Raw genomic sequence first — 72089 nt, forward strand, 5'->3', positions numbered from 1 at the left:
GCCTTTTCCCTTTGAACCATAACACCCCCATAACTTTTTATCCAACGCCTTTTCCTTTTGAACCATACAATCACCATTATTTTTTCTCCAACGCCTTTTTCTTATGAACCATTGCAAGAACCATAACATTTCTTCCAACGCCTTTTTCTTTTTAACCATTAGACAAGCCATAACGCCGTCTCCAACGCCTTTTTCTATCGAGCCATAGCACCCCCATTATTTTTTCTCCAACGCCTTTTGCCTTTGAGCCATTACACTAGCCATAACAGCGTTTTCGATGCCTTTTCCCTTTGAACCGTAACGCTAACCATAACAGCGTCTACAACATCTTTTACCTTCGGACCATAACAGCACCAAAACTTTTTCCCAAAAAAATGACACCCCATTTCTTTTTTCTCACTTAAAGAAATAGATTTATAAAGTAAGATACAAGACAGAATGAGTAACAAACAAACTGCTAAGCGTCGTAACGGCGCAACTGTAAAATCATCAACTTCTTCAACAACAATGAAGAGGAAGACTTATGGTGAAAGAGACGTAGAGCACATTAAAAACTTCTTGAAAATAAAATTAGAGAACAGTTTGATTCCTATTCTAGGTGATTATGGCGCTAAAGAAAACTATGCCCGATTCATTAAAGTGATGTATGGTATTGAGCTGGACATTGACAGAATTGAGTTCAACCGTTCAAAACGTACCATCGCCGATAGTTGTTTAAAATATAAATTGTTTGAACTTTGTCAGATGTTTGATGTGTCATGTACAGAGGTCATCACTGATCCACAGAAATGGTATGAACTATTGCTAGATGATGAGGTAGATATAGCTAATGTTATATTTATCAGTGAAGAAATGATTGTGGTTAGTTACAATGATATGAAATATCGGAAGAAAAGCTTGCAATGAACTAGTTACAAGTATTTTGTTTTTAAGTTTGAGCAGCCTTAAAAATGACCCCTGTTCTTTTTGTATCACTTAAAGAAATGAATTTAGAAATAAATATATAAGACATTATGGATTTAAATACATCTACAGTGAAACAGCTGCGTGAGAGGTGCAAGGTTTTAAAAATCAAAGGAGTTTACAAGATGAGGAAATCAGAGCTAATCGATGTACTGAAGGAGAGAGAGCACATAATTCATCAAACGACTAACAATAATGAAGAGTCTACACCTTCAGAAACGTTTCCTAAGGAAGCTCTCCACCACGTATTCAAGGAACTATGCATGCATAAACTAGTCGACTACTACAATGAACCACCATTCCCCGGATTTGACAAGATTGCGACAGACGAGTTGAAAACGAGAAAGAGTGCTGAATTCAGGTTTCTACAGAATCGCCACTTAGGCGATTCGTTTATAAGAGATTTTCACGACAAACTGGACTGGAACGAAATCTGTCAATATCAACAACTCTCAGAGGGTATAATGAGAGACTTCACGAACAAGATCTCATGGTACCATGTTAGTAAATATCAAATACTATCTACAGATTTCATAAAACAATTCAGTAACAAATTGTATATAAACGTTATTTTAGAACATCAACAACTATCTGAAGACTACTTACATACCATTAAAAACAGCCCATATACTGATTGGCGTAAGATCTGCATGTATCAAAAACTTTCAGAACCCTTTATGGTAGAAATGCACGCGAAACTCGACTGGAATGAAGTGTGTCGCCACCAACAACTTTCAGAAACTTTTATGCGCAAGTTCAAGGACAGGCTAAATTGGGAAGCGGTCTCAGAAACCCAAAACCTCTCAGAGACCTTCATACGTGATTTTAAGGATAAGTTGGACTGGGAGTACGTTTGCAGTAGAGGTGATATTTCAGAACAATTCATACGTGTGTTTGAGGATTACGTACCATGGGACATTATATGTTCGAGAAGCCATTTATCTGAGGACTTTATTCGAGAGTATGCTGCGAAGGGGTATATTGAATGGTCCGTACTTTCTCAGTGGTGTAAAATATCGGAGCAGCTTATAAGGGATTTTCAAGATAATGTCGACTGGACACTCATAGGACGGTACCAAACACTTTCCGAAGACTTCATCAGGGAATATGAGAGCAAACTCGATATATCAATTATCTTACAACACCAAACACACCTGACAAGTAAGTTTCGTAAGGAACTCAAAGTACCATACCGATCTTTTAACGCGGAAGCGGAATGTTCAATATGTTTACATCCTACCACTATCGCAGTCATAACGAAAAAGTGCAAGCACACCTTTTGTAAATCTTGTTTGGATACGTGGTTACGATATAACACTACTTGTCCACTCTGCCGTACTGTAGTAACGTTAACTCAGACGCGGAATTGAAGCCGTTACGCAATAAGAAGCTGATTATCTGGCAGTCCACCAGACCGCGAGGTGAAGGCCATCGTCGCGGAAATGTGACGTGTACAACCGCAACTTGCGCAATCGGTAGCAGCTAGCGTGTAATCTCACTACGTTCAACTCGTTCATTCGCTAGTAGATGGCAGTGTTCACAGCTTCAGCATGACTTATACCACAACACAGTTAGGTTTCTATCGCCGGCGCGGTTGCTCAGCGCGTTCGGTCAGAGGTCTGGCCAGACTCTGTAATAAATAAACTGAGTAACATTTTCATCGTGGAGTTTTGAGTGACGTCATGAGACGTCCGCACCGCTCTTCCCTGTCTGTCAAAACATGGGACAAGATGCGGAAAGAGATGGAAGCAGAAAAACCCTGTGGGGCGAGGAAAGCAGCAGCAATGATGACAGAAAGAGAAGACCCCACAGGGTTCCTTGGCGCCAAGGTTTTGCTCTTTTCGACATTTTTTTTCAATTTAAATAATAAAGTATGAACAATCAACTAATACCTCCTTGTAGCATGACAGCGATAATGAAAGGCGGCGACAAACCAGCAGTACTTCCTTTTGATATAAATAAGGTGCCAGAAAACCTAAAATGTATCGTTTTTAATTATCTAAGCAAGCTTCAGTATTTACAACTGACTATTATGGAATTAGTAGAAGATCACCAAGATCTCTGCAAAATAGGTGAAAGTGTGTCTCAGGTAGAACAAGAATTTGATAAACTAATGGTTGGAATAATAGCACATTCTAATTAAATAACTTTAGTATCTATATTTTTAATGGTTTAATGTACCATTAAAAGTAAAAATCTACACAGTCTTTCACAATACCACGCTACCTTTACTTAGCCAAGTATTATGCGAGCTATCAAATCCTAACCACTTGACAAAAACTTTATCGCCTTTCCTTTCCAAAATCTTTTCAACGAGATATACGTCGGGATAGTCAGTTTTCTGGATCTCATACTCGTAAAAGCTTCCTTTAATTTCTTCACTATCTAATGCCTTCAGTTTGTATGTAATTGGATCAGAATAGATTACGTCGTCAATTACAAATATTTCTGTCGACCAGTTAGCAGTATACCCTTTCTCGAACAAACCTTTCAATTTACTGATCCTAACTTTATCGCCCACTTTATATTTCGGCTTCACAACAGTGTATTCCACATCCTTAAGCAACTGTTTTTCGTAGGCTTTACTAACGTCCTTTGGTTTCATTTTTATGGTTCTGTGTGTTGTATTATTGTAGTCGTCGACAAGTTTTGGTACTAACTCAACCCACTTATAATTTCCTTGAAGGTCGAATTGTTTCCACATCTTTTCTTTTAGTGTCCTATTGAACCTTTCAACTACTGATGCTTTCATTTCAGTAAAAGTGGAATAATGATTGATATCATAGTTTTTCATTAATGCCTTAAAATCTTTATTGTAAAATTCTTTGCCATTATCTGTTTGCAGATTCTTTGGTTCCCTATGTTTTAAAAATAGTTTAAAGGCCTCAGCAACATTCTTACCCGATTTGTCTCTAACAGGAGTAGCCAAAGCGTATTTTGAAAATACATCAATAACTGTTAACAGATACTTGTATCCTTTATTAATCTTAGACACTCCTTTAAGCTTTCCAGAGTCCATTTCAACCAAGTCGGCTTGCCAGAGATCATCAATGCCTTTAGTTATAACCCTTCTTCTTGGAAAATGTTTCCTCATTGGCCTATGAAGTTCGTTTACAATGCCTTCACGAACAGATGTTTGGTAGACGCCGCTCCCTACATTTTCTACGTCATCTTTTTTTTTACAAATTTGCTTTTCCTACTTTTGCATTCCGAACAAATACCTTCGATTCTCGTTCGTCCATTTTTAGCTACCACTCTATGTGGATGGATTGTATTGGTATATTTTTTACACTTTAAACACCAAATATGATAGTCGTTCATTTATTTAATTGAAAATTAAAAATGTATTTATTGGTACACATTTTTAAAGATCCCAAAGACCTTTAAAAATCATTCTTAATTTTATAAATTCTCAACAACTGGTGTTAGTACACCATAAATTAGAATTTGAGCGTTAACAGGTACTGTTTTAACAGTATCTTTGAGTCTTACAGTGAGAAAATTTCCTTTATTTATTGTTATTGAATGGTTTCCACCATTAATTAGATGTACTTTATCAGACACACTTACAGCCATATCGAAGTCTTTAGTTGACAAGTCTTTAATTGAGAAGTCTGCAGCCACGTTTTCACCAAATACAATTATTCTTCTTAGCTGAAAGGGGTATTCGAAAATATGTATTTTTTGTTCATCACCAGTCAGAAACGTGAGTTCAACTGTTTGTTTATCGTGTATTGTGCTCTGAGAACTCTCAATATACGGCTTCAAATCTGCTTTAGTAAAATAATCTGAAAGAACTTTCTCAATCTCTTTCTTGCTGTAATAATTACTGAACTGTGTTAAAAGACCAGTGTATTGTGCACTACTGTCTACAAGATTTGTTTGCAGATACCTCTTGGTAACTACATCCATATCATCAACAGGATCATCGACATTGACTAATCTTCTACCTAGAAAATTAATATAATGCTTTGATTTCTTCAACACATCTGTGAAATATTTTTGAAATTTGATAAAGCTCTTTTCGACATTTTTTATCTTAGCTAACTCTTCTGCCGTCATTTGAAACGTTACATCAGTAGCTACAGCTAGTTTATTCCCAAAAACGTCCATTTATTACATTCAAAATTTCGTTAAAATTCCACCTATCTGTAAATAGCTTCAGTACCAGTATACACAGGTGACCACAAATGTACTCGTCATAATACTGTATTCTTTCTGAATTGTAGAATAAATTATTTGAACCCAGGTAACGAACCAATTTATCAGGTACATTTCCTCCAAATGAGTCAAAAACAAATTTTTCGTCACACTTCTTGTAATAGCAGATCCAGTGTGAACCGGTATGCTTAGACGAATCTAAATTCACAATTCCTGATTCATACTTCATTGGCCCACTAGGTAACTCATCAATCATAAAAACACCTCTGAAAGATTCAATTTTCAATTCTTTTGCTAGTTTTTCTACATCAAAGTTGCTTAAAGCATGGGGGTAGTCTGAGATTATTTTTTGGACTTTTTTTTCATTCCAGATCCCTTCTTTTCCATTGCTAGATTGTGTCTCTTCTGTTCAGCCAATTCTGCATCTTCTTTCTGTTTTTTATGAACGGCACTTGTTATTGCAGCAGCTCCACCAGCCAATGAACCAATCGCTCCCAGCGCAGCAAGTATCAGTGGTAGGAACCCTCCTTCGTGCTTACTCAGTCCAGAACCCTTTTTTATGTTAAGATACTCAAGAATCTTTTTCACGATAGGTATTGATAGCGTTATAAGTAAGCTACCACCTTTCTTAAGTTTATTTGCTTTCTGTTTCATTTGAGCCTCTGTGAGGAAACCATCAAGAAACTCATGACTTTTCAAATCATCATTGGACAATTTTATTTTAATAGATTTTGCTTTTGGACTCCCTCTGGGGGAAACACTGTAATCAACACTAAATCCTCTCATTTATTTATTAATTTATTTAGATTTTAATGCAGCTTCTGCATTAAAATTACACCTCTTCACAAAGCCCAACCATTATCATCTAGCCCTAACCCCATTCCTAGTTTCCGTTTCCCAAACATTATTCCAGCAACAGCTGTGGAAGCTAATCTCTCTCCAAGTGAAGCATCTTTGCTGAACATCCTTTCCTTTGCAGCTTTCTGCAGTTCTTTGTCAGCAGCGTGTCTTTGCTCCAAATCTTTATGGTCCCTGTACGCAATATCATGCCTTTTGCACGCTTCATCTAGAGGATTAACACCTGCATCACCTCTAGCTAATCTTTCTTCTAACTTCGTGCCTGGACCACAGTAATTATATCCTGGAAGGTGTAATTCAACAGGGAGTTTATTAATTAAAGTATTCACTAATCCTTTCCCATGTTTTTCAGATTTCCAAAATGTGTGAGGGAGGTTGTTTAAAAACCTAATTAGGTAAGGAATACCCTTAGGATTATCGATAATAAAGTCATTAAACTTATTACTGAGCATTTTACTTATTGCAACTTTTTCGTTGTGGTAATTAGTGTTTCCAGCATTTTCTTCCCCATGAATAACCATAAGTCTATCAATTAAGTCCCGGACATCATCCATCCAGACGTATTCAATCGGTCTGTCACTGTATTTCTTAACGAAACCCTTTCCAGTCTTCGTGGGACTTGCCTTTGACCTCTTTAGGGCATTGTATATTGGCTTAATTAATTTATTATATTTTTCACTCACACTTGATTTAGGTCCTTTTGTGGGGTCATTGTTCTGATATATAGCATTTGTTAATTTTAATATGTCCACATAATTATCATGGTCGTCAAGTGATATGGTATCTTCTACATCTCTCTGTGTTAGAAGATTCATTAACCCCTTAGTAGCTTTAAATCGTTTATCTTTAATGATAATGTCATCGTTCTGAAAATTAACTTCTGAATCACCAATATAATGCTTTCCATTTTCGAATCTTAACCCAAACACTTTATCATGGAGACCTCCTAAGTACTGGGCTACTACAGGGCCTAAATATGTTGTGGCCCTGTTGGTTATAGCAGCCTTTGGTGTACTAGTTGATAACTGACCCTTCCTAATCATCCTTTCCCTTTCACTTTCTTCAATTTCTGCTAAGGTTGATTCTAATCTTTGTTTTGTATTTGGGGAAACATCACTATCATCATTGCCTTTAAAAATACTCTTTTCAAATGACGTTTCATCAGGTGTTGAGGGAATAGGAAACATGTCTTCGAAATCTGTTTTTTTATATGGAACCAGCTGCTTTTCTACTTCTCTGTTTAGTTCTATTGCTTTTATTACATTATCACCTAAACCCTCCAATTCTCCCTTAACCTCTTTAATTGCATCGATAACGGGTTGGTCTTCTTTTTTATACTTTTCATACTCTGTTATTGGTTGCTTCTTCCACGATTTAAAACCTTCCTTGAGTTCTTCAAACTTTTTTCTGTTCTTCCGTGCACTCTTAATAGCATCGGGATTATACTTTGCAAACATCTTTATTATATGCGATATTTTATAGTAGACATTGGGCGTTGGGCGTTGGACGTTAGGCGTTGAACGTTAGGTGTTAGGTGTTAGGCGTTAGGCGTTAAGCGTTGGGCGTTAAGCGTTGGGCGTTAGACGTTGGATGTTGGACGTTGGATATTGGACGTTGGACGTTAGGTCATTAAGAATGTTTTTATCTTATTTCGGTACTTACCATTATTAGATTTACGTGTTAAGTCTATCGTTACAAAACCAAAATCGTCTTCATTCCAGCAATTACTACACATGTTTTTGAAGTCTTCGTACCTCATGTCTCCACCAACAAATTCATTAAATATATGATTTAGATTCGTGTTGTCTTGTCTAAATATGTTCAAAAAATTAAGGTTATCACGAACCAGCTGCTTAGGTATCTTGGTGTATGTTTGTGCTAAGTAAAAGCAGTCTATACCTTTGTGTCTTCCTCTAGTGAAATATTCTCTAACTATATCTTGGTTCTCCAAAATAAAGTCATCAAATATCACAACTGAATTTTCCGTACATTCATCTAAAGGTATGATATCTTCATTGTTGTCAATGAATGAGGCTATTTTTATATTTGTTTTTTCTTCTAGTTTGTCACACATTTTAATTAGTTCTTGATACTTTGATTGATCTAGACTTTTAGAATATATGTATACATGATTAACTTTGTCCCAGTTCAGCCACCCTGGTGCAAGAAGATAATTGTCGATCAATAGTGTTGTTTTCCCACAGCCACATGGACCAATAACTCCACAACGTATCGAATTAGGTAAAAGTAACCCATGCTTCAGTTTTCTTTTCCTTTCTGGTATTCTAACTTTAGGTTCCCAGTCTGTCTTCATTTCTTCTTTCTTCATTCTTTATTCTCTATTTAATAAATGAGCAGATTATTTAAGTTGAGTGGTAGATCCTCCAAACTAGAAAAGAGGCTAACAGTTCCGATTAGAGACCACTTTAAAGGTGTAGCTTTAAAAGGATTTTACACGACACTTTTAACCCCGAATATTACTACAAAGAATAATAAGTTGCACAGTGATGGTGAAACAATCGTTATACCTTCTGGGCAGTATAGTGTAGATAATTTAGAGAAATATATTCACACCAAAAACCCTCACATAAGTATTAAAGCAGACAAGGTTTTGAACAGAGTTGTTATAGAAAGTGAAGTGAAGCTGTATCTTGACAGAGGAGATAGCATAGGAAGTGTGCTAGGGTTTAATAATCAAATCGTTGAACCAAACACAAAGACTATTGCTAATAATGTCCCTAAAATCATCCCTTTCGAAACGGTAAATGTTCATTTCAACTTGGCAGATGGAATGTTTGTAAAAGATTCGGAACACTACCACAGAGAAACGAATATTATAGCTTCTTTTAAAACAAATGTAGAGTTTGGTGCACCTATAATCCATGAACCAAAGAACCTCACGTTCGTTCCCATTTGTGACAGAGTTCAGCACTTGGTAATAACTGTAACTGATGAAGAAAATAATTTGATTGATTTTGGCGGAACCGATGTCACAGTAATTTTAGAAATGCAATAAAATTTTTGCAATAAATAAAGGAATGAACAAAATAGAAAGTTATCAGTACCAGTCTTTTCCCGTAAACGAGAAGACGAAATTTAATCTCAACGTACCAAACAAAGATGTTGAAATAGATATCAAAGTTGGTGATGGTTGGATTGATAGTAAGAATGCTTCCCTTTACATGACTTTTGATGTAACTCAAGCAGATGGCACAGATTATCCTACATATGATGGAAAATCCAACAAAAAGCTAATTGATAATTTTGTATCACAGTTGTTTTCTACAATCACCATCAAAAAGAAAGGAGCAATTATCTCTAGAATTGAACATCCCGGTATTTCTTCAACAGTATTATATCACCTGACCTCTTCACTTATGGAAGATGTTATGTATGAAGGAAATTTCATAAACAATGGTAAGCTAAGGTCTAAATCAAATGAAGTCTTGTATCCACTAAAAATGTTTGGGGGTTACTTTAAAGACTACAAAGAGGTTATGTGGGAAGGTGATCTTACTGTATCCTTTACTTGGAGTGCAACTGCAGGAGATTTTCTTCATAGATGGAGTGATCACAACACTGCTGGAGTCGAAATCAAAGATACTCTACCAAATGAGGGTAAACTAGTAGTAACAAATGTGGAGATTCGCGTACCAATAGTAAAATATGAGCCAACTTATGAGCTCGAACTAAGAGATAAAATATTCAAAGAACCTAAAATGCCCATATCATTCTTTGAATTACAAACACAGGAGATTGCAGGCATTAGTGGTAGGAGGAACTTTGAGATTGACATTACTAATTACTACACATCCCTAGAATTTGATATGCCCTACTTTATTTTTGTTGTATTCCAGACTAACCGGAAAGGAAACCAAAAACTGGATTCATCATTGTATGATCACGTAGAGCTTCAGAACATTAGTTTGAAAAATGGTAGAAACGAAATATTTCCTGAGGAAGCATGGAACATTAACCCTCCTTCAACTTACTTCAAGGCATACAATGCATTCTTAGACTTTAAGCGAATAACGGAGTTGAAAACTGATTCGAAAATCAGTCCTTATAGTTTCATTAATTTGTATCCAATTTATGTTATTAATATGAGCAGAAGAAAAAATGTTGTAGCAACAAACAAAACGAGTATGAAGCTCTGTGCTACTTTTAATGCTAATATACCTGAAAACACTACAGCTTATATTGTAATGTACACCAAAAAGAATTTGATCTATGATGCAAAGCATGGAATAGTAAATGAAAGCTTTTAATTGAAGTATTTTTAATACCCAATGGGGTATTAAAAATTATATAAATTCCATGATGTGTCTCGGTTTTAGGTCATCTGACATACCTCTATAAATCAACTTCAAACCTATAATAGACCTAGAGTCTTCCCAGCTTAGGATTTTGTTGTACCTTTCAGGCAAAATAACTTTTAAATGAGCATCGAGTTCTAAAATGTATCCGCTACCATATTTCATTGTCTTGAACTCTACATCTGTAATAAGATATTCATAATCTATTTCGAGATCTCGCAAACGACAAAACGATGTTTGCTTATTGGAACTATTGAGTTTTAGTAGAAGTTGATGTTGTTGGCTGTTCATTTATTATATGGAAAATTTAAATTAAGAATTCATTTGTTCTAACAGGGTAACTGTATTTTTTAGAGTACTTATTATTTCAATGAAAGAAGATGACTGTTTAGGACAATTTATTTTAAACAGCGAAAGATCCATTTTCCCAGCTCTAACTACAGAATTAGTAAATTCACTGTACTCATAGAATGTGTCCCCTTTGAAGAAATATAATAAACCATTTGTATATCTAAAAGATGAATCAATGCTTGGAGGTATTCCTGGAAATTCTCTTGTTATTCTTCCATATCTTCTGCTTATTCCCTTACATTCGTCAACTTCTATATAGTAAACATCGTCAAAAAATATGAAACTTTTACCAGAATATGAATTTATTGCTGTGTGTAACGCTACATTCTTTCTTAATGAAAGGCTTGTTAATGATTGTGGATAACCATATTTTAACTTGAAGGAGGGTATTTCCATTACATACAGTTTGTTATCAATGAATAAAACAACATCTCCAGATGGTCTTTGATAGGCTGCAGTAATATTTTTAAAGCCTTTTGGAAGAAATGTTAACCAATCACTTATGAGTTGTGGTTTAGTGTGCACATTTAAATTATCCAAATCCATTACCCAAACCCATTTTTCATAGTAAATATACAGAACTTTATCAACAATTAAAAAGTTTTTTATTTTCTTATTCAGTTTGCATAGTTCTGGAGGGTTTGAATCTTCTTCCACTTCTTCATTATCGTCATTAGATTCATCTTCATCATTTCCTTCACCATCTTTCCCGTACAAACTTTGTATTCCAAGAATATCATCTTTACTTAATTCAATATTTGAACTATTGTAGATTGGATACATAATTGAAGTATTCGCAGTTGAATGAGCAAGTCCTAATGTGTGACCAATTTCATGAACTAAAACTGCATAAAAGTTTATCTTTTCTTTTGGAGTATTTGGATCAATCTCAAAATACCAATCTTCATCTTGATCCATATGAATTTCTACTGCATTATTATTAATATCTGGGTAAAATGCATGACCTAACACACCTCCTTTTCCATCAAACGGTTTTGAGCAAAAGTGTTGGCCACTAGTTTCTTTTCTGTGTAAACGTCTTTTATTTGAAATAATAATGTCACTGTTCGATTGATCTTCTTCAAAAGTTAAATCTGTATGTTCTTTCCAAGTATTAAAAGCTATTTCAGTTAATTCTTTCATTCTTTTTGATGAACCAGTGTAATACCATTTTATATTTTTCTTATTCCATTTATCGATGTGTGAAGTAAAAGATAGTGCATTATCTTCAACACCACACCTAGGTTTGTGTATCAGTTCTAAAGTTTCATCACTTATTTCACCTGTGGGTTTCAAATTAAACTTTCCTTGAAATAGTTTTAATGCATTATTTATATCTGAAAGTTGTGGAATATTTGTAGAATCTGATTCAAGATACCCAAAATCTTGTAAATATTTGATGACTTCTTCATTAGCAGAGACAAATCCGCAAAATATTAAAGTTAGGATGATTGTTTTCATTTATTAATAACATATTTAATTAATTTTTAGTATCCCCAGGGTAGAGTGTCAATTATTCCATCTGCCTCCTTCAAAAACATTCGTTTGTCATAGGTTATTTTGAACTCCTTTTCCATAAGCTTATTTACTAGCTTCTTAGTTTTCTTATCCCTGGTTATCATATTGTTGTATGTAGTTATTTTGTCACTTTCACCATGTACCAGTTCAGTCATTGTTGCCATGTTAATTTTCAAACTATTTTCATAGTTGAGACTGAATCCTTTTATTTTGGTACACCGATTGCCTTTGTGAGTTTCATATGCATAACTTTTTGGTCCTGTACTTATCCATTCTTCTATGTGGTCATCTTTTCCGAGTTCATCTGTCCACTCCCCTAGCATGCACCCTGTCGCAACTGTATTTGTTCCATCATCAATGTAGACTACACTGTCAGTATCATAGTAGACAACTTTATCACCAAGACGATCAAGCATTTCGTATAATCTTATCCTAGCATTGGATGTAGTGAAAGCTGCTATAAATATGTTTGTAGCAGTACTATCCTCTACAAATTTGTCAGTGTACTTGTAGCTAACCTCAATCATATCTTCATTGATGAAGATGACATTAGATATCTCTATCTTATCATCAAGCAATAATTCATACCAGCGTTGCGGATCAGTTATGAACTCACTTTGTGTCATATTTTGTCTTTGGCCAAATTTACCCCATAGAGAATTTAAACAAATCTTGGCAACTGCACGTTTCCCAGGGTTGGGCTGAATTCTGTCAATGTCCAGCTCAATACCTTGCTTCTCTTTAATGGCTTGGGCATATTCTTCTTTTGATCCATAATCATCCTCCCAAGGACTGGTTTCCAACTTGATTTTCATGAAAGTTTTAATGTATTCCCTGAAGAGGTTGTTGCTCGTCTGCTCAAAATGCCACACCTCATAAGTTTCTACTATTTTGTAGCCCTTTTCAATAGCCTTATTCAGTTCCACCGTCGTCCATGTGCCTGCGAAAGCTCTCTCTTCATCTGTATGGTTACAACGTCCTACCTTTTCCTCAGCACATTTGGCGCAGAGGGCAAATACCAGTTTTTCTTGCTTAATGGGTAGCACGGGGTGGTAAAGACCTTTAGGAGGTAGCACTTTGCATTTTACCAAACCAAACCATTCCTTGTTGTATTCTTCTGGTTTCAATATTTTAATGGGATGGCCTACAGGGTACCTATCGTAAAACATAACTGTTGGATACAAAGAGCAGATGTCTATATACCTCATCTTCTTTGCAGTCACTTTCAGCTTTGCTGCATTTGTTCGCCCACCGAAAAAGGCGTCTCTTGGCGTTAGGGGTTCCACGACGTTGATCGTTTTATTTAGTGCTTGCTTGTAAGCTTTAGATTTCTTCCACTCACATGACCATATTTCGACTACTTTGTAACCTTCTTGTCTTAAAACCTGTGTACGGGCCATTGTTTTAGTAAACAAATCATCCATGGTTTCATTGTTAACACTGTTTATGGTATCACAGTCATAACAATCAGGGCATCCGTGCCAGAAGCAACCATGGTATTGGTAGACTGTCTTTGTTGTAGCGTCATAACCGTCAACTTTAGCACCACATATGGTTACTTCACCACCATTAACAGCATGGCGTATATTTGGGAAGGTGTTCAACCAGGCTATAGATTCTTTACTAAACATTTCCTTCTTATCCTCTTTCACTACAGCAATAGTATTTTCCTGAAGGAATTTGGACCTATAGATAGCCATACAAACACTAGCGATTGTTATGTATTGTAAAGGATCTATATTGGCGATTTCTAGAAAAATCTTCCTAAATTCAAGGCACCCACGTCTTAGAATATCAACATCTGAATGACAATACTCGGCTAGTTCCTTCTTGAAATCAAACACGTAGTTCTCTTTTAACCTGTCGGCATGCCATTTCAAAAAGTCTTTACGCTGACTTTCTTTCATTGTGTTGACGCCATAGAATTTAGTGGGAGGTATAGGTCCAACATAATTTTGATTTTCTTTTGTATTGAAAAAATGCGGAAAGTATCCTTTCTTAAGTTCTTTTAGGCCAAACGTTTTCGGTATTGATGCTAGAGAGCCTTGAACAAAGTTCATACTATCGATTATCCTGATTCTTAAACAAGGTATTTCAAGCAGCATAATCTTTGAACCTTGGTAAATAGTTTTAGGCTTTATTCCGTTTTTGACACAGTATTGAAGAATAAAGTATGAGTCATAACCTTTAGAATTATGAGCAACAAATGTGTACCCTTTGTGTGCATCACTAATAAGCCATTGGCAAAATTCGTCATTTGTATGAAAAGCATGTCTGTTACCATCAAAATCATGAACGGCTATGTAGTTAGGGTTGTGTACGCCGGTATCTTGCTCGGCTTCGTAATCGAAAAAGTAATATTTTTCAGTGTAACTACAATGTTTACATTTCTTGTCTGATTTACCATTACATACACATGCCTCTTCACAGAAACCGCCCTTTTGATCCTTGGACTGCATACAGCACTTATGGTCAGTGATCTTCACAGCTTCCTGGCAATTACGGCAGAATTCATAACCGCAGTTGTGCTTCTTTGACCTTAAACATATTTTGTTGCAAGTTTTGCACTTGTAGGCTACCTTGCAGACCTTGTCATGGTTTTGAAAGCAATTTGAACCAAAGCAGTATCTATTACACTTATCGCAATATATTTTAACACGATCTTTACCTACGATTTTCTTATGTTGTGGTTCTTTACACAAGTTACAAACAGCCTTTGAATCTACTTTGCAGGTGTGTTGGTCCTTGTTATTGTAGGGCTTGTCACACTTCTGACAGTAGTACACACTACCTAGAAAGGCTTTCATGCTATTTATTGCGTCATAGTGATTGTTGTGGTGGTATAGGTAGATGACAGTGTCCCTTTCTTTTCCAGAATAAATGACCGAGTTGAAATGTGCAGCAGAAACAATCTTAATCTGAGTATCAATCAACTCTTCAGTATCCATGATATCTTCTAGCGTGAATAAATCTTCGCAGTTCTTTCCAAGCCTGATACAAAGTTCTCTTGCCAACTCTCCTTGCAAGTTTCTACCCTTCCTTATGTAGACTAATTCATTGCTAGTAAGTTCCCTATCAAGAATGATGTTTGTTTCGTATGTCAAAGCCGTAATTATAGCTCTTGGTCCGCACATATTGTCGTTGTTATCTATTTTGTTAATGCATCTTTTAGCATTAATGTCTTTATTCAGGTTGACAACTTTTTTACCTTTATTGCCTGCACCTCTGGGTATTTTATAAACTTGAAATTCAAATCTGGTTCCATTTATGTCTACATTTTCATTAGATGTGACAATTCTCTCAATTTGGTTAAGTATAAGAGAGGCATTGACTTTCTGATGTCTTTTAGTTGAGATGGTATGGTGAAAATTTACATTCTCTGCAACTATCTTCATCTGATCGCCAGGACTGTAATTACTCAATTTTCTTACCGCCTTTGTAGTTGCATGGACGGCTGCCCTAACAGCTTTCATTTGTTCAAGGTGTGTTCCTTTCAAATCTTTTATCAAGATAGTGTAGTTAGTTTGCCAAATATCATACGTCTTAAGATAGGTACGGTCTCCTTCAAGGATCTTGAAAGGAGCCTTTTTCTCCACATTTCGGGTGATCAATTTTTGTTTAAAAGGGAAAATTTGGCCTAACTTCTCAATGATGACTTTTTCTTTGCGTGGCTGGTTTGGATGTGGTTGAGAGGATCCTTTCGTTTCAAATAAGTCTTCAGCAAAGTTGAAGTATCTGATTCTATCCAAACGCTCCTTTTCTGCCTCTATCAAGGCCGTCAGCCCTTTCTTTGAATTAACTTTCGAATAACCCTTAATTCCGTGTTCTTTAGCAATTTGCTTCAGTTGACGAACTGCCATTCCTGACAGTTCTTCATTTGCGTATTTAAATAAGCCATTGTCCATAGCCTTAGACGTTGCATTGTTCACGGCTTCAGCAAGATCCGCCTTCCTCATCTTGTAGAAGCCTTTGATTTTGAGCTCCTTAGCAAGAGCCCTTAGTTCTTTGACAGTTGCGCCGTTATGACGCTTACCATTTCGACTGTTATTCATTTTGTCTTTTATCCTACTACATATTTTTATTTCTTTAAATGAAAAAAAAGGATAAGGGGTTTCATTTTTAAAAGATAAAATATGGATCGTTCTATGGTTCAACGGTAAAAGTCGTTGGAGAAAAAGTGGCGAAATGATTATGGTGTTGTTATGGTCCGAAGGTAAAAGATGTTGTAGACGCTGTTATGGTTAGCGTTACGGTTCAAAGGGAAAAGGCATCGAAAACGCTGTTATGGCTAGTGTAATGGCTCAAAGGCAAAAGGCGTTGGAGAAAAAATAATGGGGGTGCTATGGCTCGATAGAAAAAGGCGTTGGAGACGGCGTTATGGCTTGTCTAATGGTTAAAAAGAAAAAGGCGTTGGAAGAAATGTTATGGTTCTTGCAATGGTTCATAAGAAAAAGGCGTTGGAGAAAAAATAATGGTGATTGTATGGTTCAAAAGGAAAAGGCGTTGGATAAAAAGTTATGGGGGTGTTATGGTTCAAAGGGAAAAGGCGTTGGAGTAAAAATAATGGTGATGCAATGGCTCAAAGGTAAAAGGCGGTGGGTGAAAAGTTATGGGGGTGTTATGGTTCAAAGGGAAAAGGCGTTGGAGTAAAAATAATGGTGATGCAATGGCTCAAAGGTAAAAGGCGGTGGGTGAAAAGTTATGGGGGTGTTATGGTTCAAAAGATATTTTCTTTTGAGCCATAACTTTGGGCCATTAATGTAAAAAGTTTCAGCAATGGTTGCGTTAGCCATACTGTCTTATAGCTACCCATATACTACTAACAGTCATTGGATCTCGACCAACGCGAGCAGCAATGTCGCGATACGATAATCCGCAATCGCGATAGGCAACAATCCGACCTTTATCAAAGTCGGAAACGTGATAGTACGCATTTCTCGTCGTTACACGAGTCATCATAACAACGTTTCACCAGGCAACGCCTGTCAACTGCTGTTTGTGTATGAGAAATCGGTTGAAAACTTTCCTAATGTCAGCACGTTGTAGGTGTCGCCACCGGCGCCAACTTTGTGTAAATGCTCCGAAAAGCTAATCATTTGCAAATCACAGCATCTTCTTCCTGTGTGTTAAATTTCGCGTCTGTAGCACTTTATCTTCGGTGTGTAGCAATTTTAATGGCCAGTAGTGTAATATCTCCGCTCTTCAGCTCACTCTATGATACAACGTTTAATCCTAAGTTTAAATTTTACGATACTTCCGGCAGTAAGCAATTCCGAGTTTGCATCTGATGTAATAAAGCTTCAACAGCCATCTTCCCACAGGAAGAGTTTTACTAAGTGCATTTAGTAAAAGAGAAGAAGATAAGGAACATTCGAGCGAAGCCTACAATGCATAGACTATTAACGGTGATATTTTGTAAACAGTCGCCTTCATGTTAACCTTGGACATACGATTTTGCATGACGTTACTAATTTTACATTGAGATGTGATGCAACTTTTTTTCCCCAAACTCACTGAGATGGTCTTTAGCCAGAAGTACAGATTTTCGCCTGAGGCCTGTAATGAACATTCACAGGCTGAAATAGCGAACGATATTTACCATACTCTTTCCATCAGACCGAAATAGCCAATGTAAATGACGCGCCCATCTAAAGAGACTCAAGCACCAAAACTCGCTATGGCTTGTACAGGAGAGTATGCTACTCTGAGTGAAGTTTCTGCTATGTCAGTCATCAGACCGGCACGCGCTCTGGCCACATTTGTGCGTAGCGCTCCGAAAGCTGCGGCGAGTGGGGGCTGTAAGTAGGAACGGGGAGAGGCTACAGCTGGACGCAACCAGAGCGAGACAGTCGGCCTGTGACAGTCTACACAGCAGCAGCACTCCGTCTTCAGGCCACGAGTGGCCTACCGCGACCATCCGACCGCCGTGTCATCCTCAGTGGGGGATGCGGATAGGAGGGGCGTGGAGTCAGCACACCGCTCTCCTGGTCATTATGATGGTATTCACGACCGAAGCCGCTACTACTCGGTCGAGTAGTTCCTCAATTGGCATCACGAGTCTGAGTGCACCCCGAAAAATGGCAACAGTGCATCGTGGCTGGATGGTCACCCATCTAAATGCCTGCCACGCCCAACAGCGCTTAACTCCGGTGATCGCACGAGAACCGGTGTATCCACTGCGGCAAGGCCGTTGCCCACAGTCTACAAACTTGTAAAAAAAATTAAAAGTGGAGAACCTGCAAAATTCATTGCTGATTGGAAATCAGACTATTATGGCGTGAAAATACATCATTACAGTACCAGCCACAAAGACCATATGACGTATTTGTCTTCTATCGAAGGAGAGGGAATGCTGGCTGAATCTAAAGTGGTCATTAGGGAAAAACCTAAATTTGGAATAAATGGAGCAGTAACAAAATCTTTTATTCTGGACATCTCCATTTATTTGCTTTCATGAAGGCTTTTAATGCAAGGTGAGATTCATTTGGTAATAGATATGGCGGGCAAGATTGATGCTATCAAACAAAAATTAATCCTGTGGAAAAATCAGCTTCAAGTTCATGACATTTCATTGACCAGACATGACTGACTGCTTTTCAGTAATTGAAACATTTCATTGTGACTCTACAAACAGATTCGAAGACTTTGCACGTTTAAGACTGATTTCGACTTATCCGTCAGACTGTTATCGCTTTTGGCTGCGTATGTACCTTCTCATTACTCACAATTTGAGCTGCTAGACGTACTGTGTAGCACCTGGCTTGATGACCTGTTTGTCCAGTCCAGAAATTTACAAGATTCTCATCAATGTTATTCCAAGAACAATACCTTCGACCGCACAGATAAATCACTAAAGTTATTGCAATATCTAGTTCGACGTATGTGTGTCATCCTTTTTTTAATGAAATTGTCAAAGTCTTCTAATATTCGGTTTGTTGTTGTTGTTGTGGTCTTCAGTCCTGAGACTGGTTTGATGCAGCTCTCCATGCTACTCTATCCTGTGCAAGCTTCTTCATCTCCCAGTACCTACTGCAACCTACATCCTTCTGAATCTGCTTAGTGTATTGATCTCTTGGTCTCCCTCTACGATTTTTACCCTCCACGCTGCCCTCCAATGCTAAATTTGTGATCCCTTGATGCCTCAAAACATGTCCTACCAACCGATCCCTTCTTCTAGTCAAGTTGTGCCACAATCGGTTTAAGAGATTTTAATTTGCATAACACGATGTGCTTGGATCACGAACCACAATTTCACATATATTACACATTCTAAAATCGAAATGTGTATCAGTTTTTAAACATCACAACTTAACGTTAAATACCTCTATGTAAAGCTTTTTGTAGTTCTGTTCCATGTGTCAGCTCTGTGTAATTTACTTATTGAATTAATTTATTGCTTTGGTGGAAAAATAAAAAGCTGAAAATTAATACCAGTGTCAGAAACCAGCTTATGAATGTATGGCGCACTATTCGCGCCTTGGAAGAAATCGTACTGTGCGCAGCCTTCAGCATGTAGACGTCTCAGTGCTAAACCTGCTCGGAATAATGTAGTGATGGGGATAGCCGGCGAGCTGACGAGACTTGCCTGTGCTCGTAGAACGGGAACACGTGCTGCGAGCGCTAATCTTGACCAGACCTGATATATAGTAACCTGCACTGTAGCGGGTCCAGAACTGATTCTACATGAATGGAAAAGAACGTACGCTTCAAACGCAAGTAAGTTCTGTGTCTGTAAAATGCGTAATTTTTTAAAAACTCTGAATATCTGGCTGGCGAACTGTGAATGTTAAAATCGTCATTTCCAGAGCTCCCCATAGTCCTTCAGCTTGAGGAGAAAAAACGCAGGAACAATAAACACCAAACTAAACGTAATATGGAACACGAAAAAAAAAAAAGTAAAGAAAAACACAGGAAAGATTACGGGTAGATTGGTTCAAATGGCGCTGAGCACTATGGAACTTAGAACTACTTAAACCTATCTGACCTAAGGACATCACACACATCCACGCCCGAGGCAGGATTCGAACCTGCGACCGTAGTGGTCGCGCGGTTCCAGACTGTAGAGCCCAGAACCGCTCGGCCAGCTCGGCCGGCCCTTACAGGTAGATTCAGATGGAGCCTGTTAACTGCTGCCAGTTATGAGTATCTCCAGTAAAATATTATGACTTAATTTATCTTCAGCGTTCTGTCAGGCGCCGATCCTGTTGTTTTTCCAACGTTTGTGGAAGCCCACCCATCGATGTTTCTGCCACTTATTGCACTGTCTGGTTACGAGATGATCGAATGGGTCAGGTTTCGGAACCTTACAAGGATTTTCAGGGAAATACACTTAGTTTCGGAAGTTCCAATATGAGCGAACAACTTGAGATATTTAAATCTTTCAACTAAAAGCCAAAGAGTCGACATATCCGTTCAGCAGACTGTGTGTTTCATCAGCCGCTCAAAGCTGCCCTGCCCGCCGTCGGTGTCGGCGCGAGGTGAGGATTAAGCTTGCTGTGAGGAGCAGTTCTCCCTGAGGAGATATGATTCGAAACTAGGTCGCTTCGAGTCGGTTCTGTTGTTCAGTCTCAGTCGATTTCAGGTGATTATCCACACTCATCTAGGCACTGGTGGGCTGGATAAGCGTTACGCCTAAGTTGCGCTTTTCACAAAACGGAAGAATCCTAAAAAAACACGTCTGCATTAGAACAGTAATACGTCACTAAAATTTGGGCGCTGATGACCGCGCAGTTGTGCACCCAACCGGACCAAACATCATCAACAACGTCACTAGAATTGAACACTGGCATATGCACCAGTATATTTACCCGTTAGACAAAACGTACACGTCATAAAAGGACATTTTTGCAAAAACAGAGATATGCACCTATCCAATTCTTTGTCACGTTCCTCAGCAATCTCATAAGACATTGGTCCCCCACTTATACACTAGATACAAAAAATTTATGATACAGTCCATAGGACTATACCATACAGTATAAAAGTAGCAAAGCGTTTAGAAATGTCTCATCTCAGTACTGAGCAGTAAGGGAAGGTAAGGTAAGTTCCGTATTCCGGCTCTGACGAGCCAATTGGGCTCGACCGAACGCTGTGTCGACCAATGGCGTTATCTGATGTGGTCAGCACACCGCACTCTTGGTTGCTATCAGGTTTCTTGGCCTTGTAACCGCTGCTGATTTGTCAAATAGCTCCTCAGTTGGTCTCACGAAGCTGAGTGCACCTCGCACCATTACACTCACCAATAAAAAAAACTGACAGTACTGGGGAAGCGAACCAGGTCCCCACCCCCTCCCCCCCCCTCCCTCCCGCCCGTCATGGCAGTCAGACGCACTCACCTCTCAGATACGGAGATGGACAGTATTTGAACAATGAAAAAAATCATGGCAGTACTGGGGAAGTGAACCCAGGTCTCCGCCCCCCCCTCCCCTCCCCGGTAACATCATAGATTAAGGGTCGACCTGCGACAGCAATCGCACAACTTGCGTACGGGTCGCTAGAAGCCGCCGCGAGCGCTAAGAGTGCATTGCGGTCGCAGGCGCGCGTGTTGCGTACGGGCCGCGAGGTGCCGCCACGAGTGCAACCGTATATAAGTTCCGACGGAGTTCGGCCAGCTCTCATTTTGTTGGCATCTCATTTTTGCCTATTCTCTTATTTGCTTAGTTGCTTAGCTCTTATTCGTTTATGGCTCATGTTATTGTGCTCTCTTTCAGCCATTCTGATTGTTTCGTTTTACTCCCAACTGAGAAGTGCTCATTTTGGCATTTCACTTTTGCATATTTCTCATTTTGCTAATAGTATGCTCCTTAGCTTTTTACAGTTGAATTGATTAACATAGTCTCATGTACTGTTTGTTCATTTCAGCCTGTTCATATTTTGTCCATTAAAATACTGTAATAATTATCACAAGCGTATCTTCCCTTAAACTTGTGTAAAGTATTCTCAGTGTAGAATTTGTTCTGTGACACAGGTGTAAGAATTTGAATATCAATTATATACGAAACTGTGCTTTAAAAGGAATTTATTTTTTCAGTTTGTACTACATAAGACGACAATTTTGTGATATGAGGGAGAAATTTGAGGGGCGAACCCATGGAAATAGTCTTAAGTGATCCCCTTTGAAAATAAAAATTTGTGTGACACTAAAATACGTGACACTGTAGGCACCGAAAATTTATATATATCACACCCCCCACATAGGAAACTGAAAATCTAGCATTCATATTTCGGAGGGAGGTAATGAGCTTGTTGACGTATCCAATTGTAGAAAAGACTAGTAGGTCTGGAATGGCTGTGGCAGTCGAGTAGTGAGTGAAATGAGTCATGTGCCAAGTACGCGGCCAGTGTGCCAGTCCGGCTGGAAAATATTCAAGTCTGTGGTGGTGGGGATCGTTATGGTGATTATAACCAGTTCTTTCCTTGTCCACGGCTAAACTGCAATTAGGTCAGAACAAATGAATCTCTGTACGGCATTGATCTGTAACTGTCATTCTGTAGAGAGCTACTGTTAGAATGATGTTTAGTAACTTCTCCCTAGTGAGAACCTTTCCAAAAATTACACCCAGTCAAACGGGTTTGACATCCGATGGCAGGAATTTCTAATAAACATTCCACTGTAAGGTCGGGGTACCTGGTGAATGCTCAAATGCTTGTTGTTATCAAAAAGCTGTGGAACAGTGGGGGCATTCCTCTCCCATGCACTTTGCCGTAATGAAATACAGCTGGACATAACACTGCAGGAGAACTGGTTCAGTTGTGCGAACTGGTGCAAACTTAAGTTTCCGATAGTGATTCGGAATCCCTACCCAGCGTGAGCGATACTTGGGCTCAGCTTGCTCTTGAAGAGGCAGCCGCTGCTGCTGTGGGCATGTCACATTAGCCCGTCCACTGACGCAACAGTGTCTGTGTAAGTAGGCTGTTTAGATTTTTTTATTGGTAACGCCACGTCGCGCTCTGTATGAAAATAACTGGCTGTGCTGAGTGCAGTCCGTGGCTGGTTTGCATTGTTGTTGGCTACTGTAGTGTTGGGCAGTTGGCTGTTAACAGCGCGTAGCGTTGCGCAGTTGGAGGTGAGCCGCCAGCAGTGGTGGATGTGGGGAGAGAGATGGCGGATTTTTGAGAGCGGATGATCTGGACGTGTGTCCATCAGAAACAGTACATTTGTAAGAATGGATGTCATGAACTGCTATATATATTATGACTTTTGAACACTCGTAAATACATTGTTTGTTCTCTATCAAAATCTTTCATTTGCTAACTATGCCTATCAGTAGTTAGTGCCTTCAGTAGTTTGAATCTTTTATTAAGCTGGCAGTAGTGGCGCTCGCTGTGTTCCAGTAGTTCGAGTAACGAAGATTTTTGTGAGGTAAGTGATGCTTTTTAACTTTGTCTTTGCCATAAAATTTTTCACCTCACGCTACTTGTACAACTTGTCACACAGAAACTGTTAACATGTAACAATGTTTTGAAGTTAACTATCCAGTCTAGAACCTAGGGAACATATTTAAACAGTATTTACGAGTGCATTGTTATAGTGATCAGGCGACACAGTGTTATTGTGTGTGTACATTCTTGCTTGTTAGTTGCGCGATTACGTAACGACTATAAGGCTTACATACTTAGAACATATACAGATACTGCTAATGAGATTTTAATGCAACATTTTAGTTTACTTGAAAAGACATTCTCTGTTTGAAGTACATTCTGTGAGATTAAAGATGACTTAGCACTTGGTTTCTTTGACAGCTACACGATTATATCACGACGCTACTACTGTGTGACACAATTTACATTGTTGCTTTTGCGGTGTACCTGTTTTATATCTGCACAGTTTTTCTGTATTATTCTGGAAAGTAAAACATGTTTTAGTAGTAACATTGTAAGGTGTCAGACAAATCCAACACCTTCCATGAAAACCCTGACATGATAAGCAAATCCAGTAGTATGTCACATAGCTCCGAATAAATCGTGACATTAAATTAATCAAAGTAATACAAGTAACGAGTGAGCAAATGGAATACCACAGACTAACACAAAAATGCCTAAATGAATGTCATACCTTTCCACCGTGAGACAGACGCAGTTCCGAGGGGAGAAACTAGAAAATAAGCCGAGAGCAGAACCGTGTTAAGCTGGAAGGCCCTACGATAAGGGACGGACACCCACGTCGTCAGCTAACCGCTAGGACCACCCCCTAGCCCATGATAAAAGCTAGAGCCCTCCAGAAGAACAGTATAGATCTTACGATAACACAAAAAGGGTCACCCCATCCGCAAGTTTTAGCGTCAGACTTTTTCGCGTCTCTGTTACGTTGCTAACTTTAAAAACATTGCCCCACCACGAAAAGTATAACGTTTATCATTGGATAGACAGAATTTTTGTACGGGAGCTTAAGGTTAACATTGAGACCCTGATTGGTCAGATGAAAACACAGCCAGATAGTTTTTTTTAAACCAACTTCGGTAAATCGTAGTAAAGGAGAAGTTAGGACAGAGTTGCTTCCGAGACGGCGAGGTGAGCGGAACTGTGCTGTCTGCCGCCCCCTGACGAACACCGACAAGGTAACGAACGCACGCGATGCCACATAACAGTGCATAAAGCTTCACTCAGAACTGCAGAAGTCTCATCTGTTACACCCCCTTTTTGCGCAATACTAGTGTCGATCGTCAATTAAAGCTTAGGGTGTTCACATTTGCCACTTGAAGTAAAAATCTGAAACGCGATGATTTTTCTGTTATATAGTTATTGAGAAGCCACATCAGCCACTGTAATTTACGACAAGTTAGATAAGTAATGAAACATAATTGAGGGTCACTGTAGACCGTTTTGATAGTTTTCTCTCTAGTGAAACTTAATTTAAACCTAGATTACAGATGTGATATGACATAGGTCATCCTTCGATCCATTGTAGATTTTGGAAACCCACTCAGGGAATATTCATTCACATTTTTGTTGAACACAGTTGGTTTTTATCATCCTGTATTAAAACATTTCCTTTTATCAATAGTGCAATTTATAAACAATGTTTTGTGAGTAGAATAAAATTTCCAATGGTAAACTTAACTGCTTTTTCGACGTTATTTTACCAGCTAACTAAAAATAGGAAAGCCTTGAACCCCTTCCACTAAATTTAGTTAGTATTAAGATTCTTTTACAGGGAGTGCAGTGGAGCTGACGCTGAAATCATTAAGTATTTGGTTATATCATCGCTAGTCTCACTGAACTCTTCTGAACACTACATGTCATGTGTGGTCTGGCGTCTCCTTACCAGCAACAGGTCCCAGGTTCAAATTAGTCAATTCCCTAAAAAACACGTTCAGAGCGTCGTTCTGCGAAAGTGGTAGCGAGACACGATATAGAACAAACAGACACCACACAGAATGTTAGAAAATGGCGACCCTGAAAGGATGGTAAAATACCATGATTGAAGGTCGACCACATGCCTAACTAGGTCAGAAAAATATCCTGTTAAAATATTTTCGTAATAAAAAAAAATTTTTTTGAAAGGCATAAATAGTTGAACACAGTAGCTGCAGCGATAGATAGTGAGACATTCTAGTAGACACAATAGTATAATTAAGTTATGCATTTTAAAAATTGTTAGAATTAAGTCTTCTCCTCAATGCAAGCGCACAGGTGGCGGATACATCGTTGACAAGTTGGTTCTGACCCAACAAGTAACTGAATGGATTGTCAGTCTTGGGTATAATAAGTGTCAAGTCGTGTGAACAAAAAGTTTATGAAACGCGTGAGATTGTATGAGCGCATGTTGACTCGAAGTAGGGCGCGTGAATTGCTTTTAAAACAGAAAATAAGGGATTCGGAAAGATTAGCAATGGCAAATCGAGACCTTGACCGAATTGAGGTAGAGACCCAGCATGAAAATGGACAGAGAATAGAGGACAGTACAACAGACGATGCAGTATCGCGAGAAATAGGACATATAACGCACCATAACGAGGATCATGTACGTCAAGGCATAGAAAACGTAAGTCAGCATACGACAGAGGATCAGAAAAGTAGAGAGACAGTCGATGAGGATTCTAACTTGCGTCTTGAATACGTAGAACCCATAGTACAAGTAATCAGAGCTCCCTCACCACAGAGTACAAGGAATGCGAGCAGAAACGTGTCACAGCACAGTTCAATGCAATCGGTTGCGAACCAACACTTGGGCAAAAACACAGAGCGTAGGACGTCGGAAGAAAACGCTATAGGACCCACCAATCTGGCAGAATTATTACAACAAATTACGGAAATCATGACAAGGTAAAATAAAGACATAGCAAACCAAATTCAAATTCAGAATGCAGAAACCACGAGACAAATGCGTGCGATTAAAGAACAAAACAAAAAAATTCAGTTACACCCAAGTCATATTGAAGACGAGGCAAAAGAATCTCGAGAAGTGATAGGAAACTTAATAACAGGTCACAATTAATTGAGAACAGACATTGACAAGGTACAAGCGGACGTACAAACATTGCGTAATGACATTCAGGACGAGATCAAAACATTACGTAACAACACCCAGGGAGAAGTCAAGAAACTAGAGAAACAGATAAACGAAATTACTAGACAAGCAGCAGGTACAGCGCGTGAAGTTGTTGAAAACAGTGTGTTACACAAACGTATCACAAAAGCAGCGCTGAAAAGATATGATAACCGCATAGTCAAAATAGAAGCGCAAACGAAGCGACAATTTCAGAAATTGCGAACAGAGTTGTTGCAAACCATTGAAGAGCGTAGTGAACAGGATCGAACAAGCACAGTCTGCAACCACATCCGTATCTGTAACAGCACCGGAAAACAAGCAATTAACGAAGATATTACGCATTTGCGATTCCAATCACAGGCGGAAAGTAACATACGTGAAATCAGACAGCCTGCACAGCAACAAACACGTTTCGAAATTCTTGATGAACAAACGTCATCACAAACACAGGCGGAACCACAAATGTATGTTTCAAGACAGTTTGGATCGTGCAATGAAACAGCAAGGTTAGCCAGACAAGATACCGAACCAATACCTGACAATGGAAAGCCAGGTCGGGAAGAGTACAGTGCAATGCATTCAGCTACACGTTCACAACCGATGGAAGAAAATTATTGCGTACCACTCCAACGATGCTACGCAAGGGTAGGCGAAAGTTACAGTGGACAATATCCAATGGATGTACCACAACCGGAAAGAACGACGGGAGAAATGATCAGAAACAAAAGTGGCGAAGAATCGCGAATTTCATATGGAACTATGACGAAGTACGACAACGATCATTTCCTCACAGTCAGAAAATTTCAACACTTTCGAGAAGGAAACTCATTACATCCACGAACTTTTATTGATCAATTCCGAGTAGGATTACCAGAACACTGGACGCTAGCACACAAATTAGACTTTATATGTGCACACATGTCGGGAACAGTCGCAGAAACCATGCAGAATGTTGCAGCGACATGCCGATCGTACGAAGATTTAAGAGAGAAGTTTCTCTCACGATATTGGTCCAGCGAAGCACAGAACAGAGTGAAGTAAGAATTATTACAGAAACCATATTTTGAAAATTCGGGAGAGAAGAGGCCCGTGAAATTTTTCGAATTAATGGCAAAGAAAAATCAGTGCGTAGATGTGCCATACAGTGACGGAGAGTTGATTAAACTATGCGCGATGAAGTTACCATTGAAATACCAGCAATCATTAGTAGGTCGCGGAGGCAATGACGTCGAAGCATTTAAAGGTATTCTAAGGGAACTAGAGTTCATATTTTCGGAAGATGACGCAAGAAAAAGACGAAGCGTACGTGAAAACGAAAGCAAAAAGCAGTGGAATCCACAAGACACATTACGAAGAAATAATAATTACGAACCATGTGATAACTTCGCACCAAGAAACGACAATAGATTTCAACAAAGAACCGGTTATGGATTTAGAAGAGAATATGGCAATAACTATAATTCACCCAGGAATGGCAACAACTATTACAGAGGGAATAACGACAACCGGAACGGGTACTGGAAAACCAATAGACCGAAAAATTATCAACAAAGAAACCACTATCAACAAGCTGAACAAGAAACGAGAATACAGATAGAAGAGGTGGAGGTAAGACCACCAAACCCCGATAAACGTTCGAATTGACAGCTATGCACCCATGCCAAAGAGAATAACGCACCGACCCAGGACAATTACAGCACCTTGAACAGAGAAGCAAAAATCTTATCACGAGAAGAGAAGAAGGAAGAAACAAATCCGCAGGGACCAGATGAAAACGAAGACAGGAAAATAACAATATCGTGTTGGGACGAAATTAATTGGAGGAATAATGACGAGGAAGATGAATTACCAGAGGCATGCACAACGAATGGAGGAGGAAAGGACGAAGTAATGAGTATTGCAGAGCTACTTGAGATGGAAACCGGGGAAAGCTAATTCAATGAGGATAATGCGCAGTCGACAGAAGTTGAAAATAAGTTACGAGTGGGCACACAACCCAACGTATATAATGAAGGAAGTTATGAAGCGATAATTAGAGCATTTAGATGCGATTATGTGGAAGTAGCGACGAAGAAGGAGAAGATAGACGAGGATGAGGAAAAAGTAGAGGATGTTGAAGAAAGCGTAAATGAAGGAAGAAATAGAGAAGAGGATAAAAGAGAGAGAAGTAGCAGTCGAAGCTTATCCTACAGAAAGGGAAATTCCTAAAGAGACTCATGTATGATTCAGTGGAGGATTCGTTGATGCAAGAAAAAGAAGAATAGAACCAACCCTTTCAAATTCAACCAGTTGTGAAGGCCATGGTAAAGCATATCACAGTCAATATTGTAATTGATAGCGGAAGTGAACTGACTGCGATCTCAGAATATTTATTCATGCAGTGTAATGCCAATGAGGAATTGCCAGTTCTGAAAACACGTAAGATTAAAGTAAGAGGTCCTACTAAAAACAATGCTGCGGAAGTTACGAGACAAGGTTAACTCTTTCGTGTCAAGGTCAAAAGATCGAAGCCAACTGCGTGATTATACCTAAACTAACTGTAGATTTGATTATAGGTGCAGATTTTTTAAAATGAGAGACGAGCGATAATAGATATGGGGAAAGGTAGCGTAACATTCGGGAATGTCACACTTCTCTTTGAACAAAAGCTAAAATTAGAAGAAATACCAGTTATAAACAAACAATTAAGAATGACGCGAGATAAAGAGGATGAAGAATTAGAATGGTATGCACAAAAGGGGGAATCGCCTCAACTCATGTTAGAAGTCCATAAAGAAATCGAAGAAAAATTGCAAGAAGTTCAAGGTATTTCGGAACACAGTAAAAGAGAATTAGAGGGTATTTTACGAGATAAAGCAGAGGTATTTTTACCTAAGACTGTCAGTATTAAACTCTTTCAGTACAAGTTTGAAGTAAAACAGCACAAACCATTTAGAGTGCCACCCTATACAATCCCATTAAGCTACAGGAATAAAGTATTCCAGGAGATATCTAAAATGTTAGATGACGATATTATTGAAACAGCTACCTCCACATATAACAGCCCGCTCCATAATGTACAAAAACGAGATGGGAGCATCAGGTTAGTGCTTGATTCCAGACAGATCAACACAATCATAATCACTGAGACAGATCGCCCAGAAAAATTAGAGGAATTGATACAAAACTTCAATGGTGCTAAGATATTTTCATCAATTGATTTACGGAGTAGTTTCTGGCAAATAGAATTGACCCCAGAATGTAGGAAATTTACAGCATCCGGTAGATGTTACCAGTTTAAACGATTGCCATTTGGTTTAAACATAACATCAGCAGCGTTTATTAGGGGATTTAATACTATACTCAGTCCTGAAATTTTACAAAAAATTACTTGTTATGTTGATGATGTGATTATAGCAGAACCCTCTTGGGAACATCACAACGACACATTAAATCAGTTTTTACAGATCATGAAAGAGCATGGGGTCACAGTAAATATAACAAAATCCAAATTTGGAAGGCGAGAGGTCAAATTTCAAGGACACATAATTTCCGAGAAAGGGGTAATGCCCGACCCAGAAAAATTAACGGCAATCAATGAATTCTGTACTCCATATAATAAGAAAACTCTCAGAGGATTTCTAGGTCTCACCGGATTCTATAAAAAATTTATTTGGATTGACTCTCTCGCAACATCACGCCTATGTGCATTGACTGGAAAAAACACGCCATGGGTATGGGATCAACAAGCCAATGAAGAATTTTTAAAAGTCAAAAACGCACTATCAACAGCACTGATTTTAGCACATCCTGATCTAACACAAAATTTTTGTATGGCCACTGATAGCGCGAAAATAGGTTTAGGAGTTGTTTTATTCCAAGAATACGAACAGGCAGGGCTAAGATCATATAGAACAATTGCATTTGCCAGTCGTGTACTCACAAAAAGCGAGAAAAACTATTCAGTCCCGGAGCTGGAAGCATTGGCCATTGTATGGGGCTTCCAACGTTTTCGATACTTCCTATTCTGAAGTAAAACAAAAGTATACACTGACCACAAAGCATTAGATTTCTGTTATCCGCCAAACTAACTCACGGGAGGTTAGCCAGATGGATGTTAATACTACAAGAATTTGACTTCACTATTACACACATACCAGGACCAGCGAATGTATTAGCAGATGCTTTATCACGATGTCCACAGGGTGCATCCAATAACATAGGTTTGGAAGCAGCAGAAGACCAGTTTACAATGTACTATATTAAACAAGTACCTTTCGAAAACTACATAACGACAGCATTGAAAAACATAGGCAAAGAACAGGACAAGGATCCCGAAATACTAGGAATCAAACACAAGTGGAGAAGTAAGGATTTTCCAGACATTCGACGGCACTATCTCGTAAAAAAAACAATGTTTTATTTTTAGACAAAATGTTGCAACGAATGAATGGTTAATTTATATCCCAGATGAACTAATTAATAAGTACATATGGTATACACATTTAAGTAATGGCCACTTTGGACCAAGGAAATGCTTTTTAAAAATAAAACACACAAGCTATTTTCCTAATATGGAAAACGAATTAGAACAGTATTAGTCAAATGCAAAAAATGTATGAGGGCTAAACACGTCACTTTCCAAACCAAGCCACCGATGTTTCCAATAATCCCTAAAAGATTAAAAACAAATAGCTGCAACAGATTTGATGGGGCCCCTCCCACGCACAGAAAATGGATATATTTTCATATTTGTCGTTTTGGAACTTACTTCTAAATATGTTACCTTGACACCATTAAAACCGGCAACAGATCTTACTATAAGTAAAGCATTTAGACAAGATTTTCTCAGACAAGTAGGTCGAGTGAATAATTTCGGATAATGGCCCACAATACAAATCAGTGCAATGGCAAAACACGTTTAAACAACACAAAATGAAACCCATCTACATTTCTAAGTACAAACCTAGCGTAAATCCAGCAGACGATCTATGAAGGACATAGGCACTTTATGCCGATTATATGCAGGCAAAAGCCACAGCACTTGGGATATATACCTTAAAGAGTTTCAAGAAGTAATAAATGAAATGCCACATAGCACTACACTACTACCTCTAGTTACTGTACTTAAAAATATTGAACCCCCAAACATAACCAGACAAAATGTTAGATTTCCTATTGTACCACGTAGACAGCACAAACAAGTCATAGCAACAGCACTCTCCAACATCAGAAAGGCAGCCATTAAAAGAAAAGAAAGCGGAGATAGAACAGCAATTAAAAGAACATTCTCAGTAGGCCAGAAAGTATTTGTAAAAACACACCATCTCTCCAGCAAACAGAAACACAAAATACATAAGTTTTACGCTGCATACAAAGGACCTGTTATAATTAGCCGAATTGCTCATGATAATGCTGTGGAACTAATGAACCCAAAAACAGACAAAACCTTAGGACTTCACCAAGTGAGCCATATCAAAAAGTTTGTAGATTACTTTTATTACTGGTAAATAATAAGCACAATATTTCAAGATTATGTTGCAGATAAGATCGTCAGGAGAAAGAAGAATGAAGAGAGAGGAAGGTGGGAAAAAGAAAGTAGTTTCAATAAAAACAAAAACAAAAATACACCAATAGTACCATAGATTAAGGTGAAGGGATAAAGCGTAGATAGTCTAAAAGCATGAAATACTAAAATGCTATACACCATGACACTACACAAAAATAAAAAAGGAATTTGAGGATTCTTGTAGACATTAAGACTCAAAATATCTTAGAATTGTAACATGGAAAGGGCGCCGAAATTTGTAAAGCTTTTAAGAAGGCGTAAAACAATGTAGGTACTAGACATATGTTAGATGATTATAAGTAAAACTTTTTGTAAGAACTATTGTAAACTGTCCAGCAAGGACGAGATGCAACGACCCACAAGTTGCAACGCGAGAAGTATCAAGAAAGGAAAGGACGTAATTAGCAAGAAACGATTACTACAAGGCAGAAGCGTCGAGAGAAGGGAAAGGACAGCGAGACTAACAGAAGGCCCTTGTAGCCAATGTGGGCAGTAAATAAATCTGCTGCCAAGCTGAACCACAGGGTGGCGGAACCATGCTGGGACAGAACACGGAACCACACAGTGGCGGAACCCTGCAGAGACACGACAGGACACCGAACGCCAGAAGGGTCTCCGAATGCCCCGACTCAGCAGAGCGAGCAAAAAACGGCCCGACGAGAAGACCGCTTGGGCAAGCCACCACTGGCAAAAAAAAAAGTGTAAAAGTCACACTACTGCTATTAAACAGCACGCTGATGCACGAAACTGAAGAAAATTTCCACAAAGTAAAAATGACACACCCAAACAATTTATCAAACTGTTACTAAGATGAGAACTTCAAAGCGACTAGTTATCAATAACTATTTCCATATCCTGCCCAGAGAAGAACCAAGAAGCAAGTAAGAAGCAGAGAAAAAGCAGGAAGAACAGAAGTTGAAGATTCGCAAGATTGTGACCAAGAAAGAAGATGGGTGAAGAATAGACGACATACCTTCCCAAATCCCTATCCTACTGTAAACTAGTCGTCTGCGAAGTATTACAACGAGAAACGACCGCTTTCAGCGACACATAACGATGACTTTCATGCATACAAAGCCAGTAAACCACGAGATTCTGCATTCACAGCTCCATTGCATTATGGGACCTCCACAACAGCAACACGCAAAGCCAACAAGGAACGACGAACAAAGCTGTACATCAAATACTTGCCCACATCCATCTCACTCAAGTCCATCACCTTCGTGCAAAAACATTCGCCAACCTCATGCTTAAACATTCATAGGATTGTGTGAATGTGTGAAGTCAAATTATGTGATTTAGGAATTGTGCAAAAGAAATGTGTGAAAAACTACATAAGTGAAGCACACCAGACAGTTAACAAACTACAAAATAACAGTCATTGACTATGGACTTAAGTAAAAAATAGACTATCGATAAAAAAAGTCATTAGTTTTGAAATGGACAGTATATAAGAACAAAAGTAAGGCATAATAAACACTAAACGATATGCGACTTATTTTCTCCTCATAAAAATAAAAGAATAACTATATTTTACTTATTTTCTCCTTATAAAAACAAAGAATAGAAAATTATCTTGTTGGATGTTTTCCCTTTCTTTTTTTAACATTTATACCATTTGTTAGGATAATATCTCAATACTTGTGTATGTATATTTCTTTGTCAAAGCAATTCTTGGAAATAATTCTTCTTTGTTAGTGTAACAATGTTGAAATGAGTCTCTAGGAACAAAAACATTTTACTTGCACATGATATTTAGAAAATGTATTAGGAATAGATTTTACTTAATTACTACATTTATAAAAACAATATTTCAAAGAAAATCGATGTGAAAGACTCCTCACTTTCGATAACAATTAAATAAAGAAAGAAAATAATTACAAAATGATAATTATAATAGAATAAAAATATTCTCCCCTTGTCAATATAAACATATTTTTGATAATAATGTGGAAGAATATAAAAATATAAATTAGTAATACAAACTAGCATAGAACATAATAATGTGGCTGAACAGTAGGCAACAAAATTTAGATAACAGAATAATTTTTGACTGACTTAGACAACGAGTCAATCATTGCCTAACTTCAGTGCAAAAATTAAGTTCGAAGGATGGTGATATGTATGATGTCAGGCAAATCCAACACCTTCTATGAAAACCCTGACATGATAAGCAAATCCAGTAGTATGTCACATAGCTCTGAATAAATAGTGACATTCAATTAACCAAAGTAATACGAGTAACGAGTGAGCAAATGGAATACCACAGACTAACACAAGAATGCCTAAATGCATGTCATACCTTCCCACCGTGAGACAGACACTGTTCCGAGGGGAGAAACGAGAAAAGAAGCCGAGAGCAGAACCGTGTTAAGCTGGAAGGCCCTACTATACGGGACAGACACCCACGTCGCCAGCTAACCGCTAGGACCACCCCCCAGCCCATGTTAAAAGCTAGAGCCCTCCAGAAGAACAGTATAGATCTTACGATAACACAAAAAGGGTCACCCCAGCCGCATGTTATAGTGTGCGACTTTTTCTCGTCTCTGTTACGTCAGGATCACCCCCCAGCCCATGTTAAAAGATAGAAATCTTCAGAAGAACAGTATAGATATTACGATAACACTAAAAGCACCACACCAGCTGCAAGTTTTAGCGTGAGACTTTTTCGCATCTCTGTTACGTTGCAAACTTTAAAAACATTGCCCCACCACGAAAAGTATAACGTTTATCATTGGATGGACAGAATTTTTGTAGGCGGAGCTTAAGGTTAACATTGAGACCCTGATTGGTCAGATGAAAACACAGCCAGATAGTTTTTTTAAACCAACTTCGGTAAATTGTAGTAAGGAGAAGTTAGGAGAGAGTTGCTTCCGAGATGGCGAGGTGAGCGGAGCTGTGCTGCCCGCCGCCCCCTGACGAACACCGACAAGGTAATTAACGCACGCAATGCCGCATAACAGTGCATAAAGCTTCACTCAGAACTGCAGAAGTCTCATCTGTTACACCCCCTTTTTGCGTAATACTAGTGTCGATCGTCAATTAAAGCTCATGTTGTTCACATTTGCCACTTGAAGTAAAAATCTGAAATGCGATGATTATATAGTTATTGAGAAGCCACATCAGCCACTGTAATTTATGATAAGTTAGATAAGTAATTAAACATAATTAAGGGTCACTGTGGACCGTTTTGATAGTTTTCTCTCTTGTGAAACTTAATTTAAACCTAGATTATAGATGTGATATGGCATAGGTCTTCCTTCGATCCATTGTAGATTTTGGAAACCCACTCAGGGAATATTCGTTCACATTTCTGTTGAACACAGTTGGTTTTTATCATCCTGTATTAAAATATTTCCTTTTATCAATAGTGCAATTCATAAACAATATTTTGTGAGTAGAATAAAATTTCCAATGGTAAACTTAACTGCTTTTTCGACGTTATTTTACCAGCTAACTAAAAATAGGAAAGCCTTAAGCCCCTTCCACTAAATGTAGTTGGTATTAAGATTCTTTCACAGGGAGTGCAGTGGAGCTGACACTGAAATCATTAAGTATTTGGTTATATCATCGCTAGTCTCACTGAACTCTTCTGAACTCTACGTGTCATGTGTGGTCTGATGTCTCCTTACCAGCAACAGGTCCCAGGTTCAAACTAGTCAATTCCCTAAAAAACACGCTCAGAGCGTCGTTGAGCGAAAGTGGTAGGGAGACACGATATAGAACAACAGACACCACGCAGAATGTTAGAACATTTGTGGTATAGCTACAATGTTACAGCCATTTTCGTAGCACAGCAATACATTACAGTATAGTACTTTCGTGATCACGGTAATGTATGTAATAACTACGATATCTATATGCATAGTATTTCACTTTTGTTTGTCATGAGGTAAGTACATTGACCTCTGCAGAACTTAGTTTTCAGAGGACGATAACTACGACACTTCCACAGAATTATCTTGTAGCAAGACGCACATTTAGCGCTAAAGGACACGTATCTGAGTGATTAATTTTGTACTTAAAACATTTATGTTTAAAGATTTTTGAATTACAATGATACAAAGGTTTTCCCTGATACATTTCATTCCATTGCTGTAATCTGTAACACCTGTGGGTATAATTACATTAATCCTCAGGGGGTACACGCCTACTTTGTGTACCATGTGTCTGGCAAGCACAAGGAGCCCTAGCTAATATGGTATTTGCTTATACAACTTTACACATCGCTACCATATTTCTCTAACACATAAATTACACAGCTATCTGATCATTTAACTGAGAGATAAACATTTTTTTTACTACGTCAGTGACACATGTTTACACAATTACACAGTTGGTTAACTTCACACTTATGAAACTGTATTTTGTCTGTACTGTGTGAACTGTTCATATTTTTTCGGAAACATTGTGATAATATGAGAGCTTTGAATGATGTATTTGGTATGGGATCATGATTTTTAAAGTACGTTTGAGGTAGATGACACTACTGAAATGGGCAGAGAATTTTTTTTAGGTTTTGAAATTATTGCAGAAAGCTACGACGTTTTTGAGATTTGACTGAGGTGTTATGATATTATTACGACGACGATGTGTATCATGCTGTTGAGGAATGTTTATTATGATATGTATTTATTATGATGAAATACTGAAGAAGTGTCGACGACTATGTATATGTGTAATAAGGTAAGGAATAATGAGTAGTGGTTAGCGACTCTGGTTTGTGAAAAAGGATGTTGGAAACCAAGAATCGTACTTTAAGAGTTATGAAATGTGTGTATATGTGTAATGTGTCACAATGCCGCTGAAAGTTTTTTGGACACTGTTATATGTATAGGATTTTGTTTCTACACATATGTAATGCAAATTCTCAACCTGTGAAATTTTTTTATATGAGACTGCCACTGTAGTGGAAACTTCTGTCATAAATATATCGGTAAGAAAGGTAAGTGACCTTGACGTAATGCGTTTTGGGCCCACAGCTGAGAGATAGTCTGACAAAAGAAAGCCATTAGGTGGAGAAAAAAAGAGGCCATTATCCTCGCTATTGACATTCCTTTGTAGAAAGCATCGCAGATACGACATGCTCATTACTTGGAAAGATACTTACATCTGCACACCTGATTATGACAAGCGTCTTTCTACGAGAGTTGAGAGAATTTCTACTAACTTATGAAATGTCACATGACTATGGAATGATATTTTTATGCTTTGCTTTTCATAGTTGCTTCTTTCATTTGATATCTGGTTTCCAGCTGTGTTGCAGCATTGGTTTTATAAAATAAAATTAAATGCATTTGCTAATGTGAACACTTTCTGTCAACAGATCTATTAAATAATAATTTTATGATCCACGTTCTTCGAAAAAGGAGCACTTGGAAAGGAAAGAACAATAAGAAGGGATTAATAACAGTTACTGCATACATAATTTACTTTTCTACTAGTTGGTAATTTTTTTGTTAGAATAACTTCTTGTGGTGCACATTTTAATGAAATAGATATTAAGACGTGAATAGACATTTCCCTTTTCTGCATTGTTGTCTTTAGTGTAATATTTTTTCTGCTTGAGCTTTGTCATGTTTAGGTATAAGTTATTGCATTTGCTGCTGCTGTGTGCCAGGCATAGTGCTACTAAATTTCACTTTGTATTACTCTGTTAAGCCAGTTTTACTATTGATTTATTTTTCTTGTTGCTGCTCATATTCGTTATAATGTTGCATTTGCTCTGCTAATTTCTATAATGCTGCTTGCTTTGCCAATTTGCATTTTTTGTCATTCCTGTTTGTGTTAATTGTTTTGTACTGTTGCATTGCCTCGTCCCTTAGTTTATGCATCTGAGCTCAGTAGATTTAAGTTAGCTTAAGATGGGGTACGCTATATAAGAGAACGAGTTGTGATAAATTGGAAGAAAATGGTTTGGCCAAAAAAGTATTTTGAAAGAGGATATGAACAAAAAAGTAGAGTTTCGAGACAACAGGTTTAGGTAGGATTTTCTTGGAAATAAATGATGAGGTAAGATAATGGAAAATAAATAATGAGGTAAGAAATATTTGAACATATAAATACAGAAAGCATGCTTGGATAGGATTTTTTTGGTGGAAAAAAAAGTTGAAATAAGACGAAAGACCTATGGAATGAAGTTTTGGGTTGGACTGCAGTACCAAATGTTACACTGAAAACAAACCCTGCACTTTCCTCTTGTGTTATTCTGCTATGTGATTTGTGTACCCTTGTTTATTTGTGTTTTTCCTGTCTTTATGTGTTTAGTTGATGAGAGTTATATTGTAGAATTTTTCTAATACTATGTTATTTACTTTGTAAAGATGTTTAGACATTATTTATCTGTTCTGTTTTAATACTCATGTGTGAAATTAATGTTTCCAAAACTATTATCATTATTTTATTTATTTACATATGTCATAATTCCTGTAGCACTGATTTATATGTTTACTTCTATTCATTTGTAAAGCCGTATTACTACATATAATGTCTGTATTGTTATATTCTTTAATGATGTATTTTGTACCTTTGTTATTGTATTCTCATGTTATAAAATTGCAATTGACTCCAGTTCATCAAATTAAGTAACTTGTAAGCATTCATTTCGCTGCACATATTTCTGTTGGTCATAGTATATGCACAATATATGAAAAAAAAGAGGACTGTTAGTGTTTGGATGTGTGTTAATAATTCAGCAAGGGACTGGTTAACAGCATTGCTGGTTCTAAGGACAATTCCAAAAACTTTGTGAGTGCACAAGTGGTGGTTTATGGACTTGCTATATTCTCCGCAAGACTCTTTGATGGTGATTGTGCACCTGCACAGTCGCAACAAGGACTACAGTGGGTCTGCATCTTTGATGGCCCACCAATACCATTATTTCTACAATGACTGCACTGGGTCTGCACCTCTGGTGGCCCACCAATACCTTAATCTCTACCAGGACTACAGTGGGTCTACTCTGTGATGACCTACCTACCAATATTCTTCAAAACTTCGACTGACTCTGTGGTGGGTTTGCTCTGTTGTGGCCCATTACCTGTCTGCATGTCAAGAGTCAGCACTGTCTTTCCGTTGGAAGGACAACACTACTTCTTCAAGACTGCATGGAAATCCATTACTTCCGTGTGCATTTTCTTTTACTGCTCAGACTTTGAGAAAAACACTGCTATTTTACTGTGATGAACGATCAGGACTGTCTTTATGGACTGTGAGAAAATTTTAGCTTTTGACCAACATTGTATTAATAAGTGTGTTCATTTGATTTCTTTGTTATTGTAATTATGAAAATTTTTTTTAAATCTGTATTGGCCACTGCCCAAAACAATTTGTAAAATTTTTTGTAGGTAGCATGGGGGCTATGTAAGTAGGCTGTTTAGATTTTCTTATTGGTAACGTCACGTAGCGCTCTGTATGAAAATCACTGGCTGTGTTGTGTGCAGTCTGTGGCTAGGTTGCATTGTTGTCTGCCATTGTAGTGTTGGGCAGCTGGATGTTAACAGCGCGTAGCGTTGCGCAGTTGGAGGTGAGGGGTGGATGTGGGGAAGTGAGATGGCGGATTTTTGAGAGCGGATGATCTGGACGTGTGTCCATCAGAAACAGTACATTTGTAATAATGGATGTCATGAACTGATATATACACTCCTGGAAATGGAAAAAAGAACACATTGACACCGGTGTGTCAGACCCACCATACTTGCTCCGGACACTGCGAGAGGGCTGTACAAGCAATGATCACACGCACGGCACAGCGGACACACCAGGACCCGTGGTGTTGGCCGTCGAATGGCGCTAGCTGCGCAGCATTTGTGCACCGCCGCCGTCAGTGTCAGCCAGTTTGCCGTGGCATACGGAGCTCCATCGCAGTCTTTAACACTGGTAGCATGCCGCGACAGCGTGGACGTGAACCGTATGTGCAGTTAACGGACTTTGAGCGAGGGCGTATAGTGGGCATGCGGGAGGCCGGGTGGACGTACCGCCGAATTGCTCAACACGTGGGGCGTGAGGTCTCCACAGTACATCGATGTTGTCGCCAGTGGTCGGCGGAAGGTGCACGTGCCCGTCGACCTGGGACCGGACCGCAACGACGCACGGATGCACGCCAAGACCGTAGGATCCTACGCAGTGCCGTAGGGGACCGCACCGCCACTTCCCAGCAAATTAGGGACACTGTTGCTCCTGGGGTATCAGCGAGGACCATTCGCAACCGTCTCCATGAAGCTGGGCTACGGTCCCGCACACCGTTAGGCCGTCTTCCGCTCACGCCCCAACATCGTGCAGCCCGCCTCCAGTGGTGTCGCGACAGGCGTGAATGGAGGGACGAATGGAGACGTGTCGTCTTCAGCGATGAGAGTCGCTTCTGCCTTGGTGCCAATGATGGTCGTATGCGTGTTTGGCGCCGTGCAGGTGAGCGCCACAATCAGGACTGCATACGACCGAGGCACACAGGGCCAACACCCGGCATCATGGTGTGGGGAGCGATATCCTATACTGGCCGTACACCACTGGTGATGGTCGAGGGGACACTGAATAGTGCACGGTACATCCAAACCGTCATCGAACCCAACGTTCTACCATTCCTAGACCGGCAAGGGAACTTGCTGTTCCAACAGGACAATGCACGTCCGCATGTATCCCGTGCCACCCAACGTGCTCTAGAAGGTGTAAGTCAACTACCCTGGCCAGCCAGATCTCCGGATCTGTCCCCCATTGAGCATGTTTGGGACTGGATGAAGCGTCGTCTCACGCGGTCTGCACGTCCAGCACGAACGCTGGTCCAACTGAGGCGCCAGGTGGAAATGGAATGGCAAGCCGTTCCACAGGACTACATCCAGCATCTCTACGATCGTCTCCATGGGAGAATAGCAGCCTGCATTGCTGCGAAAGGTGGATATACACTGTACTAGTGCCGACATTGTGCATGCTCTGTTGCCTGTGTCAATGTGCCTGTGGTTCTGTCAGTGTGATCATGTGATGTATCTGACCCCAGGAATGTGTCAATAAAGTTTCCCCTTCCTGGGACAATGAATTCACGGTGTTCTTATTTCAATTTCCAGGAGTGTATATTATGACTTTTGAACACTAGTAAGGTAAATACATTTTTTGTTCTCTATCAAAATCTTTCATTTGCTAACTATGGCTGTCAGCAGTTAGTGCCTTCAGTAGTTTGAATCTTTTATTTAGCTGGCAGTAGTGGCGCTCGCTGTATTGCAATAGTTCGAGTAACGAAGATTTTTGTGAGGTAAGTGATTTGTGAAAGGTATAGGTTAATATTCGTCAGGGCCATTCTTTTGTAGGGATTATTGAAAGTCAGATTCCGTTGCGCTAAAAATATTGTGTGTCAGTTTACACACAGTCGTGTATAATTTTTCTAAGGGGACGTTTCATCTGTAAATATCGCAGCCCTCCTCTTGTCCAGCAGTTCTCGCAATTCCCTAAGGCAGGGTGGTTAAGATTTCGGCTCGCAGGCCATGCCCAGGTCTGAGTGCCGAAGCTCTCAGCCTCACTTCACATTTCCCCCACCGCCACGCCACACTGTCTGAGCGGAAGGAGGGGGAAGAGGCGAAAGCAGGAATGTACCGCTATAAAGGGCAGTGCAGTCACTGCAAACGACTTCGTTTTATCTCTCCCATGTTTTTAATAACACATGTCACAAAACAAGTTTTCTGTAATAATTAATATTGGCGTACTCAAAACATAATGTAATTTTTGTCTGGTACAAACTGTCAGCATACGGGCAGACACATACAATTTAACAGAGTTTCTCACTCGAGTTGCCACATTATCGTGACTTATTTAGTTTCATAATCGAGAAGAGGGCTTTCACACAATGAAGTCGATCAAAATACTGTAGTATTTTTGCAACCTCATTATGGAAACTTGGAAAATCTATCTAAGTAAATCAATGTAAACGTCCTGGACAGTTTTAACGTAAAAAGATTTTTTATTAAAACTGGTATTATCACGAAGGTCAATCAGTTACTTCTGCACAAGCGCAGGGGGGCTTTCAACTGAAACGGTAAACGGCCTCGAAAACAGCTCAAAACCAGATGTGAGACTGACAGTGTCCTCAAAACCTCTCTGAAGCTATCCTTGTAATTCTTGCAAGGTCATAATGAATTTGTCAAACTTCGCACTTTCTTTAACGCCTGTCAGCTTAGGGAACTGGACTGTCTTTGTCAGAATGTGTCCCTTCTACAACGACATTTTCTTCTTAAATGCATTCTGATCAAGTCAGAAAAAGTTACCTTGCAATGTCTTACTAAGAGCAGTGTGCAGTCCACTTAAAATGAGAAGTCTCCAATCCATTGCGAATGTTCTAATTTTCTTTCATGCTCTCCTTTTTCCTTCATAAATTCAACAATAGCAAGTTTTAAATCGAAAATTCGTTCCAGGCATGCCTCTTGACTTAGCCAACACACTTTGCAGGAATATATGAAGCCTCCATACTCTTCGTTCATTTCCACTGAAAACTGTTGTAGCTGATAACTGAATAATGGGTGCAACTTCAGATATTTTACTATTTTCACCATCAGATTCTTCAAGTGCTCCATGCCTGCCAGTTTAACGCGAAGTGCTTTTTAATGTACAAAAGAATGAAACCCGTCAGCCGATAGTTGTACCTTTTTGTTCTTTCGTTGCCGTATAAAGGTTTAAATTCTTTCTGCGTGGTACTGTAATGTCGTTTCCCAGAAATAAGCAACAGGCCTACACATCGCTTAAGTAAATTGAGAATTCTCATTCCTCTCTTCTGTCATTCCCATTCGTTTTGAAGTATTGTGATGACAGATCGCTAGGATGACTCTTTTTGTGCAAACAGCCACTGGATCTGTGAACATCCTTCATACTACGAAAAAGCAGCGAAGGGTAAACAGCGATGACTCCACGATTCTGCCGAACTCAGAGAGATTTGCCGGCCGAAAAATGGCCGACGGCAGTGCTAAATGGAACGTCGAGCTGTCCGGTACTTCCGAGAAGGACCGAGCAGGGGCCTCGGCTGCGAGCAGCCCACACCTGCTCCAAGCCTGAGGTCAGGCACGCTGTGGCCGACAGTGCCCTGAAGCCTATGATACTTGCCATCGATGGTAGAGTGACTGACCTTATCTGTGTTTACGCAATTCGATTCGCATCGCTCCCCGAACTGTTGACACAGACTTACGGCAATCATTCCGCTCTCGACTTGGTTCACTTTGTAAACACCACCATCGACCGCAGGAACCACCTGCGTGTTCCATTAGCCTCTGCATCACCATCAGTGCGAGTGATCGTAAAATGTGTTCCACCTACCCCGGGTATGGAAGGAAATCAAAATGCCGACTGGCCTGGAATCATAGGTCTCAGTTACCGAATTTATTGTAGCTTGTAAGGAACCGAGAATAGTTTTAGCGTAAACGGTTTTGAGATGCATTAGAGTGTTGCGCAAATCTGAAACACCTTCGGAAATGCGTGTTGCTGTCTTTAGAAAGGATGACATGGAAGCCACCAGACCTGGCTGTAGTGACAAGGAGGGTCTGGTGAGCTAGGTGTTTGGTAGGGCTAGGCTGTCAAACAAACATAATTCGCACAGTAACTGTTCATGAAAATAAGCCAGCACTGCCCTCGTAAGTAACAAAATACAAAAGATTTCCAAAAGCGTTATAGTACAATTACGAATGCCAGCAGATGTCCAACTAGCTTACTTTTACAATCAGCCGAATGTGGGTAGGACGCAAACCTGGCACCAGTGCACAGTACTGGATGCATCGTACAGGATCTAGTCAAACAACCCAGTCGCTGACACTTCTAAAACATATAAATACAACACATTAAACAAACACACTATAACTAAATCGCAAAAGCGTGTGACTTCGAAGTTCCTCAAATTAACATATTGCATTACCAGTATCCGGAAATATAATTAAAATAACTTTTCATGATACAAAGAAATATTCGAAATACCACAAATGAGAAAAAAAACAGAGCTTGTATCTGAATGCAATAGCTATTGTTATTGTGGTCTTCAGTCCGAAGACTGGTTTGATGTTACTCTCCATGTTACTCTATTCCGTGCAAGCCTCTTCATCTACGAATAACTATTGCAACTTACATTCTTCTGAATCTGCTTACGGCATTCATCTCTTGCTTCCCCTCTAAGATTTTTACCTGCACTCCCCAATCCCCTCACACACTCACACACTTCCTTCTGGTACTAAATCGATGATCCCTTGATGCCTCAGAATGCATCCTATCAACCGATCGCTTCTTCTAGACACGTCGTGGCAGAAATTTCTTTTCTCCACAGCTCTATCCAGTAACTTCTCAGTAGTTACGTGATCTATCCATCTAGTCTTCAACATTTTCATAGCACCCAGTTTCAAAAGTTCCTATTCTCTTCTTGTCTGAACTGTTTTTGGTCCATGTTTATCTTCATACATGGCTGCACTCCATACAAATTTTCAGAAAAAATCTTCCTGACACTGAAATATATACTCGATGTTAACAAATTCCTTTCCTTCAGAAAAACTTTTTTTTTTATATCCTCTCTACGTCAGACATCATCAGTTATTTTGCTTCCCAAATTAACTAAATTCGTCTATTACTTTAAGCGTCTCATTTGCTAACCTAATCTCCTCAGTATAACCTAATTTAATTCGACTGCGATCTATTATATTTGTTTTTCTTTTGTTGATGTTCATCTTACATCCTCCTTCCAAGACACTGTCCGTTCCGTTCCACTGCTCTTCCAAGACCTATCCTGTCCCTGACAGAATTAAAATATCATTGGCAAGCTTCAACGTTTTTATTTCTTCTCCCTGAAATTTAATTCCAACTTCAAATTGTTCTTTGGTTTCCTATAGACCTTGCTCAATGTATAGATTAAATAACATCGGGGTTAGGCGACAACCCTGTCGCACTCTCTTCTCAACTACTGCTTCCCTTTCATGCCCGATTCTTACAACTGCCGTGTGGTTTCTCTATGCGTTGTAAATAACCTTTCGCTCCCTGCATTTAGCCTTGCCACCTTCAGAATTTCAAAGAGCGTGTTCTAATCAACATTGTCAAAAGTTTTCTCTGAGTCTACAAATACTATAAACGTAGGTTTACCTTCCCTTGTCCTATCTTCTAAAATAAGCCGTAAGGTAAGTATGACCTCGTCTGTTCCTACATTTCTCCGCAATCCGAACTGATCTTCCCCGAGGTCGGCTTCTACCAGTTTTTCCATTTTCTTGTAAAGAATTCGTGTTAGTACTTTGCAACCATGACTTATTAAACCGATAGTTCGTTAATACTCGCACTTGTCAGCGCCTGCTTTCTTTAGAATTGGAATTATTACATTCTTTTTATAGCCTGAAGGTACTTCGGCTCTCTCATACATCCCGCACAGGAGGTGGAAGAATTTTGTCATGCGTTGGTCTCCCTGGGCTATCAGCAGTTCTAACGGAATGTAGCCTACTCCCGGGGCCTTGTATCGGTTAGATCATTCAGCTCTCTGTCTAATTATTTACGCAGTATCATATCTCCCATCTCATCTTCATCTTCGTCCTCTTCTATTTTTATAATGTTGCCTTCAAGTCCATCTTCGTTGTATAGACCCTCTGTATACTCCTTCCATCTTTCAGCTGTGTTTGGAACTGGTTTTCCAAATGGACTCTTGATATTCATACAGCTGTTTCCCTTTTCTCGAAAAGCCTCTTTAACTTTGCTGTAGGTGTTATCTCTCTTTCCGCTAGTGAAATAAGCTTCTAAATCCTTATAATAGCTATTCACTCTTCAATAACAACCCAATAACAACAAGTCCCGGTAAAAATAGTACAAGGGTGATACAGTTATGTTGAAACTTTGAAGAAACAGTGCTAATGACGGGAGGCTAATCAAATTAGAATTAGACAAATGTACAACATGGACTAGGACGAATATAATATTGACGTAATAAAAACTTAAAACAATACATTCTCAATTAGCAACATCAGACCAACTGTACCGTTCAGACCTATTTTCCCCATACATACCAGTACTCGAATTAATAAACGAGCAGTTTGGGCTTGAGACAAATAACATTTAATTCTGACCCACTCTGAGAAGAACAAATTAATAAACAGAAGCAGTTTAACATTAATCAATAAGTAATGGTTTTCAAGTCTGTCGGAGCCAATAACAAACGGCAAGCAAGAAATCATCAGCAGGTCAATGGGATATGAAGTCCAGAGAATAGGACTGAACAGACTGGACTATACGTTAAAGTCGGTTAGGAGGCACAAGCGCACAGTGACAGGCAATGTTCTAAAACGTGTTCACCACGCTTAGCTCTGTTTGCTTGAACATAGGCAACTGGTACATTAATCTTCCTTTAGCAGCGCCCCACGACCCAACGATGCTTTCACCTCACGCGCAGCTACACGCTTCACCTCGCGTCCGCACGCTCAGTTAGGACTCAACACTGATGTCGTCCTCTGAGTCACGCACTGCTCTGTATGAGCCCACACAGCTTGTCCACTCGGAGTGGAGTCGACACTCTTATCGACAGCTGGAACCTTCCTTCATGACCGCCGGACAGACTCCAACACGCGAGCCTGGTACACTTGTAAGAAGCTCGGATGTCGTCGCGCAAGACCCCTTGGGCACCACTCGTGAAGCCGTTGCTAGGTAACAGTCAAATAACATAACCACTCCAAAGCTGTTTCGCAGAGGAAGACTGCACTGTAGTTCCTTCTCTAGATTGTCGCACAGATGACAAAATGGTAGATATCGAAATAGATGACAGAGGGATATAAAAACAATTCAAATCGCTCAAAAGAGGAAAGGTCGCTGGACCTGATGGGATACCAGTTCGACTTTACACAGAGTACACGAAGGAACTTTCCCCCCTTCTTGCAGCGGTGTACCGTAGGTCTCTAGAAGAGCGTAGCGTTCCAAAGGATTGTGAAAGGGCACAGGTCATCCGCGTTTTCAAGAAAGGACGTCGAACAGATGTGCAGAACTATAGACCTATATCTCTAATGTCGATCAGTTGTAGAATTTTGGAACACTTATTATTTTCGAGTATAATGACTTTTCTGGAGACTAGAAATCTACTCTGTAGGAATCAGCATGGGTTCCGAAAAAGACGATCGTGGAAACCCAGCTCGCGCTATTCGTCCACGAGACTCAGAGGGCCTTAGACACTGGTTCCCAGAGAAATGCCGTGTTTCTTAACTTCCGCAAGGGCTTTGATACAATTCCCCACAGTCGTTTAATGAACAAAGTAAGAGCATTCGGACTATCAGACCAATTGTGTGATTGGGTTGAACATTTCCTAGAACAGAACGCAGCATGTCATTCTCAATGGAGAGAAGTCTTCCGAAGCAAGAGTGATTTCAGGTGTGCCGCAGGGGAGTGACGTAGGACCGTTGCTATTCAAAATATATATAAATGACCTTGTGGATAACATCGGAAGTTCACTGAGGCTTTTTGCGGATGATGCAGTAGTATATCGAGAGGATGTAACAATGGAAAATTGTACAGAAATGCAGGAGGATCTGCAACGAATTGACGCATGGTGCTGGGAATGGCAACTGAATCTCAATGTAGACAAGTGTAATGTGCTGCGAATACATAGAAAGAAAGATCCTTTATCATTTAGCTACAATATAGCAAGTCAGCAACTGGAAGCAGTTAATTCCATAAATTATCTGGGAGTAGGCATTATGAGTGATTTAAAATGGAATGATCACATAAAGTTGATCGTCGGTAAAGCAGATGCCAGACTGAGATTCATTGGAAGCATCCTAATGAACTACAGTCCGAAAACAAAGGCAGTATGTTACAGTACACTTGTTCGCTCACTGCTTGGATACTGCTCACCGGTGTGGGATCCGTACCAGATAGGGTTGATAGAAGAGATAGAGAAGATCCAACGGAGAGCAGAGCGCTTCGTTACAGGATCATTTAGTAAGCGCGAAAGCGTTACGGAGATGATAGATAAACTCCAGTGGAAGACTCTGCAAGAGAGACGCTCAGTACCTCGGTACAGGCTTCTGTTGAAGTTTCGAGAACATACCTTCACCGAGGAGTCAAGCAGCATATTGCTCCCTCCTACGTATATCTCACAAAGACACCACGAGGATAAAATCAAAGAGATTAGAGCCCACACAGAGGCATACCGACAACCTTTCTTTCCACGAACAATACGAAGCTGGAATAGAAGGGAGAATCGATAGAGGTACTCAATGTACCCTCCGCCACACACTGTCAGGTGGCTTGTGGAGTATGGATGTAGATGTAGAATATCGATAAGAGCCGACACGGCTCAAAATGTAAATAAAATTAGTGATATCATGAAAAACAGCGGACCCTGCTCGGCTCGAGAAATTCACTGTGAACGGACCAGTACACAGTTTTACAAAAGAAAAATCGCGGCCGTCATTGCAAACACCTATTCTGTCATAATTTTTTCATTTTTCAGAGTAGAGAGATCGAATGTGCGGGAAAAGGTTTATGCATAGCAACTAAATTGAATAACAACTTATGAACAGACAGCATCATAGGCATTTATCAGAGGAGGTAATATCGCTGATGTCTTCAAAATGGAAATTTACCAGAGACGTGGAACCGTTTAACTGAGTTGCCGTCAGTGGGGCCTTAGCGAATAAACATTTGAGTTAAATTGCTTATGCATACCACCTGGCTCAGAAATAATTAAAATAGTATCCGACTCCTGGTTTGACAAGGTTTCCCTTCTTTGTGAGACAGTTCCCATAACTAGAAATCCCCCTCCCAAATATTCTCTACTCGGACTCCCTATTACCCACTTTCTCTGGTATTTGATTAAAACGTCACTGACTGTGCTACGTACTGTAATACGCCACTGAACCTACTTAAAAAAACTTCTAGGAACCCCAATCGGAATCGTCCTCTGCCCCACCACCAGCTTGCCTCGTGGCGCTGAGAACAATCGCGACTCTATGACTCGCAGGATTTCTAACCTTGTAGGGTAGGGAACGACAAATCGAAAGCAGGCGGTAGGGAACGACAAATCGAACGCAGGCGTTGACGTCTCGAACAGGTAACGACAAAAGTACACTCACTGCTCATGTTGAGGATTGCATCGGCTTTACTCTGTATTCTCATAATTAAATACGAGGGGCGTTCAGAAAGTAAGCTCCGATCGGTCGCGAAATGGAAACGACTATGAAAATCCGATAAAGCTTTGCACAGATGTGTTGGGTAGTGTCTCTAGTATAACCCCAGTTAGCATCACGTCGCTCTTCTCATTTCTGAGCTCGCAGTGAGTGCGTAAAGATGTCTAGAAAATAGTGTCTGCCGCCAAGTACGAGGGCCTGGTGAGAAATTTCGCCTGAAGCTATGCAGCTAACATTACATAACTGTCGTGCTGTTTCTTCTTCAAGACAATTCTCAGCCGCATTCTGCAGGGGCAATGAAGATGCTCCTGCATCGTTTTCAAATGGAAATGTGAGATTACCCACAATACAGTCCGCAATTGTCTCCCCCTGAGTTTCATCTCTGGTCACATGAACCGCTGTCTTTGAAGACAACATTTTGACACAGACAACGAGGTGTAGGCCAGCGTGGAGAATTGGCGGAAAGCACTGGCGGCTGCCTTCTATGATGAGGCTATTGAAAAGTTGGTACAACGCTATGACAAAAGTCTAAGTCAGAACGGCGACTACGTAGAGAAGTAGCTGAAAGGTGTAGCTAATTGTTACAAGTAAAACATTTCTGATGTTCACTGTGGTTTCAATTTGGCAATCAATCGGAGCTTACTTTCTGAACAGGCCTCGTACATCTATACATGTTTCATGTCTGATATGTATTGTTACATAATGAATTTGAAACAGTTGAACAGAACAGAGAGATGAAAACAATTTCATCTTAGGTAAACGGATATCTGTAACATGTTTTATTTTACTCTACTACTCCGATTTTCAGAAATGCCACATTTTTCCAACAGCAAGTAACTATTTCACTGCAAACGTCTTGGTGCTAAACAACAGATATATTTGAAGACCTCAGCTGTAAACAGTTGTAGCGGACTGTCGAAAAGAAACACAATTTTTTTTAGTGTAAAACATTGTACGTCGTGTGCTTTACTTATATTAATTCATAGTCCCACGATAAAAAAAGTACTTTCTCGGGTTGTAATCAATAAAGACAATGGTTAGGTGCCAAAAACCTGGCTGCCAGTAGTATTAACGTGTGCAGTGTTCGTGCCTTCCATCCTTTTAAATTCGTATTTTTCACACGTTCCACAGTAATGTTTTCGTTAACTCGCCCAACAAGTAAACAATGCTAAGTCAAAGCCAATCTACGTTAACTTAACTCAGTTTCCAAGTAAACAGTGTGAGGCAGCCTTCCAGTGAGCATTTTTAAGAATAAAAGTTTGGAGTTTTATTCTAGAAATATTTGGAAACAAGGACTTACATGAATTAAGAGGTCGCAACTGATGTACAAGAAATATCTTATGTATCGGATTTACTGAAACCTGAGACGTTTCTTTATAAAATATACATGTCTTTCTTATTGATATTAACGGTAGGGCCTATCTTTAGTGCGTATGACCAGCTTTCTTTCTTCACTTACCTACAGACAAATTTCTTTCAAATCGAAATTGTAAAACGCATATATCCTATGAAAGATATCAGCCATTTGTACATCAAATATATCAAATCAGTACTTTCTAGACACTCATAGAAATGCGGTATTCGTTTGCTAAAACAAGAACATGTATTTTTACTTCTATTATTTTTTTAGCACTAGCTCATTTCTATCTTGTCTTCCGTCTTCTGAATTGCAGAGCTGAGTTATTCCGTAAGTGTGTGCCCGTGTAATTACTTTTTCCGCTGGCCTGAAATAAGATTAAACTTGTGTGTGTGAGAGAGAGACCTATTCTACTTTCAAAATTTATAGAATACTTTTCTTTCCTCGGATTGAGGCATGCGTAAGTATCCATTCACTATTTTTCAGAATATTCAACGACTGGAAGATCGAAGTCAGCAACGAACTTATGGGAGACATAATGACCGAGCACACACCGTGTTCAGTCATAAATTTGTATTTGAACAAAATACAAAGCAACCCTGAGATACACTACCGGTTACTTAAAGTATCCTTCAGTAATTCTTCTGCAAACTGTGCTGAGAGCGACTCTGTCACTGGTCTCCAAACAATGACGTTGTCGATCTTCCGTTCCAGTCAGACATAGGCCCAACTATACTATTTTTAATCGACAGAGGTAGAAAGAAGGTCTAGTATTCTTATACAGCAAGCACTCTGCACTGAACATATGTACTTTCTTTTCGAAGCACAGTCCCCTTCCGGTAACAGAGTCACTTACCACCATGCAATGTGGTATTGTCCTCTCGTGGTGCTTATTGTCGGCATCTGTATCATAGAGATATGTCCCGTCCTGTAGTTGCTATTTATGAAATTGTTATTTTTCCCTTTTTCTGGTGTTGTGTAGTCACACATTTATTAATATGTGGTTTCAGGTATTTCTACTAACATACTAGCATAAAATTCTAATGTTGCTTAAGAGTTCGAACATTGTAATTTGTAAAATATTCTACAGGAGAAGTCGAGTACTAAAAATATGTCATTATGTATTAACAAACGTGTCTTGAGGCGAGTGGGAGATTGATTGTCGTGTCACACGGCTGCTAGGGAGTGATGTGTTCGAGGTCACCGTTTTGAGACCATCGTTTTGGTGTTACGTATACGGTTTCGGTACATACCATAAACGAGGAAGCTAATAATTGAACGCGTTACAGTGATCCATGTCGTGCACTAGCACCAGGAAAAATATTCTTGAAAATATGATGTGCAGTCAGCGGAGTCAAGTGTCTACGGGGTGGAAGGTTTTCGGTGTGCACAACACGAACCGTTTCGATGCTTTTACAAGTTTCAAATCTAACCTCATTATAGTACTCTCACATTGTGTACGGTCGTCTCAAAACGCGAGCTTGAGAAGCTGGGCGTGTGGCTTTGCACTAGGCTGTGTGCTGAGTGGACTGTCACATTTTTTTTAGCATATAGATTACAGTGGTTCCATTATCGGTGTATATGTGATAGCATGCGTACCCATCATGTTCCAAAACACCGCGAGTAAGAAAGGGATTTTCCAGTGCTCATACCTCGGGTTCTATTGGTGATAAGAAGCTAAGGTCAAGCGTTTTTGATAGTCCTTGAGCTAGGGACCATTTGGATACCTAACAGAAGGATCGCCTCAGTGTCACTACCTTACAGTACAGGGTCAAAGTATGAATATTACACACTTCCTCCTCTTTGGGCAAATGGAGCAAATCGGTTGGTTCTTTTTGCATTTGATGTGGAATACGGTGAGCTTGGTGGGACATAATGAGGCACCATTAATCCTCGGAAAACCCCACAAAAACGGTTTTTTTACTACATTTTCGCCGTTACCAGCGGACCAAAATCCAGCCGCGGATTCTGAGACGGCTATGCACCTCAAATGGCTGCAAACATTTACAATATGTTCCTAAAATCCCCATCTCGAACAACCTTGAAAATTCTCATCTTTATCTGTTCCGAGGAGGAACGTCGACAGGTAGGCCGGGGTGGCCAAGCGGTTAAAGGCGCTACAGTCTGGAACAGCGCGACCGCTACGGTCGCAGGTTCGAATCCTGCCTCGGGCATGGATGTGTGTGATGTCTTTAGGTTAGTTAGGTTTAAGTAGTTCTAAGTTCTAGGGGACTGTTGACCTTAGCAGTTAATCCCATAGTGCTCAGAGCCATTTGAACCAACCTGTCGACAAGTAGGTCATTAGAGACGGAGCACAAGCTCGGGTCAAGGAAGGATGGAGAAGAAAATCGGCCATGCCCTTTGAAAGGAACCATCCCGGCATTTGCGTGAAGCGATTTAGGGAAATCAAGGAAAACCTAAATCCGGATGGCCGAGCGCGGGTTTGAACCGTCGTCCTCCCGAATGCGAGTCCAGATGTGTTCCGAGATACAGAGTTCCAAAGTTATCCTGCTTGTACACGTGAAATACGTACGTAAAATCCGGTGTGAGGAGAAAACGTAATTTATAAAGCGACGTATTACAGAGAAATGTGCTGTACAGTGTCTCCATTGTCATGCGGAAACAACATTTTGTAGTTCTGAATGACGTTCAAAAATTTTTTCCACTTAAAATTCTGTCTGAAGTGTAAAATTAGTTTTGGCCTAACTTTTACTGAACAATTCATTTTCTTTCGTATGAGTTACAGGATGACGAGGAAGACAGAGATAGTGGCAGTGAGAAGAGACAGCAGCTCTAGGAAGGGAGGAATGAGATACTAGCAGTAAGAGAAAGAGAGATGAAAACGATGACAGTGAGATGAGACTGTAGTAGTGGGACAGAACGAAGAGGAATGTGGCCGTGACACAGGGGACGATGACAGAGAGACACAAAGAGATAATGACAATGAGTTGCGACGAATAACTATGTGAGAAAGGGCAACTTTGAGTGGATGGGTATCAGCGACTTACAGTGATAGACTAGTGGGTGTGAATGAGTTACAGTTATGGGAGCTTGTAAGAGTTTGAGGTGAATTGCGCGTTAAAAAATGTGTTCGCATGCCAAAATCTTTGGGAAAATTTTTGAAAGTGATGAGGCAATTAAAACGAAGCAGCTGGTACCACACATTCAGACTGTCTTTTAATTTAAATATGGCTCTGAGCACTATGTGACTTAACTGCTGAGGTCATCAGTCCGCTGGAACTTAGGACTACTTAAACCTAACTAACCTAAGGGCAATACACACATCCATGCACGAGGCAGGATTCGAACCTGCGACCGTAGCGGTTGCGCGGTTCCAGACTGTAGCGCCTAGAACCGCTCGGCCACTCCGACCGGCTAATTTAAATAAGCAGAATCATTCTCGCATTTTTTGCGCTCCGATACAAGTATTTTGCACTGGTAACTTTGTGCGTCACAAACAAATAAGGAGAAAACTTCCTATCGGGATAGCGAAAAAAAAACATAATTATGCGAAGTTGAATGCTTTCTGTGCACAATACAGGCTGCGACATTATCGTAAAAAATTGTCTTCTTCCCACGGACTCAAAATTCACGAAGTAATAATCCAAACATTGCAGTTTTGGATTATGAAGCAACGTGTTTGACGTGTGGACGGTTTCTGAGGCACTTTGCGGGCTGGGATGCATGAAATGCTTTCTGCCATAAGCTAATCCGAAATCCATTAAGTTTGAACTATTGCCAGAAATTATTAACAAGAGCAGCGGCGTCAGTAAACACCACGTGTCTGCTTGGTGAAGCACGTCTGGTCTACATCGACGACTGCAGCTACTTCAGTCAACGAAGAGAGTGTAGACATCACACATTCCTTCTGCTTCTATAGGTGAATAGGCGTTATCGAGACGACTGTGGCAGCACCAATACTATTACGCGGACTAAGCTTACGTTTTATGGCCGGCAGTGTGTGACAAGGACCCACTGATTTCCTCGGCCAAGTGATTATTCATCGGGTTTTGTGCATGACAGGAAGGTCTTCTCTCGCAGGCAGATTTAAAAAGAATTTGGTAATAAACAGTACTTTGTTAGTACTTCCATGTTACTGAAATCACTAAACGTAAAAGCATAAATTCCAGTAAGAGATGATGTTATAGTAAGATAGAAAAACCGTATATTTGTTTTCGACGTAATTGTATAACTGAAACCCGAAAGTCACTAAACGTAAGAGCACAAATTCCAGTAAGAGAGAGAAAACTTGTTTTCTATGTTATAGTAAGATAGAAAAACCGTATATTTGTTTTCGACGTAATTGTATAACTGAAACCCGAAAACTTTAATTGACGCTTACGTTCAACTCCAAAATATTTAAAACTAAAATAAATCTATTTTATTAAATAACTTCCTATAGCATGTTTATAGTGCTGATACAGTAGACGATAAATATAATGCTTTCCTCAAGACTTTTCTCGTACTCTTTGAAAGTTGCTTTCCGTTAGAACGTTCAAAACAGGGTACTAGCACAAACAGGCAGCCTGGGTGGCTGACTAGAGGGATAAGAATATCCTGTAGAACAAAGTGGCAATTATATCAAAACGTTAGAAAGAGTCAAAATCTAAATGCAGCAGCCCATTACAAACAGTATCGTAAGCTGCTTAATAAAGTTATTAGGAAGGCAAAAAGTATGTGGTATGCAGATAGAATAGCCAAGTCTCAGGATAAAATTAAAACCATATGGTCACTCGTAAAGGAAGTGGCTGGTCTGCAGAGACAGGTCGAGGATATAGAATCAGTGTGTAGTGGGAATGTCCGTGTTACTGATAAGTCACATATGTGTACAGTATTTAATAATCACTTTCTGAATATAGCTGGTGAACTAAATAGAAACCTAGTCCCAATAGGGAATCATATAGCGCTCGTAGAAAAAAGTGTTCCGAGACTGTTACCTGAAATGCTCCTCCATGATACTGACAAGAGGGGGATTGAGTTAATAATTAAATCACTAAAGACCAAGAACTCTCATGGATATGACGGGGTATCTGGCAGAATACTGAAGTATTGTTCTATGTATGTTAGCCCAGTACTTAGCCATATCTGTAACTTTTCCTTTAGGAGTGGTCGGTTTCCTGACCGATTAAAGTACTCAGTAGTGAAGCCACTTTATAGAAAGGGAGACAGGGATAATGTTGACAATTATAGGCCTATTTCTATGCCGTCGGTGTTTGCTAAAGTTATTGAGAAGGTTGTATATACAAGGTTACTGGAGCATTTAAATTTACATAATTTGCTGTCAAATGTACAGTTTGGTTTTAGAAATGGTTTAACAACTGAAAATGCTATATTCTCTTTTCTCTGTGAGGTTTTGGACGGATTAAATAAAAGGTTGCGAACGCTAAGTGTTTTCTTTGATTCAACGAAGGCTTTTGATTGTGTTGACCACAAAATATTACTGCAGAAGTTGGACCATTATGGAGTAAGGGGAGTAGCTTACAATTGGTTCGCCTCTTACTTTAAGAACAGAAAGCAGAAGGTAATTCTCCCGCAATATTGAGAGTGGTAGTGATGTTCAGTCCCAATGGGGCACTGTTAAGTGGGGCGTTCCCCAAGGGTCGGTGCTGGGGCCGCTGCTGTTTCTTATTTATATAAATGATATGCCTTCTAATATTACAGGTGATTCAAAAATATTCCTGTTTGCTGACGACACCAGCTTGGCAGTGAAGAATCTTGTGTGTAATATTGAAACATTATCAAATAATGTAGTTCATGAAACAAGTTCGTGGCTTGTGGAAAATAATTTGATGCTAAATCACAGTAAGACTCAGTTTTTACAGTTTCCAACTCACAATTCAACAAGAAATGATATTTTGATCAGACAGAATGGGCATATTATAAGCGAAACGGAACAGTTCAAGTTCCTAGGCGTTCGGATAGATAGTAAGCTGTTGTGGAAAGCCCGTGTTCAGGATCTTGTTCAGAAGCTAAATGCTGCTTTATTTACCATTAGAACAGTATCTGAAATAAGTGACAGTTCAACACGAAAAGTAGTCTACTTCGCATATTTTCATACGCTTATGTCATATTGTATTATTTTTTGGGGTAATTCTTCTGATTCAAAAAGGGTATTTTTGGCTCAAAAACGGGCTGTTCGAGCTATGTGTGGTGTAAGTTCGAGAACCTCTTGTCGACCCCTATTCAATAGTCTGGGAATTCTGACATTGCCCTCACAGTATGTATTTTCTTTAACGTCGCTTGTTGTTAGCAATATTAGCTTATTCCCAAGAGGTAGCAGCTTCCACTCAGTTAATACTAGGCAGAAATCAAATCTGCATGTGGAATGCACTCTCTTGACTCTTGTGCAGAAAGGAGTGCACTATTCTGCTGCAACCATTTTCAATAAGCTACCACAAGAACTCAAAATTCTTAGCAGTAGCCCAAACGCTTTTCAGTCCAAACTGAAGAGTTTCCTCATGGCTCACTCCTTCTATTCTGTCGAGGAGCTCCTGGAAGAGCTGAAAAATTAAGCAAATTCCAGTGTTACATTGTTGATTTTCTTTATTTAAATTTACGAATTGCGCCTGAATACGTTACTTGTATTTCATTTTATCTGTTTCTACTATCGTGTTATAATTTCATGTATTGAGTCGTTCCATGACCATGGAGACTTCTCCTTAATTTGGTCCCACGGAACAATAAATAAATAAATTAAATAAATGTGTTTGCAAATGCTTCATCTTTCGACACTGACCCTCTGTTACGTCAGATGGCTACGGCCAATTAGAAAAGAGTAGTTGCGCTTTCATTGGTGAAGTATTTACTCGCGGGATAACGTTGAATGTGTAGGTACGTGAGTATTTTATTTTTGTGGAGGTCCAGAGCTTCAACATGTTTCGAGCATGGAAACATGATCCTAGTAGGCCGTATTCTTTTTATTAACTGTGAGACTGGACAGTTTCAACCTTGGTTCATTTCCAAGCACGTATCTTAGGCTTCAGGCGTCATTATAATATATCTTTAGTACATGTGGACGGGAATACGTCTTACTTCATTGGGTACGTGCCACAAAAACAACACAATATTGTGCATGGTTTCGTCTATTCGTTGACTCAAACAGAAAGCTGCGGCGGATAATACAAGTAACCATGTACAATACTGTATTGCTTTGGTGTCACACACGCACAGAAGTAAGATTTATACCCGTCCACATTTACTAGCGATGTATTACAATTTAAAATAAAGCTTGAGACTTAAGATACGTGCTTGAAAATGACCCAATGTTGAAACTGACCGAACGCGAAGATAATAAAAATAATACAGTCCACTTGGACCATGCTTTCAATCTCAAAATTTGTTTACATATCAGTATTCGTCATATTGTAGAATTCCAAAGTCACTGTGGGGCCTTGCTTACTCGTTTGGTGAATATTAGTAACTGATTCAGATTGAGCGGTTGCAATATTTAGTTAATTTTAGGAACAACTAATTTTTTTGGTTTTAGTTACTCCATAATTTAAGTACAACAGATTTTGGGTACAATTCATCAGAAACGTATTGGTTTCACCCACTTTTATTACATTAGCACGGACATTTCTGGTGAGAGTAAGATGATAGTAATACTTTTTATGATCTTCGGAAAGCTGAACAAAATCAGCAAGACAGGTATTGGTGTCATCGTTGTTGATTTTAATGCAAGAGTTGGAAATCTACCTATATCAGTAATAGTAAGCGTATTTGGAGAAAAGACTCTTAATAATACTGGACAGGAACTACGCCAACTTGCCTCCTTCAGTTTTTTTCAAATTACCAACACATTTTACAAGGAGAAAGACATTTACAAGTCAAGTTTTCATAGAGTACACGAGCACTAAGGCCTCTGAATGATTCTATACTGATTAACCAGAAAATGAATCTTATACAAGTTAGCATGTTTATAGAGGGAGCGATATAGATAGCGACCACTGCCTTGTAGGCAGTAAAATAAGACTACAATCAAAATGGAACAAAATAAAAGTATTAGGCTTTTTTTTCTTCCGACTGGTTTTACGAGGCCCGCCACCAATTCCTCTCCTCTGCCAGTCTCTTCATCTGATAGTTGCACTTGCAACCTACGTCCTCAGTGAGTTGCTGGAGGTACTCCAATATCTCCTCTACAGTTTTTGTCCTCTACAGCTACCTCTAGCATCATGAAAGTCATTTCCTGATGTCTTAACAGATGCCCTATCATCCTGTCCCTTTTCCTTGTCAGTGATTTCCACATATTTCTTTCCTCTCCAATTCTGCGCAGAACCTACTCATTCCTTACCTTATCAGACCACATAATTTTCAACATTTGGCTGTAACACCACATCTCAAATGCTTCGATTCTCTTCTGTTCCGGTTTTCCCAAAATCCATGCTTCACTACGATAGAATGCTGTGCTCCAAATGTACATTCTAATAAATTTCTTCCTAAAATTAACGCTTATACTTGATACTAGTAGTCTTGTCTTGGCCAGGAATGCCCTCTTTGCAAGGGCTAGTCTGCTTTCGATGTCCTCCTTGGTCAGCCTGTTGTTAGGTATTTTTCTACCTAGGTAGCAGAATTCGTTAACTTCATCTACTTCGTAGCCATAAATCCTGATGTTAACCTTCTCGCTGTTCCCATTTCAGCTACTTCTCATTACTTTCGTCTTCCTTCGATTTACTCTCAGTCTGTATTCTGAACTCATTATACTGTTCATTCCACTCAGCAGATCATGTAATTCTTCTTCACTTTCACTCAGGATAGCAACGCCATCAGCGAATCGTATCACTGGTATCCTTTCATCTTGAATTTTAACTCCACTCCTGAACCTTTCTTTCATTTCAATCATTGCGTCTTCGATGTACAGATTGAATAGTAGATGCGATAGACTACATCCCTTCGTTCACTCTTATTATTCCTTCTTGGCTCTTTTACATATTCTTTACTATCCGTCTCTCCCTACGGTTTATCCCTATTTTTCTCAGAATTTTGAACATCTTGTATCATTTTATGTTATCGAACGCTTTTTCCAGTTCGTCAAATCCTATGAGTGTGTCTTGATTTTTCTTTAGTCTTGTTTCCGCTATCAGCCGCAACGTCTGAATTGTCTCTCTGTTGCCTTTACCTTTCCTAAAACCAAACTCATCGTCATCTAACACATCCTCCAATTTCTTTTCCGTAGTTCTGTATATTATTCATGTCATCAATTTGGATGCATGAGCTGTTAAGCTGATTGTGCGATGATTCTCCCACTTGTCAGCTCTTGCAGTCTTCGGAATTGTGTGCCTAGTATTTTTTCCGAAGTTCAGATTGTACGTTCCCAGACTTATGCATTCTACACACCAACGTGAACAGTCGCTTTGTTGCCACTTCCTGAATGATTTGAATTTCTGATGGAATGTTCCATCTGCCTTATTTGATCTTAAGTCATCCAAAACTCTCCTAAATTCTGATTCTAATACTGGATCTCCTACCTCTTCTAAATCGACTCCTGTTTCTTCTTCTATCACATCGGACAAATCTTCCCCCTCATAGACGCCTTCAGTGTACCCTTTCCACCTATCCGCTATCTCCATTGCACTTAGCAGTGGAATTCCCTTTGTATTCTTACTGTTGCCCCGCTTGCTTTTAATTTCACCGAAGGTTATTTTGATTGTCCTATAGCCTGAGTTGGCCCTTCTGACAATCATTTTTTTATTTTTTCACATTTTTCTTGCAGCCGTTTCGTCTTAGCTTTCCTGCACTTCCAGTTTCATTCCTCAGCGACTTGTATTTCCGTATTCCTGAATTTCCCTGAACATTTTTGTACTTCTTTCTTTCGTCGATCAAGTGAAGTACTTCTTATGTTACCCATGGTTTCTTTCTTCCTACCAATTTCTTTCCAGACTCTGTGCTTGCCATTTTTTGAGAAATACAATCATCTTCAACACTTCCGCCGTCTAAGCTATTCCTTATCGCTGTTTCTACAGCCTTGGAGAACTCAAGCGTATCTCGTCATTCCTTAGTACTTCCGTATCCCATTTCTTTACGTATTGCTTCTTCCTGACTAATCTCTTAAGCCTCAGGCTACTCTTCATCACTACTACATTATGATTTGAGTCTAGATCTGCTTCTTACAATCCAATATCTGACTTCGGAATCTCTGTGTGGCCATGGTGTAATCTAACTGAAATCTTCCCGTATCATCTGGTCTTTTCCAAGTACACCTCCTCCTCTTGTGGTTACTGAGCAGAGTATTCACTACGACTAGCTGCAATTTGTTATAGAACTCAATCGGTTTTTTTCCTCTCTCATTCCTTGTCCTAAGCCCACATCCTCCAGTAACCTTTTCTTCTGCTCCTTCCCCTCCAACTGCATTCTAGTCCCCCATGACTGCCAGATTGTCGTCTTCCTTTACGTACTGTATTACCCTTTCAACATCGTCATATACTTTTTCTATCTCTTCATTTTCAGCTTGCGATGTTGGTATGTATACCTGAACGATTGCTGTCGTTGCTGGTTTGCTGTCGATCCGGATAAGAACAAGTCTATCACTGAACTGTTCACAGTAACTCACTCTCTGCCCTACCTTCCTATTCATAACGAATCCAACTCCCGTTATACCATTTTCTGCTGCTGTTGATATTATCCTATATTCATCTGATCTATAATCCTTGTCTTGTTTTCATTTCACTTCACTGACCCCTACTATATCTGGAGTGATCCTTAACATTTCCCTTTTCAAGTTTTCTAGCTCCCGAAGAACCGAATGGGCGACTATTCCGGAATCTTTTGTCAATGGAGAGATCATCATGGCATTTATTCAATTACAGGCCACATGTCCTGTGGGTACACGTTATGTGTCTTTAATGCAGTGGGTTCCACTGCCTTCTGCATCCTCATGCCGTTGATCATTGCTGATTCTTCCGCCTTTAGGGATAGTTTCTCACCCCAAGGACAAGAGAGTGCCCTGGAACCTCTGTCTGCTCCATCGTCCTCTTTGATGAGGCCGTCGGCAGAGTGAAGCCATTAAAGAAAAGCAAATAGCTTATTTGAAGTATATACAGACAATAATCAGAGAGCTGTTAAACATTTAAAATTAAAAGGAATTCCGCGAAACAAAGTGTGCAAAGCACACCAAGAGTCGTGGGACTCATTCATAAGCGTCTTAGAACACGATGTACAAGGTAGTAAGCAGTGTGCATATAAGGCCATGAAAGCCCTGAACAAGGAAGAAAAAGCCACTACCTCACTGAATATTACAGCCAATGAACTTGTGGTGTTTACAGAAGCCTGAAGATGACACTGGAGACAGTATGTATAATGGAACAGTATAGCTAGTTACTACGGAAGAACTACAGAAGGCTTTGAAAGGCAGAAGAACAGAAAAGCTACTGCAATAAATGGAATAAATGCATAACTAATTAAATATGGAGGGTTATGTTTAGATAAAAGACTCTTATAATTAATAAATGAAATTTGGACAAACTGCAAGATCCCAGACCCTCGGTATGCAGCAGAAGTAATCTCTCTCTTCCAAAATGGGAAACGTAATGTCTCTAAAAATATCATGACATAAGTCATCTAAACATTGGCTATAAACTATATTCCAAGATAATCAATAACCGAACTAACAATATAACATAAGCTATTATTTCTAAACAACAGAATGGATTTAAATCAAGTCGTTCATGCACATACAATGTGTTTGTAATGAGAAACATTATAGGAAAAACAGAGAATATAATGTAGAAACCCATATGGCCTTTGTCGACCTTGAGAAGGCTTTTGACCGTGTAAGCCGTGTTAGCTTATGGAAGATTATGTCTAATAGTGGTAGTGAGAAGTCTTTACAAAACTACATGCATTTTAATAAAAACAGGTAGAAATCGGTTAGAGGAAATAATTATTAACGACAGTGTTAGACAAAGGTGTACTTAATACTTATATGGCGTCATTCTTCGCAAATTAAAATGTAAAGTAAACAAAGGAGTTAAGATAACTAATGAGGAATACTTGAATGCACTTTTGTTTGCTGATGACATCGTTACTATTCAAAAGGGCAAAGATGACCTCCAAAGATCAGTACGCGAGCTGAACGAAATTTGCAAGTAGTACAACTTTAAAATTTCTGTCAATAAAACAAAAATAATGACATTCTCAGGAAAATATGCAATGAGATCAAAAATTGCTTTGGATAATTTAGTTTTAGAACAAGTGTTTGAAAACTGTTACTTACGCTGTGCTATAAATTTTTATTTTGACTCTTGTATTGAAAATAAAATAACAAATTCCAAACGGTCTTTGGTACCATTAGTAGAACATTGCGTCATAAAGTACAAAAAGAGGCCATGATGAAATTCTATAAAGTGACTTCGGATCCTGCGTTATTTTATGGAAGCGAAAGCTGGTTACCACGAAATGAAATAAAATAAAATAAAATTCAAACAGCAGAGATGTGGTTCCTAAGAAAGACGAACAGCTGCGCACGAAGAGACATCATCAGGAACGAATATTTTAGAACACAATTAAATATTTTCAACATCTATGAAAAGACTGGAAGACCTCGAAAAAAAAATGGGAATGATTTTATTTGTGAGTTCGGAATAGGCAACAGCCTAATTCACGAAAGGGAGAAGATGCTGATGATGTTGATGATGAGTAATATTTGGGACGTTCCTGTTTCGTTGTAAAACATGTCACCGTGTGCACCCCGAGAAGCACGGAGCACATCTTGTCGGTATTCGTTTCCGCTCCATTTACTCTTCATTAACTTCAAGACAGCATGTTGAAATGTATTGTGAATGCTTGTCTTCCAAGCCCTGCAGATCTGTGACCTTGGTTCGGTACACCTAATCCTTTCCAAAACCCTGTGAGGGAGAAGTCTGATGGTGTAAGGCCATCCACCTGTTCCGCAAGATGACTGACATGTAGGGGCCAGTGAAGTGGTGCCCCATACTGCAGGAATGTGACGTCAGTAGCAGGTGGCCCACTAGGGAACCTGGGGCACCACAAACGCTTGCAACATGTGCGGATAAACATCACTGTTGCTGGCAGAATCGCTGACGCAATTGTGCTTACGTCAGCACCTCACCCTGACCTGGGGTTGCAACTTCCTATTTCACGAGTAACATCAGGACACACTGATTCCCATAAATGAACATTGTGACGATTCAGTTTATCGGATACATGAAGAGTTGGCTCCTTGCAGAAACAAATAATTTCTAAAAAGTGTTTCCGTTAATCTTGGTTAGCATATCCACTAAACACAGTTCGCACTGACAGAAGCAGCTACACGTTGTTGGCTTAAAGACGTAACCTCTTACGCGAGATTTTGTACACTGTTGATCGTGTCCTTTCCAACTGCCTGAGCGCCGTACCCAGCGATTGGGTCTCACTCTTTGCTAATGTTCAGTTGTACCTTCTCGACAATGGCATCTGAAACACATGGGGGAACCATCTGCTGTTTATGAGAACACTGCCCTCTTTCCGTATATAACAGATGACAAGCCGAAATAGTTGATCGGGACTTTAGTTTCCTTCATACTGTGCCCGAAAGTTCCGCTGCGCTTGGGTGTCGGACTTTGTCGTTGTGGATCAGGCATACATTGAACCATCTCCTGTGGCGCCCGCATTATTTGTCGAAACTATGACACATGGAATATAAAAACATTTTATGGGTTATCTTGTGTCTCGCTGAAACCAATTGTTATCACCTAGTATATTTTAAAGCAATTGGTGTTTAACTCTGTAAACATAATTTGTGTATGAAATACAAACAGCGATCAGTTGTATAAGGGTATGACGATAGTAAAAATTTATACCTGACCGGGACTCGAATCTGGATTGCCCACTTTACGAGAGCAGTCGCCTTATCCGCTTTGGAGTCATTTCCTTTTATGGCAGGATCTCTTTGGATGCCATCCGCGGCACGCTTACAGCACATCCTTACGTCGACGATATAGTTCGCCCTCTTTGGTTATCCTTCATGGGCAACCCGCCCTGGACTTACATATCAGCAAGATAATGCCCGCCAGCTAACAGAAATTGTTTCTACTATTTGTCTTCGTTCTTGCCAAACTCTACTGGGTCAGCAACTTCGCCGGATCTCTCCCCAAATGAAACTGTTTGGAGCATTATAAGCAGGGGCCTCCAACCAGCTCGGGATTTTGACGATCTAAAGCCCCAGTTACACAGAATTTGGCACTATATCACCTAGGAGGACATCCAACTCCGTCAATTAGCGCCGACGAGAATAACTGCTTACATAAGGGCCAGACGTTGGACCTACACGTCGCAATTCGTAAAGCTCTTTCTCTGGAATAAATCATCCAACATCTAGCAATTCCCTCCCCCCCATTCTCGTGACAACATCTAGCAATCCCCCCCCCCCCCCATTCTCGTGACACGTGTTTTTCTTTTCTTGTTTTGCTCACAGCGTCTTACACAGTACTCCAATGTGTAGAATGGGAAACATTTACGAATGCTGCACAAAACGCAGCGTCAGGTGTGACAACAACAAAAACTGTAGAAAACGGCGCAAACTTCATGCGGCGGCCTCTTCTGCGCATCCTAATCGTGACTGTAAAATTAGTCACTAGACTGGAACACCGCCCAAAAAGCAGTATGTGTATGAAAGCATAAAACAGCCAACAGACTGCAACGAAATTTTGTTGCAATCGGTTGGCTGTTTTATGCTTACCATATTCTTGTACGGCTTCTGTCTCACAGTCATGTTTAAAATTGATACACTGATACCGGTATTACCTCGGTGTATCATAAAACGCCCAAAGGACTACGTGGAATGACTGGACCTTAGGGCAGGGGAGCATTCACCTTTTATTGTTCACAATATTTCTTGAAGTCAGTCAACAGAAGTAACAATTGTCATAGACTTCAAGTGAGAGAACATTTGTACATGAAGCCCGTCAGTTGGCTTTAAATACCAAAGAAAGTATACCAACTTTTCAAATGAGAAAGATAATACTTTGCTATAAAAATAGAATACACTGAACTCCTACAGGGCTACCGTAAGTTCACGTACAGACAGTTTTAAAACCTTACCCAAATAAATTCCTGTCAGTAACCTTAAATACATACTCCCAACTAGACAGTCAATGATATAGACCAGACACTTCTCTTATAGATAGTTCTCAGCTCACGGCACCGGCCAAGTGTGGACATGAACGTCCTCCGGAGCGGCCAACACAGGCCACACCTGGTTGTGCCCACGGGCCCGATTTATCGGCCCCGACCGAGGGCGCGAAGTACAATAGGTGACTTCACTTTAAACTTCCGGGCTGATAGGCCGTGGCCGATGTATAAAACTCTCCCCTGACGTCTCGTCTCCGACAGCAAGAGACATCCTCCGAGGTAAAGCGGCGAACTGCAGTTTTAAGTTAAGACAATAGCGGCCGTGAAAGACTCCGTTGTACACTGTAGGTGCGTCCGACTTCACTTCCCGGGTGACAAATATGTCACGGAGATAGCGTACTTTGGTACTTCATACAGTTCAAGATCCACAATATGGTAGAGACCAAACTAACCACTCAGTGTTAAAACATTATACACAATAAGCCCCACGGCTTGGATGGTAAGGCAGAATGCTGACGCTAGTAGACACCAAGCCAAAACAGTTCGATCAGAATGGTGCAACAAATTGCGTAGCGTTCTACCACCACATGGATTACTAACAGATTTTCGTAACTGAGCACTCGCTAATAGTTTGTCTCAGGTGAGGTACACTTGCAATACAGAAGGCGGAAAGCGCGTGGCCAGTGAAAGACATAAAGAGAATGACGTCACCTTATCAGTTCAGCGGAATAATCGTCCAACAGCATCAGAGAAGTCGGTCGCCACCACTATCTCCTAATAAGGTGTAATCGGTTACCGGCAACCGACTGCTTGGCTGCGCAGACATATCAAGACACAGTCATTACAACTGTACAATCCTTTACAAAATACCTCTTCACCGACCGGGTTACCTCCCCTCCTCGGGCAATCGCACTGTCCTGTCCCCACCCCCCAAAACAAAACTCTCGCCCGCTCGCCCGTCGATCCGCCCACACCGCCGCGCCACCTCGCGACCGACTCACAAGGGCCGCAAAGTTAGCATCTCTGAACGAATATCGATAGCTGCAAAGCCGGCATGGCTTGAACATAATGTGTTCTCAGGTACACTATCATCTAGGTACACCACTCCCACCTACTTTAGAACGTGCCCGTATATTGTACAGTTCTATCAATAATCAGAATGGTTAGACGTTTTGAGGATATGGCTATCTCAAACTATCACATTAAATGTATTCACAATTGCGAATATGGAGAACCATCAGCTGCAGTCACCGCAGAGACTGTTCCTTTGGAGACCCACGAATGTCCAAAGGAACTTTTAATCGTGATTCAGCATAACACAGGCACTGCAATATCGTATCTGAAATAAGCTTTCTCACAAATGAAAGGTCGCTGTAGGTTTATGGAAAGGAGCGTATACAGCACGTGAACGACAGAAGACGCGGTTATCAGGCGGGGGCTGGCTTAATTGAGACGCAAGAAATGAAACAAGTGAAGATATTGTGAAGTTCTTCCGACGGGACGAAAAATGAATGAGGACTAGACAGTGTTCTCAGAACTCAGTACTGGCGCAATGTAGATAACATAGCGATCGCAGAGGTAGGTGTCATTATTCAGGGTTAACAATGGACAGTTTAATAACTAGATAAGAGAAGGAAAGTCACTGGTGCAAGCCCGCGACCTGGCCATTGGCTTGACTGCAGGTAGGGTGCATCCTTTCTTCGCCGCAGAAGTGGGAAGGGGCCTCCTTGTACTAACGGGAATGGTCCCCGGTACTCATTTGCTGGCAGGTTGAGTGGACGTGGAGCCATCCTTTAAGGACTGGAACGAGGAAAAGTCTGTGACACTATTCATGGTTGAAGTCGGAACCTCTGATGCCAGATTCTAGTGCTCTACCCGACAGACCACCACAGCCACTTAATACCTGGCCACCAGATCAAAAGCTCTGAGAAGCTTGCCGACGCGATACTTCTTATGTAATCAACATTTCACTTTGTTGCCGCAGACGAAGACCCCAGAATCAGAAGGACACACATAACTGATCACTCTCTTGGGTTAAGCAAGGGAAGAATACGCCTCGGCCTGATTATAAAACTGTGAATGGTTTAACTTCTGACTGACTTGGACAATCAGTAGAGTGAGAGAATTTGAATGGTTGTGGAAGCTTAAACCTCCGTTTACAGCTCGTATACGAAAGTCACTACTCTTTTTGGAACTACTTGCTGTATTTTCTGCTGTTAGTCGGCTGCCCAGCAACCAATAGACATAGTTTCTCTAAACTAGTCGCCAGTTGTGAGATCAACAAGTATTCGGTAAAGTAGCACCCTCGCACGAGCAGGTACAAATCGCATACACGCCATTTCACGGGGAAAAAACTGAACATTTGTGTTGCAGCTTATTGCTTACGCTTCGATTCCACGCTTCATCGTAAACTTCAAATTTCTCACAATTTCAAGCACTCATTTTCCGTATCCGTTTCAATTGTGGAATCTAAGAAAAAACATCTATTGGTTGTTTATCTCCTTTTCCAGGAAAAAAGATATTCTATTGTTCGAAAATTAGGGCACCATATCAGAGAAGGGATTTTGTAATCTGTTCATACATGCTAAACTTACTTCAGGATATCTGACAGAAGTATCAAACAGAGGATGTTGTTGTTTTCCTTGTGGTTTTTAATCCGAATACGGGTATGACGCATGGAATCATGTTAGTAACCCTCTCCGTCTCTGCTTTACTCTTGCAGCCTACATCCAATTAGTTTACTTTAGTGAAACCTTGGGGTTATTTTTACAATTTAAGCCCTCTACCCCCAATACCTATCTCCACAAACAACTACGCTATTCCTTGGGATGTGTCTAGTAAACGGATACATTATTTTAGTCAAATGGTTCCACAGATTTCTTTTCTTCCCGATCCGATTCTCTGCCTCTTGGTTAGTTATCTGATTGATCCGTGTAATCTTTACCATTGATATTTAGCACCACATTTCAACAATCTCTACTTTTTTTTTCTTATTTGCACAGTTTATACCCCAAGTGTCACTTTGGTACAAGTCTACATTTTAAACATATACATGGATTCCATTACTGTTGTTAGCTTTTGCTGGTGTTCGTCTTATAATCTCTGGGATTATTAGATTCTTCTCGCAGTATTTCGCCTAGCTCATATATTTTGCGGAACAGGAGTAATAGGTCTGTCACAGTTCGTTCTCCAAGGGTCTCAATAATTCTAAGGGAATATGGTCTTCTGTAAATGGCTTGTTTCAAACAAAGAGATTCTTCCCTTCTCTTCCAGTCATTTGATTATTAACGAAAGTGGGAATCAGGCACAACAGAGTATCCAAAGTGGTTGTAAAGGACTCACATAGTCACGGAGTTGCCTGTCTAAATGAGTGAGTGTATGACTGCTATACAAGAAATCATTTCCTCCCGCACACACCATTAAGACGCAGAAACCTCCCGCGGTCATTCAGATAGTGATGCGCTTAAGAATAGGGCATTGCCAAATGACGCTTGGGTGTCTGGTTAAATGAGATGGGCCGTTTACTTCCGGTGTAACAAAACGCACGTAGCGGTGTTGCTAAGTCCCTGTAGTTAGATACAGTATATCTTCTGAAGTTAAATGTAACCTCTGACCCAAGAAGCCTCAGCGTGTATATGTCCACTACAAAATATCCAACGCCATATTCACACACCAAAAAAAGTTTCGCATCACCCCGGTTCCCCGAACTCCTGAAGATGGACGTTGACTGAGGATATTGCATCACAGACAGTCCCTTTGACTGTTCAGAGATGTCATTAAACCCGCCCAAAGATGTAAACAACCATGCACGAGCAGAGCCTATTAGACGGGGGGGATCCCACAGCCGATCAGTCAATGACGCTCTTCGATCGCGTCCGCATTGTTACTTTGTGCCAGGAAGGGCTCTCAACAAGAGAAGTGTCCAGACGTCTCGGAGTGAACCAAGGCGATGTTGCTCGGACATGGAGGAGATACAGAGAGACTGGAACTGTCATTGACCTGCCTCGCAAAAGTCGCCCAAGGGCTACTACTGCAGTGGATGACCGCTAGGAGGAATCCAGACAGCAACACCATAATGTTGAATAATGCTTTTCGTGCAGCCACAGGACGTCGTGTCACGACTCAAACTGTGCGCAACAGACTACATGATGCACAATGTCACTCCCGACGTCCATGGTGAGGTTCATCTTTCCAACCACGATACCATGCAGTGCGGTACAGATGGGCCCAACAACATGCCGAATGCACCGCTCAGGATTGGCAGCGTGTTCTCTTCACCGATGAGTGTCGCGTATGCCTTCAACTATACAATCGTCGGAGACGTGTTTGGAGGCAAGCCGGTCAGACTGACCGCCTTAGATACGCTGTCCAGAGATTGCCGCAAGGTGGAGATTTCCTGCTATTTTGGGGAGGCATTATGTGGGGCCGACGTACGCCGCTGGTGATCATGGAAGGCGCCGAAACTGCTGTACGATACGTGAATGCCATCCTCCAACCGATAGCGCAACCATATCGGCAGCTTATTGGTGAGCTATTGGTTTTCATGGACGACAATTCGCGTCCCCATCGTGCACATCTTGTGAATGACTTCCTTCAGAATAACGACATCGCTCGACTAGAGTCGCCAGCTTGTTTTCCAGACATTAACGCAATCCAACATGCCTGCGATAGATTGAAAAGGGATGTTTACTGACGATATGCCCCACCAACCACTCTGAGGTATCTACGCCGAGTCGCCGTTGAGGAGTGGGACAATCTGGACCAACAATGCCTTGATGAACTTGTGGATAGCATGCTACGACGAATACAGGCATGCATCAACGCAAGAGGACGTGCTATTGGGTATGAGAGATAATTGGTGTGTACAGCAATCTGGACCACGACCTCTGAAGGTCTCGCTGTACGGTGGTACACCATGCAATGTGTGGTTTTCATGAGCAATAAAAAGTGCGGAAGTTTTCTGTACAGTTTCCGGAACTCTCGGAACCGAGGTACTGCAAAACCTTTTTTGATGTGTGTACATAATCTCGACATACCACTGGCTGTCGTTACTGTATAGCCAGATACTGTAATTTATCATTGGAACTTTGTTGTCACTTGCCATTAATAAACGTATTAATAAGCAATAACATATCACATTAACATTACAAAGTTGTTTAAGGCCAAACAATCGATGCCATAGCTCGTAGCTGGTACATGATCATCTTTAGGAAGTCCATCTCAATAGCCCAATATCACTGGAACTTTTTTTCCTTATTTCAGAGGTTTTTAGTAGCTAAGTTAATTCTCCTAATCACAGCTCAGATCGCTTTCATATCTATCATTTGTTGTACTGTAGGGACATAAGTAAGTAGTCTCATTTTATAATCACTCCTATGTATAATCGGTCAATGGAATGAGTCGTCTGTCCAAATGCTCATTGATCATTATGATGCCGAAAGAGGAGATGAGAAAATAAAGCACTAAATTTTAAATTTTGTCTTCTTACATCGTTTCCTCAAAGAATATCACAGCGCATTTCCTACATTAGGCAGCCGCAGGAATGCCAAGATTATAGACACAGAAAAAAAAGTGAGTTCAAAACTGAAAGCTCCATCGAAGGAAGGAAGGCCACAGGACATGACAGCTTTTCAGTTTCATTCTGTATTGAACACGCGGAGGAACCATTCATCTCTGCAGTAGTGCGAGCATTGACCTTGGGCGGTACTCCTGGACTTAAGTTTGCAAAGGAACACCTAAAAACGGAATTCAGCATCCCTAGTTTTTGGGTGCTACCCTTAACTTCATTTGCTACGACATCCATAAGTGTTACCGAACGAGGTGGCGCAGTGGTTAGCACAATGGTCTCGCATTCGGGAGGACGACGGTTCAAACCCGCGTCCGGCCATCCTGATTTCGGTTTTCCGTGATTTCACTCCATCGCTTCAGGCAAATGCCGGGATGGTTCCTTTGAAAGGGAACAGCCGACTTCCTTCCCCATTCTTCCCTAATCCTAAGGGACCGACGACCTCACTGTTGGTCCGCTCCCCCAAATCAACCAACCAACCATAAGTGTAGTTCGGGCAGGGCTTTTTCTGCTGACCTACTCGTAAGTCTGGTTTCCAAAACACAGCAGCATACTGTGTGTAGTAACGATAGAGAACTAGATCTCATACAAGGCACCAAGACAGACGCATGGCTGTCTGATTTCAGGAACTCTTTTGATACACTTGATTACGAAACCTTACTTCTGAGAACGAAATTCTTGTATTTCTCAAAAAAAAATGCACACGTGGTACGACAGCCAGTTGAGAAACATTGCAGTGAGTCAGGTTCACATGGGAATGTAGTCGCGGAAGATATCTGTGTTCACACTGTGGTGTCACCG

Source organism: Schistocerca nitens, chromosome 8 (genome assembly GCF_023898315.1).
Source record: "Schistocerca nitens isolate TAMUIC-IGC-003100 chromosome 8, iqSchNite1.1, whole genome shotgun sequence".
In the NCBI taxonomy this organism is placed as follows: domain Eukaryota; kingdom Metazoa; phylum Arthropoda; class Insecta; order Orthoptera; family Acrididae; genus Schistocerca; species Schistocerca nitens.